Source organism: Muntiacus reevesi, chromosome 21 (genome assembly GCF_963930625.1).
Source record: "Muntiacus reevesi chromosome 21, mMunRee1.1, whole genome shotgun sequence".
Lineage (NCBI taxonomy): Eukaryota > Metazoa > Chordata > Mammalia > Artiodactyla > Cervidae > Muntiacus > Muntiacus reevesi.
Window position 1 is genome coordinate 37,039,495 of NC_089269.1, and position 72,089 is coordinate 37,111,583.

The window sequence follows — 72,089 nt, forward strand, 5'->3', positions numbered from 1 at the left end:
CACTCAATATAGGGAACTCTGTTTCAATCCCTGGCCAGGGATCTATGTTCCACACACTGCAGCTAAGAGTTCGCATGCCACAGTTACAGATCCCAGTAACTAAAACGTGGCACGGCCAAATAAATAAGTAGATGACATTAAAAACAGAAAAGAGAGAGACTCTTGTTACTGACTGTAAACTTGCAACACATGATTCAACCCAGCTAGGATTAGATTCCCTGAGATTCTAATTGACCATTTTTCTGGAGTAATTTGGAAGAGGAAGGTAAAAGGAAACATTTGCAGCTCCTGCTGGTGCTATAATTTTCAAGGCATCCCTTAGCATTTCTATCTCCTGATGCCCAGTCTAGATTCCCCACACTCTGTTTTAGTATCTCTGTTAGCCTAAGTGGATTATAGAGTGGCGTGATTCAGAAATTCATCCCAGAATTATTTGGCTTGTCTGTCTACAACATATCCTTCTCAGGCCATGGCCACTTCATTTGTCAATTTGCAGTCAAAATTGGACAGAGAAGTAGGAAGCGAGATCCCCGAGTGATTGCCAAGTGAATTTTTCACTGTCCCCACTACATAGTATCAATTTTACCTCCTCTCATGTGAGCGTGATGACACGACTCTCTGTGATAAAGAGATGCCATCTCCAGGTGGCAGTCATAAACTTCACTGGTGCTCTTACTCTTTTTCCTGCTGAAAGCATTCTTCTCAAGCAACCAGGAACTTTATTCCCACAGAGCCTAATGCTGTGAAGACAAGGAGCATGAATTCTCCATTTGGGGAATAATAGTAAATGGAACACTTCCTCTATTTCCATTCCTTTATTCCTGTATCAATATTTTCTACCTACTGGGAACTCAGCAACATAAAATGATAATTGCTTTAGGACGTTTGCTGAATCCTGGACTATGGAAGCATGAAACCCCATCATTTCAGAGAATCATTTTCAAAATGTCATTTCACTTGCAGCTTCAAAACCTGTTTATTTGCTCATCAGGATAGCAGCTTCTAGGTGGTATGGTGTGTGTGCCATGTAATCAGTAGGCCCCATGGTCATGAGCTCCTTGGCTTATTTCCTTGCCTGAAAGTGAGCTCCCTGGGCTCCATAGTCTGAAACAATCTCATATGAGATTACAGGTCTATAAGTCTCTAAAGTATTGGCTGCCTTGTAGGCAAACTCTTAGCTGAAATATGAAATGCACATCACTGTCCTTTCAGGCTGTAAGTAGTATTACACAATACATGTGACAGTAGGTTGTGGGTGTCCAGCACTGATTTACTGGATATTTGCAAATCACACTTGGTGAAAAGGAAACCATGCTGATGGGCCATGCATAACCACGACTTCTGACAGCCTGGCCACTCTGTTATGAATCATTGTGCCAATAACCAATGATAGATGTTTTCTGATGTCAAATAACTATGTTCTTCAGTCTACTAAGTGGGTTAAAATCTCTTACCTAGAGTATTCCTTCCAGTGGCTAACTTATATTTCAAAGATCTCTATACTTTGTGCCCACTGCCATAATTTCATCCACATGCTATTTCTTTAAATTTATGAATCCTTGATCTCCTCCCCCATTCTTTTTGAAAATTTATCTCCAGAGCCCTGAACAGAAAAAGAAAAAGTGTAATTTATTGTCACTGGCGATGTCAAAGAAGTAGAGAATTAAATGTTTCTATCACGTAAATAATAAAAGAGTCATTTCTCAGTATGTACTAATGGTTTTCAAATAATTTCCCTAGCATCTCTTTTGTTCATGTTACAACAATAAAGACATCTATTCATAAATGTTTACAATTTTTTAAAATAAAATTGTATAGATGTTAAAAAATAAAAGATGATTCTGATCCTTATTTCTGTCAGGGATAGAAATTAATATATTGACACAAAATAATGCTAACCTCTAGAAAAATACAACCGGCATGTTAGTGTGTTAGCTGGTCAGTCTTGTCTGACTCTTCACAAGCCCATGTTCTATAGCCCACCAGGCTCCTCTGTCCATAAAATTCTCGAGACAGGAATACTGAAGTGGGTTTCCATTTCCTTCTCCGGGGGATCTTCCTGACCCAGGAATTGAACCCAGATCTTCTGCATTCCAGGCAGATTCTTTACTGTCTGAGCCACAAGGGAAGCCCAGAACTGGCATAGCAGGTGCAACTGAAGCAGCAGCTTCTTGAAATGGGCTTTCCTGGTAGCTCAGATGGTAAAGAATCTGCATGCAATTCAAGAGACCTAGGTTTGATCCCTGGGTGAGGAAGATTCCCTGGAGAAGGGAATGGCAACCCACTCCAGTATTCTTGCCTGTAGAAACCCACGGACAGAGGGTGGGTTTTGCAGAATACAGTCCATGGCTTTGCAAAGAGTCAGACACGAATGAGCATTAAACCCTTTCTTCTTGAAATATTCCTTTCCTAGGACACACCTGCCCTTGTTTAGGTCAGGCTTGTTTAATAGGGAGATATCAGCAACCACGACCTCTGCATATTTCAAGTCTTCAATAATCCCTGATGCTCTCCTACCACCCCAGATGCAATATGGCTTTTGATTTATGTTTTGACTGGTCATGCAGTTTTAGAGGGTTCCACATGACTCTCCCAATGAGATATCTCTTATCTCAAGAAACTACTATGATAGTTCTGCTAATCATCAAGTGTGTGTATTCCATCTGCAAGTTGCTAAAATGAACTCAAGATGAATCAGGTTTGGAAATAGGTTTCATTAAAAAAAAAAGAAAACTATTCAGCCCACTACAATGCTTGGTGACTTATGTATCAACATTAACATCAAGAATTTTTAAATGTCTGAATATTTTAATTCCCTGTGATAATTACCATCAGATTGGTATGGGATACATTTAGGGAAGAATCACTCATTACACCTGCCAAAATGGTACAACATACCTCTCTAAGGGGTGCTAAGTTGCTTCAGTTGTGTCCACCTCTTTGCAACCCCATGAACTGCAGCCCGCCAGGCTCCTCTGTCCATGGGATTCTCCAGGCAAGAATAGTGGGGTGGGTTTCCATGCCCTCCTCCAAGGGGTCTTCCTAACCCCTGGATAAAATCCACATCTCATGCACTGGCAGGCAGGTTCTTTACCACTAGTGGCACCTGGGAAGCCCATTATTTTAGTCAGTGAGTTTCTAGGCTGAGTCCAGAAATTTTTTCAGTTTCAGGTCTGGAAAGTGAACAAATGATCTTAAATTTTATTAGATCCTCTCCCTCAGTCTCCTAATCACCCATCCTTGTTATACAGTTTTTTTTTTTTTTTTTTTTTAATTCTATACATTGAGAAATACTCTCATTGGTTACTCATCTTTTCCCTTAGGAATGATGTGCTACTCACTATTTCTACAGTCCTCAGTGGTTTAGGATTCTGTTAATCTGATGTTGTTTTTCATTGCTTATTTGTACTCTTGCTTTCTACTTGTGTTTAGACATGGCCATCCGACCTCCATTATTCTGAGATTCTAACATCCCTATTGTTCCCTGTTGCCACTAAGGAGATTGATCCTGGATCAGTATCCCATATTTTCACTCAGTTTCTAGAAAAGACAACCACCTTTGAGTTCCTCAAGAAGACTGTTGTTATCTTCACTAATAAAAAAGTACCTTGCAGACTCTCATATAAGGCATAGTCAGCTGCTCATTTTTTTGTCTTAATGTATTATGTTCAGTCTACAGTGGTTCTTTTCTGATAACATATCTCTTCCTAGACATGCCCTTCTCAGCTTCCAATCCCTATATAATCTATTGGCCGCCTTCAGTATATGTTGAATTCATCCCTTTCTTTAACTAGAAGAGACAACACCAATTCTGCTTGGTCTTTGTTATAATCTAGTGGCCAGGATGAGAAGATTGGAAGGATCCTGAGGAAGGGGCGGGCTGCATTATCAAGGAGGAGATTCCTACATAATTCTATAAGCAGGCTAATGGTCAGAGTTATGTGAAAGGATGGGACCAATTCTCCAGGCCTAGGGAGTTCTGGAAGATATAGGTGTCAAGGTTCTCAAACACATTGAGTCAGAGGCCCCTACTCCCACTCTGACAGAGTTCCTTGCTTTTCCAATCTGACCCTAGAAGAGCAGAATTGCCAACCTCCCCTGGAATTACTCTACATTTAAAACTAAGTCCTAGACGTGAATATTAAGCTTCTATCCTTTGACTACAGAAAATAAATGTCTTTTAAAAAGTGCCTGCTGAATTTCAGAGCCACTTAAATTGGTGATTAACAATCTCAGCCTTTCCTTGTTTTTCTTTGACCTATTAGTAGCACTTAGTTATAGCCCATTGATCCCACAGTCCTTGTGATCGTCAATTCCCACTACAGCTTGCAAATTTCTGAGCTGCTGTACTATCAATGCAGTTTGTTTCATCAGTAGTCAAACGGTACCAATGCTGTATCCAGGGGCTGTCACTGTTATTGCACGTATCACTACTATCCTGCCCCTCATTGCCAATTGGGCTTCCCTCGTAGCTCAGCTGGTAAAGAATCCACCTGCAATGCAGGAGACTGGGTTTGATCCCTGGGTGGGGAAGATCCCCTGGAGAGAAGGGAACGGATCCCCATTCCAGTATTCTAGCCTGGAGAATTCCATGGACTGTGCAGTCCATGGGGTCTCAAAGAATCGGACATGACTGAGCGACTTTTACTTTCACTGCCGGTTAGTCATTAAGTGAATTATCCAGGTCCAGCAAGTTTATTTTAAAGCCTGCTTCCTAGGATGACACGTGATTCAACTATATTAAGTCAACTGGAAATACAGAACAGAGGGAAATGGACAGGCAGGAGGTTTATTAAACTGAGTCTAAGGCACAAAACCTGTAAAAAAAACTGAGGGAATTGGCTAATGGGAGAAGTTGAATTTAAGAATGATGTGGTTGGAATATAGCCATAGTGGATGCCCTGGGGTCTCTGAAGCTTCCCTATCAATTAAGCATTTCCTTCTTTGAGGGGAAGTAGCCTGATCTTTTATTACTGCAGTAGCCAGTCATTGGATATGAGTTGCTGCTGCTGCTGCTGCTAAGTCGATTCAGTCGTGTCCGACTCTGTGCGACCCCATAGACGGCAGCCCACCAGGTTCCACTGTCCCTGGGATTCTCCAGGGAAGAACACTGAAGTGGGTTGCCATTTCCTTCTCCTACTCTCTAGATAAAAGGATGCAAGCGAGGAGGGATGCTCCTACAGTGGAAGGCAGTTCCTAGAAGCAACTCAGTTGAGACATCAGCTCTCAGTCCTTCCAGGATCTAAGGAAATAAGTGCCTCCATCCTGAAGGGGAGGTTAGTTGCCCATGCCAGTATCTTATCATCATTCACTCAGTGAATGGCATCTCCATCCCACCAGTGTTCTGCTTCTTAGCAGTGAGAGGCAAACTTGGCTCTTTCCGTAATACTCACATGCAGTCAATGAAATCCTCGCAATTCCACCTTTCAACTAATTCCTTGAGCCGTTCACTTCCTTTGCCATCCTCACTGTATGTATTCTAGTTAAGACAGCCATCATTTCTTACCTGGACACCTGTGCACCATCCTCCCTTGTATTATTCAAAATTCAATCATGCCACATGCCAAGGTTTACAGGTGGGGTGACATTTTCAAATCATTAACTCCACTGATGAAAGTGATGAAAAAGTTTTACAAATACTTCACCACAAAGGCCACCATTTGTAAAATAGCTTTAAAACTTTTTATGGTACGCCTGACATGTTTTTAATTTAATTTTTAATTGTTGCAATATGCTGGAGCTACTGTAAAAAGGGCCACAGACTGAGTGTGTGTTTCATTTCCTTAAACAACAGAAAAAAAATTTTTCACAGTTCTGGAGGCTGGAAATTCAAGATCAAGATTTCGGAGCAGTTGACCTCTTCTAGGGCCTCTCCTATTGGTTTGTAACTGGGCTTCTTCCTCTATAATTTAAAAGTTTGTTTATTTGGTTTTTTTTTTTTTTTCCCCCTCTTGTAGTGTCTATGTCCTGATCTCCTCTTCTTTTAAGGACACTGGCTATGCAAGAATATGACCCACACCAGTGAATTCTTTAAACCTTAATTACTACTGTAAAGATCTGTCTTTGCATTGATCACATCCTGAGTTACTGGGGGATAGGACTTCAGGATACTGATTTGACAGGGGTCCACACTTCTGTTCATAACATGGCACCTTTAAAACCTGGTAAAACATATTATTACTCCAAATGGACCCTACTTATACTTAATTCAAGCTTGTCTTCATATTAATCTATGATTTTAACTCTTTTCTCCTTCTTTCTCTATTCCTTCAGGTTTAGGGTTGAATGTCATTTTCACTTAGGACTATTTCCTTGTATCTAAACCGTTTAATTAGTGGCTTTTCTCTGAATTCCCACTGTACTCTCTTCATTCAGAGCATAACACTTATCAGATGTTATTTTAACTGTGGACTTTCTCATTTATTTCCTCCATTAGACTATAAACCCCAAAAAGAAAGAAATACTGTCTTATTCATTATCATGTCCCCAGGAACTATCACAATGCCTAACATAGATTGTTGTTTTACAATCGCTAAGTCGCATCCAACTTTTTGTGGCCCCATGAACTTTGTGAGCCCAGCACTTCAGGCTCTTCTGTCATCTACCATCTCCCGGAGTTTGTTCAGATTCATATCCTTTCAGTCAGTGATGCCATCTACCTATCTTGTCCTCTGTCGTCCCCTCCTCCTTCTGCCTTCAATCTTTCCCAGCATCGGGGTCTTTTCTAATGAGTCAGCTCCTCGCATCAGGTGGCCAAATTATCGGAGCTTCAGCTTCAGTCCTTCCAATGAATATTCGTGGTTGACTCCTTTAGAATTGACTGGTTTGGTCTTCTTGTTGCCCAAAGGACTCTCAAGAGTCTTCTCCAGCACAATTTGAAAGCTTTAATTCTTTGGTGCTTAGCCTTCTTCATGGTCCAAATCTTACATCCGTATGTGACTGCTGGAAAAACTGTAGCTTTAACTCTGGATCTTTGTCAGCAAAGTGATATCTCTGCTTTTTAATATGTTGTCTAGGATTGTTATGACTCTCCTTCCAAGGAGCAAGTGTCTTTTAATTTCATGACTGCTGTCATTGTCCACGGTGGTTTTGGAGTCCAAGAAAATAATATCTGTCATTGGATTAGAATTGTAATAAATAATTTTGATATTACATCCTTCCTTGCATCATTAGTTACTTAAAGGCTGAGTGTGTCTTATTCAATATTGTTCTACCATGACATCCAGAAAATTAGCTTACCTAATGATAAGTGTATAGTAATTACTGATTTAAATATAGCTAAACATTTAAAAAACACTTTGGCAAATTCTGAAGTGCCTGTAGAAATGTAATTGCTTCAGAAATTGCATTAAGTGTAGACATTAACTTATATTCTTATATACTTATGATTATGGCTAAAATCTCAATAATATTTTTACAGAAGTAAATCCCAAATGGAGGTCAATGAAAATTTGGACTTCATGTAAAGTTTTTTAGTGTCAGTTCTTTAATAACAATTATTTTCTTCAGTCTTTGCAATGACTACCTACAGTGTGGACTAATTTATTTTTTCATTAGATTTCAATAGCATTAAAAGATACATGTAAGGATTTTATGGAAAAAGTCACATAGTGTAACTATAGAATTATTTATAATGAGATAAATTGATGTATCTAGGAAACTTGCAAGAAAGGAAGTAACTAGAAACATGGAAGCAAATATTTTGGGGCATTATTATGAAAAATGAACTGTAGAAAGTAAGAGATTGAAAGGAATTTTGAGGAGCGTTTAAACTAATGTGTTAATTTCAGAGATGAAGATTTGACATAGAAATCCTCAAACTACAGTTGAACAACAGCAGCAAAATAAGACCCTTATCCATTTTATATATCACTGTGTTTTCAAACAAAATAAATGTTGCACTAAATACAGACTTCACATCTACACTTATGAGATGTTACAAATGCATATTACTATTGAAAATATGATTTGTTTACTACTTTGTATTGAATACTTTTCTTTTGGATGTGTGTGGATTCTCTAAAAATAAGATTTAAATGTAAATTCAATAGAGATTTACCAGAAACATATAAATTGCATGGAGAAAGGTTTAGTAAAGAGTTTCCAATACTTATTCCCTCCCAGAAATTATATGTTTATATTTTAAGGCATAGAGTAAAAGTACCTACATAAACAGAGGTAAAAATTCAAACCAAAAAACCTGGCAAATAGTTGAGTTAATTAACAAAGAGAAGGGACATATATAATGTCAGTTATTAATGACAAAAGGCATATTGGTTTACAGTTGTACAATCTTTACCAATTTGGGGCCTTCCAGGTGATTTAGTGGTAAAGAATCTTCCTGCCAATGCAGGAGACGTGGATTTGATTCCTGGGTTGGGAAGATCCCCTGGAGGTGGGAATGGCTACCCACTCCAGTATTCCTGCCTGGACAATTCCACAAACAAGAGGATCCCGATGGGCTATAGTCCATGGGGTTGCAAAAGAGTTAGACACAACTGACCAACTAATACTTTCTTTACCAATTTTAAGACACTTCTGGCATATTTTCTTCTATTTGAGCGATAGGCAAATAAGGTCTGCAGGTCACTTAATTCTACCATTTGTACATCCAGACACACAAGTTCAGAGCTTCTGTGATTTGTCCAAGTTTATCTAAATAGACAAACTCTGGTCAAAATCACCAAGACCTTCACTTTGCTAAAGCCATTGTTCAATTCTCAGTCTTCATTTCACTTGACCCAGCAGGCATACTGATCATACCTCATGCTTTACTCCCATATCTTTGAAACACTGCCTTTATTTGGCTTCCAGAACACCACTTGCTTTTGGCCATTTCTTTCTTCTTTACCTGGCCAAAAACAAATGGTGTCCTGGAAGCCAAATAAAGGCAGTTAGACGTGGTGGAAACTGAATTCCTGGCTCCCTTTCCTCAACCAGCTTTTGTATCCACAGGCTTTCCCCCTGCTGTGTGTGGATAACCCACTTTTCACCAGGGAGCACTACCAGTGAAATGGAAAATGCAATGTGACCGTTGACTGTCACAGTGTGAAGGTCATTGCTAAACTGGACAAGAGGCAGTGTGTTTATGTAAATATGTGTAAATGACAAGACCACTGAGTTTCTGTAAAAGGATATATACAGATATTTTAAAGTGCTGCTAAACTTCACTACCTCTACTCCTCACATCCCAATCAAAGTCACAGTCATCTCATCTGGATTATTGCAATAAACTTTTTTTCTAATTTAATATTATTGCTTCTACTTTATCCCTCCTCCACCCAGAGTACTTGTAACCTTTAGCAGCTCTTGCAATCTTGCATCAGATAACCTTGCTCTTCTTGGAAAAATCCTTCAGGGGTCTGATCTTACTCAGACTAAAGAGATAAATCCTTACTGTGGTCCAGAAGATGCTCCGGGATCCCATGTCAGCTTGTAAATCTGTGTTGTGATCTCCTGCAGATATTCCTTGCTCACTCTCTTGCAGTCATACTGACCTCTTTGCTATCCAAGAAGCACATTAGGATATTTGCACCAACTATTCTCTCTCCAGAAAGTTTTCTCCAGCTAGGATTTCATAATAACTCTCACTCTTGGATTTAGATATTACCATCATCATTGAGCTCTTCTTTGAAATTCTCATCTACACATCCTCTTTGATTTTTATACTTATGCCCATCCTCTAACAAACTGGACAATTTGTTTATCAGGACAATATATCCAGACACTCATGGGGACCTTGGCAGGGGATTTAGCCTGCCTCTATCAAGATCAATAAAGTGGTTTAAAGAAAGCAATATTCCAACTACAATAGTGTGAAGAAGAGGAATTTGGAACTTAGGTGCATGGTTTTCCTCATATCTGGATAATTCATTTATCTCCCCATTTTAAGTCTATAATACAAGAAGTATATGTGTGTGCACAGTTGCCCAGTCATGTCCAACTCTTTTGTGACACCTGGATTGTAGCCCTCAAGGCTTGTCTATTCATGGGATTTCATAGGCAAGAATACTGGAATGGGTTGCCATTCCCTTCTCCAAGGGATCTTCCTCACCCAGGAATCGAATCCTCCTTTCCTGCATATCCTGCATTGGCAGGCAGATTCTTTACCATTGAGCCACGTGGGAAGCCCATGGAAAGTTACGTAATACATTTCAAATTTAAAAATGGACTAGGAAGAAATGAATATCTCTGTTATTTCTCTTTTTCAGAAGCCATCCTAGATAATTTCCCTAACCTTAAAATCAGTGTCCCTAGAGTAGAGGGTTGAATAATGTACCTCAAAAATTCTTGTCTTCCAGAAATCTCAGAATGTGGCATTATTTGGAAATGGAAATATTGCAAGTATAATTTGTAAAGATTAGATTCTGAATTAAAACAGATCCTAAATCCGTTGACTGGTGTCTGTTTAAGAAGAGACTAGAAAACATACACACAGGGAAGAAGGTCATATGAAGGCCGCAGAGATGAAATTATGTGGCTGCAACCAAGGAACAAGGAATAGCAAGAGCCATCGGAAGCTGAAAGAGACAAGAAAGGAGTCTCTCTTAGAGCTTCAGAAGATACATAACTTTGCCAAGGCTTGATTTCAGATATCAGACTCCTACAGTTGTGAGATAATTAATTTCTGTTGTTTAAAGCCAACCAGTTTGTGGGAATGTGTTGTAGCTACCTTAGGAAACTAATATCCACGTTATAAATACAATGAGGATATACAGTAAGTATAATCAACCATCTGTAACAATTATTTCACCAAAGGAATAGTTTGTAAATAGATAGTTGAAGAAATTATGGAAGACCATCCTCTAATTCACAGTCTAGAAGCGTAATGAAATAAATAAGTTCATATCTAAGCAATTATATTATCCTCTATCTGAAGGAAAAATAGTATTTTAAAGGGGAGATATAGAATAGAATTTAACAAGGCAGGGACCAGAGAACAAATTTTTGTCAGGAAATTTTCTGTAGCTTCAGTGATAGAAAATATACTGACTAGCTAATTTGAACATATATTTACCTGTAATTGAGTAACTTGCAGAAACATTATGCCTTACTAGAGAGTTGTATTTTCACTGTAAACCAATTAAAATCTACTTAAACACAAATGCATTGTGCATATGATTATGTAAAATAGTAATAATTTTGGCATACATTTAACAGCTTGAAACTAAAAAGTGAGAGTGGAACAAGGATTGTGGTGACTATGTCATAATGTCTCATTTACTTAGTTTTTCAGGTGTTTAAGTATTTATGAAACAGCTTCTTCACTAGGCAATAACATAATATTTTTAAGAATATTTCTCTGGTTTCCCTAATCACTTTCTCATAAATTATCTCTATTATTATTCTGTCAAATTGCAACAAACACATAATAATTATAATTGCATCCAATTTTCCCTTTCCTCCACCTTTATTTTATTCTGTTGCATCAGTTCATATCCAATCAGGAGATAGAAACTATAATATAATTTGAACAGGAGAAATTTAACACACATAACTGTTAACAATAAGCAAAGACATGATCAACATGGAAATAGAATTTAAGTACGTGAGGAAGAAAGGACAAATTTGAATGAGCTTGTCCCTGTCCCAATGTTAGGGTCTAAGTCTCCTTTGCAGACATTGTCATCCCAGTCCATTCGATGGGGGCAAAGTTTACTGGGCTGCCCCAGCCACAAAGGCTAGAAACACTACATCCACTGTGCAGGTAGGTCAACTCAGGAAAGGTGCACAGAGTTTCTTGGGGGTATCAAGAGCCTAGGATTCTCTGGGAAAGTTTGCATAAAATACCCTTATCCTAGAGGGTGCAGACTGACAGAAGCTAATATTAACTGAAAAAAAAAAATGTGTAACTTAAAAGTTGAGTTGTTGTTCTTAAGTCACTAAGTTGTGTCCAACTATTTGTGACCCAATGAACTGCAGCATGCCAGGCTCCCCTGTCCTTCACTATCTCCTGGAGTTTGCCCAAACTTATGTCCATTGAGTCAGTGATGCAATTCAACCATTTCACCCTCGGTCACCCACTTCTTCTTCTGCCTTCAATCCTTCCTATCATTAGGGTCTTTTTCAGTGAGTTGACTCTTCTCATCAGGTGGCCAAAGTATTAGTGTTTTGTCTTCAGCATCAGTCCTTCCAATGAATATTCAGGGTTGATTTCCTTTAAGATTGACTAGCTTGAACTCCTTGCTGTCCAAGAGACTCTCAAAAGTCTTCTCCAGTGCCACACTTCAAAAGCATCAATTCTATGGCACTTTGTCTTCTTTATGGTCCAAATCTCACATCCATACATGACCACAGAAAACAATAGATTTCACTCTATGAACCTTTGTTAGCAAAGTCAAGTCTCTGCCTTTTGACACACTGCCTAGGTTTGCCATAGCTTTCCTTCCAAGGAGCAAGCATCTTTTAATGTTGTGGCTGCAGTCATCATCTATAGTGATTTTGGAGCTCCCCCCAAAATAAAATGTGCCACTTTTTTCACTTTTTCCCCATCTGTTTGCCACGAGTGATGGGACTGAATGCAATGATGTTAGTTTTTGAATGTTAATTTTTTGTTGTTTTTCAGTTGCTCAGTCATGCCCAACATTTTATGACCCCATAGACTGCAGTATGTCAGACTTCCCTGTACTACTTCATCTCCCAGAACTTGCTCAAAGTCGTGTTCATTGACACAGTGATGCCATGTAACCATCTTGTCCTCTGTTGTTCCCTTCTCCTCCTGCCTTCAATCTTTTGCAGCATCAGGGTCTTTTCTAATGAGTCAGGTCTTCCCATCAGGTGGCCAAAATATCAGAGCTTCAGCTTAAGTATCAATCCTTCCAATGACTTTTCAGGATTGATTTTCTTTAGGATTAACTGGTTTGATCTCTTTGCAGTTCAAAGAACTCAAGAGTGTTCTCCAAGACCATAATTCAAAAGCATCAATTCTTGGGTGCTCAGCCTTTAAGCCAGCTTTTTCACTTTCCTTTTTCACCTTCGTCAAGAGGCTCCTTAATTCCTCTTTGCTTTCTTCCATTAGAGTGGTATCATCTGCTTAACTGAGATTGCAGATATTTCTTTGAGATTGTTGATATTTCTTCCAGAAATCTTGATTCCAGCTTATGATTCATCCAGCCCAGCATTTCACATGGTGTTCTCTGCATAAGTTAAATAAGCATGGTGGCAATATACATCCTAGACATACTACTTTCCCAATTTTGAACAAGTCCATTGTTCCATGTCTGGTTATAACTGTTTCTTCTTGAGCTTAATACAGGTTTTTCAGGAGGCAGGTAAGGTGATCTGGTATTCCCACCTCTAAGAATTTTCTGCAGTTTTTTTTTTGTGATCCACACAGTCAAAGACTTTAGCGTAGTCAATGTAGCAGGTTTTATTTTTTTTAATTTCCTTGCTTTTTCTATGATCCGATGTGAAGTGTTATTTGTTCAGTCTCGTCCAACTCTTTGTGACTCCATGGACTGTAACCTGCCAGTTTCCTCTGTCCAAGGAATTATCCAGGCAAGAATACTGGAGTGGCTTGCCGTTCCCGTCTCCAGGAGATCTTTCAAACGTGGAGATGGAACCCAGGTCTCCTGCATTGCAGGAGGATTCTTTACCATCTGAGTCACAAGGGAAGCCCTGTGATCAATAGATATTGGCCATTTGATCTCTGATTCCTCTGCCTTTTTCAATCCTACTTGAGTTGAGAGTTCTGTTTTATTTGGCAGATGAAAGCCTGGGACACAGCATCTCATATAACATTTGTAAGACTGCTCCAAACAGGTGGCGGCTGCAGGAGCTGCCTCCGAGGTGGGGGATGAGCATTTTGCCTCCTTCATGAGTTCTGTCAGCTCTCACCATAACTTAATGGCTTTGTTGCAACATCCTCTGTTTACTGATAATGGCAGTCAGTATTTTTCATTCACACTAGCAAGCAAGAGTGGAGAGGGACTCAGAGCTTTGGCGACCTGTCCTACCAGGGCAGCTTGAAGTCCTGAGTGTCTGTTTCAGAACCCTAACAGAAACGGGGTCGCCAGACCTGGTTGGAACCTTGCTGGAAAAACTATATACTCTGAAATTAAGCAGAATCCTTATACAGCTGCAGGGGAGCAGAGCGAAGAAAGAAAAAATAGCAACAAAATAGACCTGGAAAGAAGTTCCTTACTACTCCAATGTGTCTCTAGTGTTCTCTACTGATAAAATATACTATTGTGCTTGCTACAAAACTCCTTTATTGCAGAGCAGGTAAAATGCATTAGGAACCAAGAGCAATCCACTGATAACTAGAGCATTCTTCTTTGGTTGTCTAATTCAAATATTTCTAAAATCCCTATCACACATACCCACGGGGCTAAATATTGAGTCTCATTTTCCATTGTCACTGATATTTTGATGTATTCCTTATTCTGCAAACAGAATTGTCTTCGGAGCTACCGTTTTGTGTCACTCTGCTGCTGCTGCTAAGTCACTTCAGTCGTGTCCGACTCTGTGCGACCCCATAGATGACAGCCCACCAGGGTCCTCCGTCCCTGGGATTCTCCAGGCAAGAACACTGGAGTGGGTTGCCATTTCCTTCTCCATTGTGCAACTCTAAGGACTATCATTTATATTGGAACCTACGTGAATGACACACACCATTGGGTTGTGCAATGAACATGCACAGAGATCTTAAATATCCATATGTATTGTATTTTAGGTCACATGATTGAATTCCTTGAGAATAAAGCTTAAACTCCTCAATATCTTAGGTCGTTCCCTCTCTGATCAATATTCCAGTGATATTTCAAGCTTCTGCTTTCACTACCTACTTTATGTGGCGGATATTCTAAATGCAGCTTGTGCTTTTTGGCCTTTGGACTTTAATATATTCTCCCCAATCTCTATCGTGCTCATTATCTTGTGTTTCTTCTTATGGATATTCCTCTATATATCCTCATGATTTGGCTCCAGTGGCATCTCGTTCATTGATCTTCTGAAATAGAAACATTTACTCCTGATGAGAACCACAGTCATGCCAGTTTATAGTACTTTCCTTTTAAGACATTCTTGATTAACTACATGGTATTATCATTAAGACACCTGTGTCCACCTTTATTCTTCAACATCAGTTACTGCGTGCCTCAGTTATTTTGGATAAAGAGGATGTCCATTTATTTTAATAGTAAAGTAATTTCTAATAAACATTAGAAACAAATTTTTTAAAAAATCACAGTTTTTAAAAAAATTTCCCTTTTAATGAAAATTAGAAAATTTATTAAGCATTTAAGCAAAACTCATCTAATTTCAAATAGACATAAAGATCTTATGGGAATATTTATTGACATAATTCATCCATATAATGTTTGGTTGGCAGAATGCCATTTTCCCACCCCACCCCCCCAAAAAGAATAAAACTTCTCAGCCACTTTTACTGTAAATATAACTTCTAAGAAAACATCTCTTTTAAAAATGAGGGTACAGAATCAGCCTATAAGCATTTCAATTCTGACTGTAGATGATCTTTCTACTATGTGGCCTTGAAAAATTAATGTCATACTGGGCTTTCTTTGTTTCCTTTATCCAACAAACATGGATGATAAGATTGTATCCATCTGAATATGTATACAATGCACAGTTACAAATGCACATATGCAAAAATCATTATTCGTTTATCTCTAACCAGAATTCAATTAAATTTCTCATTCCACTGGCTCACAAAGTCTCACTTAAAGTCATGTCCCTTGCTTCATCTCTTGAGGCAACACTTAGATTCTAAATCAGAGTAGTTGGAAAAGTCAGACACTCTCATGGCACCTGTGTGTGTGTTTGTGTGTAGGGGGATGGGGGTACATCACATCAGGTCAAGTTGTCACCCACACACACTGCCAGCTCCTGAGTGAGCTTGTTACATTTCAGGCTGAGCCTCTTACTTTGGGGCCAAGCAGTTCACTGCTATGACATCCTCTTCAGGCTTCCTGTCCCTTGGTCCAAGCTTCCTGTGACTCTCAACACAGGAGAAGATACTGCATACCCCTGAGCTCTCTTTGGCCTCTAGATTGAAGCACCTCAGTTAATTTTGAGACTCTTGAGGCCTGATAGACCAAGGACAACTCTGGGATCTGAACATTTGGGTATCAGGGTTAGATGTTTCTTCAGCTCTCTGGCCCTCATCTCTATCAGGATTCTCTCCCTTGCTGATGGCCACCCCGGTGAGTGTGGGCTGCAGTGGAGGGTACTTTCTCAAACATCCCACCATGTCCAGATTCTTTGTTTTTCTCCCTCTTCATTGTCCCCAAATCAAATGATTAAAGTGTGTGTGTGTGTGCGCACGCACACATGTGTGCATATGTGTGGAGTATGGGGAGGAAATTGTGGGGTGGAGTGATAGAAAAACCTTTCTCTGATAAAGAGCATGTTCAAAAGTTAGTGATTGTACCCTAACTGGTAGGCTTTTAACACAAAAGGTAAGACTGTGAATCTGTTTGCTTAGCCCTTTGCTGAGTCAATGAGTAAAGAAAGCCTAACTTCTCAAAATGAGGGTAAGAGAGGGATAAGAAGAGTTGAAGGATATACAAGTAGAGAGTAATGGTTAATTTATGACATGTTTCCAGCAGAATAAGATAACTGATTATCATTTTCCATTAGTAAAACTTGAAAATAATTTGTTTGCTAATGTCATCTGTTAAACCTCAGTTTTTATTCAATTGATCTATTTAACTGATTAAAGGTAATCCTAACAAGATTTAATTACTTATCCTGCATTTTGTTTGTTAGGACTACCTTTAATCAGTTAAATAGACCAATTGAATAAAAACAGGTTTAATAGATGACATTAACAAACAAATTGCATTCTGCACTTGAAAAAGTACAGAATGTATTTTATAGCTTAATGCAAATAACAGTTAAATAAACCAATTGTATAAAATTTGAGGCTTAATAGATGATATTAGCAAATTATTTTCAAGGTTTTTTTTTCCATTTATTTTTATTAGTTGGAGTCTAATTACTTTAAATATTGTAGTGGGTTTTGTCATACATTGGAAAATAATAGTTGATTAAAATATCCAAATATTCCTGGAAAGATTTTTTTTTTAATTCATAAATTGGCAGGAGATATACTAGCTATTGTTACAGTGTCTCTTTGTCGGCAGTAGAGGCAAGAACATTCACTTCTCTTAGTTTTACAACCTTAGAAAGATGTAATCTGGCATTAACCAGTGAAAGGAGCACTAGAGATGGGAGAATACATTCAGATCTCTTACACAAGCAGTGGATATAAAGTTTTATCTTTGCCCCACCATTTTTTTTTTCTGTTTCCCTCTTTCTTTCTTCTTCTTCTTTTAATAGATTTTATTTTTTAGAGCAATTTTAGGTTCACAGCAATATTGAGTGGGATGTCCAAGGACTTCTCATATGCTTCTAACTCCATATGCCTAGTTTCCAGCCTTATCATCTCCCACCAGTGGTACATTTGTTACAGTTGGTGAACCTGCACTGACACATAAAGATCTAACTTCTGTTTTCCTTTGGTTATATATTTTTCTGTGCAGTTTGGACCATGGTGATCATAATATCATGTAGAATTTTAATTTTTTTTTCTTTTTTTTTTTTTGTTTATCAATATAGTGATCATTTTCTCATATCATGGTCTGCTTTGCCAGATAATAGGGTCTCTGTTTTGTCCTCCTGGCCTCTGCATGTATTATTATGTCTGTGTTTTAGGATTTTAAATTTTTCCATATTTAAAGTGAGCCTTAATATATGGTTTGACAGGATCAAATTCTTCATCTTCCTATTAACTTCAGTTCAGATCAGTCACTTAGTCGTGTCCAACTCTTTGCACCCCATGAATCACAGCATGCCAGGCCTCCCTGTCCATCACCAACTCCTGGAGTTTACTCAAACTCATGTCCATCCAGTCAATGATGCCACTCAGCCATCTCATCCTCTGTTGCCCCCTTCTCCTCCTGCCCCCAATCCCTCCCAGCATCAGGGTCTTTTCCAATGAGTCAGCTCTTCACATCAGGTGGCCAAAGTATTGGAGTTTCAGCTTCAACATCAGTCCTTCCAATGAACACCCAGGACTGATCTCCTTTAGGATGGACTGGTTAGATCTCCTTGCAGTCCAAGGGACTCTCAAGAGTCTTCTCCAACACCACAGTTCAAAAGCATCAATTTTTCAGTGCTCAGATTTCTTCACAGTCCAAGTCTCACATCCATACATGACCACTGGAAAAACCATAGCCTTGACCAGATGGACCTATTAACTTAGGTGGTCTTTAAATTACTCAAGTATAAAACTTTATTATATTTTATATTGAGTTCTTGTACATCCTGTTTAGATTTATTTGAAGATATGCTATGTTTTGTTGTTATTATAAATGGCATTCACTATGATTTTTCAGTATTTGTTACAAAGAAAGAATTCAGTTGATTTATGAAAATCCTACTTTATAGCAACATGATTACTCTCATTAATTCTAAAATTTTTCTGTAGTTACTATCTGTACATAGCTATGTGTTTTGCTTAACCCTTTCTAATCTTTATGCAATTTTTTTAAGAATTTACTCTTTTTACCTGTCATTTTTTTGGGAGGAGAGGACCTTACTTTATTTATTTGAATTTATTTATTTTTAATTGAAGGATAATTGCTTTACAATATTGTATTGTTTTTTACCAAGCACCAACATGAGTCAGCCATAATTTACGTGGCTTTTTAGTTGTATTTTGAGTGTTGAAATCATTAATTGAGGGTTTATTTAGTCTATTAATGTTTTTTTGCATTAACATTAATTTTGCTTGATATATATCATCACTTTAATTTTGTTCACCAATTCTTTCTTTCATCTACATCATTCATTTTTTTCTCTTTTGTGTGTGCTTTGTAAATATCATTATATTTTTATCTAATCTGATTACTTATGTATTCTAACAAACATTTAACCCAGTTATAATTATTGTGATCACTAAAACATTTGTACATATGTGGATGTATAAACTCATGTATGCATATGCATATTGTTGTTGCTGTTTTTCAGTTGCTCAGTTACATCATATTCTTTGCGACCCTGTGAACTGCAGCACGCCAGGCTTCTCTATCCTTCACTGTCTTCTGGGGCTTACTCATACTCATGTCCATTGAGTTAGTGATGCCATTCAACCATCTCATCCTCTGTTGTCCCCTTCTCCTACTGCCTTCAATCTTTCCCAGCATCAGGGTCTTTTCTAATGAGTCAGCAATTTGCATCAGGTGAACAATTATTAGAACTTCAGCATCAGTCCTTCCCATGAATATTCAGGATTGATTTCCTTTAGGACTGACTTCCTTTAGGACTGACTGGTTTGATCTCCTTGCAGTCCAAGGAACTCTCAAGAGTCTCCTCCAACACCACTGTTCAAAAACATTAGTTTTTCATTGCTCAGCCTTCTTTATGAGTACTGGAAAAACCATTGCTTTGATTATAGAGACCTTTGTTGGCAAAGTAATGTCTCTACTTTTTAATATGCTGTCTAGGGTTGTCATGGGCTGCTGTCTATGGGGTCGCACAGAGTCGGCCATGACTGAAGTAACTTAGCAGCAGCAGCAGGGTTGTCATAGCTTTTCTCCAAAGGAACAAGTGTCTTTTAATTTCATGGCTGCAGTCACCATCTGCAGTGATTTTGGATCCCAAGAAAGTCACTGTTTCTATTGTTTCCCCATCTATTTGCCATGAAGTGATGGGGCCAGATGCCATGATCTTTGTTTTTTTGAATGTTGAGTTTTAAGCCAGCTTTTTCACTCTCCTCTTACCTTAATCAAGAAGCATAAATTTAATCAATATAATACCTTTTTCATATCTAGATATCTAGAGATATCTCCATTCTCTTATTATGTGTTTTATTTTTCCTGTCTTTTCTTTATCCCTTTTTTATTTATTCATCTTTTCTTTCTGTATTGATGGCATTCATTAATCACGTATTTTCTTTGTACTATTAATACTTAGAAAGATAGACACTGAATTCCAATATTTTAAGTGTAACATCGAAAATTTAGTTTTCATACTTATTAGCAAAGTCATATTTAGTTGCATTTGTCTTTATTTCCTAGTTTAGGCCTGATTCTCATATTTTTGACTGCTCCTTAATTCCCTACTGGCAATGGTCTTAATCTAATGACTTGTGGGATTTGATAGATAGATACACTGTTTTCTGTAGGTTTTTAAGATCTTTGTGATTTCTACCAATAATTCTGTTCATATTTTATATGTTTATAGTATTAGTATTCTGAATTTTGTCATATTCCACATATTCTTCAATTAATGTGTTCCATTGCAACTTTCTCTTGACCAAATTCAGTGTATTTTCAGTCCATTAATAGAAGCCTTAATATTTCCGATATATCAAAATATCATTGCTATTTTATGAGCCCAACCCTGCAGTCTCTTAGAATTTCATATGTTTTTTGCATTCCTTGACCACATTGAATGTTGGAGAGATAGAACTTATACTTCCTATTTACTATATTATGTCTTTTGAGCTCCTCTAGACAATATGTACATGTCTGCTCAGTTGCTCAGTCATGTCTGACTCTTTGTGACCCCTTGGACTGTAAGCCACCAAGCTCCTCTTGTCAATAGAATTCTCCAGGCAAGAATACTGGAGTGAGTTGACTTGCCCTCCTCCAGGGTATTTTCCCAATCCAGGGGTCAAACCCAGGTCTCCTGCATTACAGCTAGGTTCTTTTCCATCTGAACTACCATGAAAACCTCTTAAACAATATGCTTTTTCATATGTTAACTAGGTTGTTCATAGTATTCAACCCAATGGAAACTTCTCTAGCTGTGACTTGTTTGGCAACAATGGACACATTTTCTCATTTCCTAAGCACTTTTTTTCCCTTCCTATGTGTGTTTCCTCCTTTCCTAAGCATGTTTTCCTTTCAGTGCCCATGATATAAAATTTTGATAATTTACTTTCATCTCCTGTAAGATGCTACCATTTCTGAGGGCCACTTTTCATGGGAATCTTGATCCGTTCCCTCCAGCCATTTCTACAGAGTTGGCTGACCAGTGAAATCATGGGATTTCTGTCTTCTGCTGCACTTGGCACACCTGGAGGAACACCATAGCACAAACAGGGGGATATAGGGTCCCAGAAGGAATGCCCAGTCACTAGGTACTGCATTTCAGAATGGATGTGATGTATTTTCCTGTGGGTTAAACTCTGTCCAATAAGAAATAATAGAGAAGAAAGAAATAGGCACACAGTTTCTCTCCTACTTTCCTGAGACTGACAAATCTGGGGTATACGTTCCCCTTGCATCCTGTCCAGAGATGTTCTTCCTGGGGGCCAAGCAGCACCACACTGAAGCTGTATAGTCTATCTGCTACTATAACGGGAGACCCCTCAGCCAAATGTATGCATCAATGCACATTTGTTTGCATCTTTCTTTACCACATTTTGTATTGCTTCTCATCATGATGCCCTAGATCCTCACCTCCTACATTTATCAGCAGCATCTTGACTTGCTTCAGTCTCTGTTTTCTAAAGGATTTAGCATAAGATTCTGTCATTTTTTAGATCATAATATATCAAGTATCTGGTTTCCCTCATAGTTCAGTTGGTAAAGAATCCTCATGCAATGCGGGAGACCTGGGCTCGATGCTTGAGTTGAAAAGATCTCCTGGAGAAGGAAACAGCTACCCACTCCAGTATTCTGGCTAGGAGAATTCCATGAACTGTATAACCCATAGGGTTGTAAAGAGTCAGATACAACTGAGCAACTTTCACTTTCATATCAAATATCTAAATATGGTGTCTGACACATAAAAAACACTGTATTAACTTTTGTTCAGTGACTGTGTTTAGGGGTTAGAGGAGTAGTTTGAAAAGTAAAAAAAAAGAAAGAAAAAAGTATCTGGCATGCCCAGGGAATGTTTCTGTGTGCCAGACCCTGACATGTTAAAGCATCATTTTACTTAATCTTCATAGCATCACTATGGAAGTGATATTTTAATCTCCACTTTACAGATGAAAGTTTGGTAGCTTAGAGAGGTTAACATGACCTATATAAGGTTAAACAACTGATGATTGATAGAGTTGAGAATTGTGCACAAGAAATTTCATGTTCTTCTGCAATTCAGTGCTATTTTAGAGGCTTATCTTTATTCCTTATGACTCTGGGTTGGAAATACATGGCTGAAAATTTTTCATAGGGAGTGACACAAAATACTCCCATGGCTTAAAAAAAGTAATTTCTGCCCCTCTGCTGTTCTATACTAGTTAATGTGATGTATGAAAAGAAAAATCTTTGGAGAAATGGAGATATCGTTTGCCATTTACTTACTGTGTGACCTTGGGCAAGTAGTGGAAACACCCTGGGCTACTGTTTCCTTAAATCTAACAAGAAGAGTGTAAAAACTACCTCAGGAATTGGTTGCCAAAATTTTAATAACTATTATAAATCTTCAATAAATATTTTTACCCTGCTCCTTGATAATGCATTTCTTAGCTCTTCTGAAAAAAGTAAAATACACTTTTTTTTCCCTCAATGTGAAATAGTGTGAGAGCAAGTTAGATGATAAATTAGAGCAGTGCCTGTTTCAGAAGTTGTCTTTGTCAATTTTGGTTTTCTCAGGGTATATGCTTAGGAGTGGGATTACTGGGGTCATATGGTGGTTTTATTCCTAGTTTTTAAAGGAATCTCCGTATCATCTTCCATAGCGGCTGTATCAATTTACATTCCCACCAACAGTGCGAGACTGTTCCATTTTCTCTACACCCTCTCCAGCATTTATCATTTGTAATCCCATTGTTCATTGCAGCACTATTTACAAGAGCTAGAACATGGAAGCAACCTAGATGTCCATCAACAGATGAATGGATAAAAAAGTTGTAGCACATTTATACAATGAAATATTACTCAGCCATAAAAAGGAATGCTTTTGAATCAGTTCTAATGAGGTGGATGAACCTAGGACCTATTATACAGAATAAAGTAAGTCAGAAAGAGAAAGGTAGATATCATATTCTAACATATATATATGGAGTCTAGGAAAATGTTGCTGAAGAATTTACTTATAGGGCAGCATTGGAGAAAAAGACATAGAGACTAGTCTTGTGGACATGGGGAGAGGAGAGGAGAGGGTGAGATGTATGGAAAGAGTAACGTGGAAGCTTACATTACCGTATGTAAAATAGATAGCCAATGGGAATTTGCTGTATGGCTCAGGAAACTCAAACAGGCTCTGTAACAACCAAGAGGGGTGGGATGCAGAGGGAGATGGGAGGGAAGCTCAGAAAGGAAGGGATATACGTATACCTATGGCTGATTCATGTTGAGGTTTGACAGAAAACAACAAAATTCTATAAAGAAATCATCCTTCAATAAAAAATAAAATAAACATTTAAAAAAGCTGTCTTTACATGGCTTTGAGACTCACTGCAAGGTATTTTAGCGCCAAAATATATCTCCCTAGTGAGATTTTAATTATTTAAAATGTCTTTGAGTTCCCTAAGTGAGTGCATTCATTAGACTCAAATTAGGAATTTTCAAAACCACAGTGCTAAGAACTGATGGTTCTAAGTTGAATAATTCAATCTTTTTTTAAAAGTTCAGAGACATGTGCTAACTATAGCTCTTCTATAAAGTGAAGTGTATCAGATCAGATAGAAGTGGGAAGAGCTGTGAGCGCATGACTTGAATTTTAACTGATGAGGGACTTCCCTAGTGGTCCAGTGGGTAAGACTCCCAATGCAGGGGGCATGGGTTCAATCCCTGGTTGGGGAGCATACTGCACAGTACAGCAAAAAGAAAAAAGAGTAAAAGTCTTAAGTGAATCGAACCCTCTCAGGAACAACTTCCTACATTTCTGTACCTTACTTCTTTCTGTCTTTTTGTACTGGCTTAAAATCTGCTGACTATGAAATATACCTGCCACTTGGGGCACAAAATATCTGTTTTACTCCTACAGATCTTCTGTAATTATGTACTATTTCTCCCTTTGGCTGGGCTTATTTTGCTTCTGTTTTTTTTTTTTTTTTTTTTTTTTTTTTTTTTTTTTTGCTTCTGTTTTTAAGGTACTGCTTTGCTCCTTCACTGTTAAGAACTGAGGTCTGTTGTGATGTGTGTATCAAAAATGATTGCAATTTAATTGTGCTTACAAAGTGTGTATCCTTTATATCGTCTATATTTTTGGTCCTCTTATATGTCTTCAAAAATGCATCTGATAAAGATATAATTAAAAGCACAATTTTCTAGTTGCATTATATATACCTACTAAGTTGCTTTAGTAGTGTCTGATCCTTTGTGACCCCTTGGACTGTAGCCTATGAGCCTCCTCTATCCATGGGATTTCCCAGGCAAGCATACTGGGTGGGTTGCCATTTCCCACTCTAGGGGATCTACCTGACCCAATGATGGATTTTGTGTCTCTTATGTCTCCTGCATGAGCAGGAGTGTTCTTCAGCTCAGTTCAGTTCAGTCGCTCAGTCATGTCCTACTCTTTGTGACCCCATGGACTACAGCACACCAAGCTTCCCTGTCCATCACCAACACCTGGGGCTTGGTAAAATTCATGTCCATCAAGTCAGTGATGCCATCCAACCATTTCATCCTCTGTCATACCCTTCTCCTTCTGTCTTCAATCTTTCCCAGCATCAGGGTCTTTTCCAAGGAGTCAATTCTTCGCATCATGTGGCCAAAGTATTGCAGTTTCAGTTTCATCATCAGTCCTTCCAAAGAGTATTCAGTACTGATTACCTTTAGGATTGACTGGTTGGATCTCCTTGCAGTCGATGGGACTCTCAAGAGTTTTCTCTAACACCACAGTTCAAAAGCAGCAGTTCTTTGGAACTCAACTTTCTTTATAGTCCAACTCTCACATCCATACATGATTACTGGAAACACCATAGCTTTGACTACATGGACCTTTGTTGACAAAGTAATGTCTCTGCTTTTTAGTATGCTGTCTAGGCTGGTCATAGCTTTTATAGCAAGGAGCAAGAGTCTTTTAATTTCATGACTGCAGTCACCATCTGCAGTGATTTTTGAGCCCCCCAAAATAAAGTCTCCCACTGTTTCCATTGTTTCCCCATCTATTTGCCAAGAACTGATGGGACTGGATGCCATGATCTTAGTTTTCTGAATTTTGAGTTTTCAGCCAGTTTTTCACTCTATTTTTTGACTTTCATCAAGAGGGTCTTTAGTTCTTCTTCACTTTCTGCCTTAAGGGTGGTGTCATCTGCATATCTGAGGTTATTAATATATCTCCCAGTAATCTCGGTTCCATCTTATGCTTCATCCAGCCTGGCATTTTGCATGATGTATTATGCATATAAGTTAAATAAGCAGAGTAACAATATACAGCCTTGATGTTCTCCTTTCCCAATTTGGAACCAGTCTGTTGTTTCATGTCCAGTTCTAACTATTGCTTCTTGACCTGCACACAGATTTCTCAAGAGGCATGTCAGGTGGTCTGGTATTCCCATCTCTTTAAGAATTATCCATAGTTTGTAATGATTCACACAAAGGCTTTGGCATAGTCAATAACACAGATGTAGATGTTTCTCTGGAACTCTCTTGCTTTTCCAATGATCTAATGGATGTTGGAAGTTTGATCTCTTGTTCCTCCGCCTTTTCTAAATCCAGCTGGAACATCTGGAAGTTCATGGTTCATGTACTGTTGAAGCCTGGCTTGGAGAACTTTGAGCATTACTTTGCTAGCATGTGAAATAGGTGCAACTGTGCAGTAGTTTGAACATTCTTTGGCATTGTCTTTCTTGGGGTTGGAATGAAAACTGACCATTTTCAGTCACGTGGCCACTGCTGAGTTTTCCAAATTTGCTGGTTGTTGAGTGCAGCACTTTCAAAGCATCATCTTTTTGGATTTGGACTAACTCAACTGGAATTCCATCACTTCTACTAGCTTTGTTCATAGTGATGCTTCCTAAGTCCCACTTGACTTCACATTTCAGGATGACTGGCTCTAGGTGAGTGATCACACCATCGTGATTATCTGGGTCTTGAAGATCTTTTTTGTAGAGTTCATCTGTGTATTCTTCCCACCTCTTCTTAATATCTTCTGCTTCTCTTACCATTTCTGTTCTTTACTGAGCCCAATCATTGCATGAAATATTCCCTTCGTATCTCTAATTTTCTTGAAGAGACCACTACTCTTTCTATTCTATTCTCCTCTATGTCTTTGCACTGATGACGGAAGCAAACTTTCTTATCTCTCCTATCTATTGTTTGGAACTTTGCATTCAAATGGGTATATATTTGCTTTTCTCCCTTACCTCTCCCTTCTCTTCTTTTCTCAGCTATTTCTAAGAACTCCTCAGACAACCATTTTGCCTGTTTGCATTTCTTTTTCTTGAGGATAATCTTGAACACTGCCTCCTGGTCAATATCGTGCACCTCCATCCATAGTTCTTCAGGCATTCTGTGTATAAGATCGAATCCCTTGAATCTATTTGTTACTTCCACTGTATAAACATAAGGTATTTGATTTAGGTCATGCCTGCATGGTCTAGTAGTTTTCCCTACTTTCTTCAATTTAAGTCAAAATTTTGCAATAAGGAGTTCATGATCTGAGCCACTGTCAGCGCCCAGTCTTGTTTTTGCTGTCTGTATAGAGCTTTTCCATCGTTGACTACAAAGAATATCTTCAATCTGATTTCAGCATTGACCATCTGCTGATGTCCATGTATATAGTCTTCTCTTGTGTTGTTGGAAGTGGGTGTTTGCTATGCCCACTGCATTCTCTTGGCAAAATGCTGTTCGCCTTTGACCTGTTTCATTTTGTACTCCAAGGCCAATTTGCCTGTTACTTCAGGTATCTCTTGACTTCCTACTTTTGCATTCCAGTCCCCTATAATGAAAAGGACATCTTTTGTGGGTGTTGGGTCTAGAAGGTCTTGTAGGTCTTCATAGAACCGTTCATCTTCAGCTTCTTCAGAATTACTTGTCAGGGCATATACTTGGATTACTGTGATATTGAATGGTTTGCCTTCAAAATAAACAGAAATCATTCTGTCTTTTTTAAGATTGCATCCAAGTATTGTACTCTGGATTCCTTTGTTGGGTGTGAGGGCCAGTCTATTTCTTCTAAGGGAGTCCTGCCCACAGTACTAGATATAATGGTAATCTGAGTTAAATTCACCCATTCCAGTCCATTTTAGTTCACTGATGCCTAAAATGTCAGTGTTCACTCTTGTCATCTCCTATTTGACCACTTCCAATTTATCCTGATTCATGTACCTAACATTCAAGATTCCTATGCAATATTGCTGTTTACAGCATTGGACTTTACTTCCATCACCAGTCACATCCATGACTGGGTGGTGTTGTTGCTTTGGCTCTGCTTCTTCATTCTTTCTGTAGTTATTTCCTCACTGATCTCCAGTAGCATATTTTGCACCTACCGAGGAGACACTGGTTCAATTCCTGGGTCAGGAAGATCCCCTGCAGAAGGGACAGGCTGCCCACTCCTGTATTCTTGGGCTTCCCTGGTAGCTCACATGGTAAATAATCCACCTGCAATATATGGGACCTGGCTTTGATCCCTGGGTTGGGAAGGTCCCCTGGAGAAGGGAACAGCTACCCACTTCAGTATTCTTCCCTGAAGAATTCCATGTACAGAGGAGCCTGGCAGGCTATAGTACATAGAGTCTCAAAGAGTTGGACGTGACCGAGTGGCTTTCACTTTCACAAGCAGCTCTCTGCTATACCAGTTGGATGTTCTCCTATAATTCAGTTTAGTTCTAACACTAACTGGAGTTAGCACAGACTGAAAAGTTTAAGAGTTAGCCCCACAGAACTGGCCCCACACCTCAGAAGCCATTTGCAAGTCTAGGCTGTCATCTTTAAGTTCCCATGCATCACCTGCTTGGGTTCAATACTTTTCAAGTTCAGTTCACACTCAGGGAAACATCTAACTTATGCTTATTACTTTATTATATAATGAAATGTATGATAAAAGATATAAACAACTGGCCAGATGAAGAGATAAACAAGGCATACTGTGAAAGGGTCTCAAGCTGACCTCATGGAGTTAGGGTCTCTGACCTTCCTGGAAACCCCTTGAGAGTCTCTTGGACTGCAAGGAGTTCAAAACCATCAACCCTAAAGGAAATCAGTCCTGAATATTCATTGGGAGAACTGATGCTGAAGCTGGAACTCCAATACTTTGGCCACCTGGTGCAAAGAACTGACTCATTTGAAAAGGCCATGATGCAGGGAAAGATTGAAGGCAGGAGAAGAAGGGGATGACAGAGGATGAGATGACTGAATGGCATCACCAACTTGATGGACATGAGTTTGAGCAAGCTCCAGGAGTTGGTGATGGACAGGGAAGCCTGGCATGCTACTACCCATGGGGTCGCAAAGAGTCAAACATGATTGAGCAACTGAACTAAGCCCTCCTGGAATGTGGATGTGCATCAACCCACATGCTCTCTGAGCCCTAAACCTTTGGGATTTTTATGAAATATTCATCATGTAGGCAATCATTAGCTCCATTTCTGTCCTTTTTCCTCTTCCCATAGAGTGAGAGGATGGGGCTGAAAGTTCCAAGCTTCCAATCATGGCTTGGTTTTTCTACTAACATCCCAACATCAAGGAACCCACCAAGAGTCTCCTCATTGGAACAAAAGACACTGTTATTACCCAGGATATTCCAAGGAATTTAGGACTTCAGTCTTAGGAACCAGGATCAATGACCAGCTACCAGAAAAAAGATGCAGATAGAAAGCTACAATGATTTTAGGAGCTCTGTGCTGGGAAACAGGAACAGATAAATATATAATTTCTGTTATTTCTCACATCAATTTAAAATATTTTCCCATTAACTCATACAAACTCAAGTATCCAATCACATACATTTACTATATTCCAGATTCTGTTCATAGCACTGGAGATACAACAGTCAATTAACCAGTCAAAAATATTTGTTTTGAAGGAAATTGCATTCTAGTGAGAGAAGGCAGGTTATAAAATATGTAGTAGGTAAAATGGCAGCTTGGTCTAGGAGCAAAAATATAGCCAGAAAAGGTCAATAGGGAGTTATCGGTTTGGGGAGATATAATTTTAAATGGGATGATCAAGGAAGGCTTCATAAAATCCATATTGTTTTCTCTCCACACAATTCACCATAGTGCTTAATTTTTAAAATACATTTTCTCTAGCTATTGCTTGAGTTAGCTTTAAACAAAGTTTGTCGTTCTGGCAGACATATGTTTTTGAAAGTTATCCATAAGCAGATGACTTGGAAATGTAATCCTCTTTCAAGGGAGGTGGGAAAGTTGGTGATTTTTATTTTTAATTAATAAAACTTATTTCTTAGAGTACATTTAGGTTTATCAAAATATTAGACACACATATAAAATATGTGTTCCCAAGTACTGCCCAAATACTGTCTCCTTCCCTGTCTTCAGTTTCCCTGTTGTTAACATCTTTCATTCTTGAGGTTTATTTGTTATAATTGATGAACCAATGCTGATATATTATTAACTAATCCCATGGTTTACGTTAGGGTTCACTTTTTCTGCTTCTATGCATAATGTCATGTGTCCACCATCGTAAAGTCACATAGACTAGACTCACTGCCCTAATAATTACCTGTGAGGCACCTATTTGTCAGTTCCCCCTTATGCCCAATCCCTGGCAACTGCTGATCATTTCACTTTCCCTATAGTTGGGTCTTTTCCAAATGTCAAATAGTTAGAATCAAACAGTTTTTCAGGCATTTTTGTTTCACTTAGTAGTGTGCATTTGCAATTTCCTTCTTGTCTTTTTAAGGGCTTCCTCAGTGACTCAGTGATAAATAATTCACCTGCAATGCAGGAAAGGCAGGTTTGATCCCTAGGTCAAGAAGATACCCTGGAGGAGGGCACGGCAACCCACTCCAGTACTCTTGCCTGGAGAATCCCATAGACAGAGGAGCCTGGTGGGCTATGGTCCATGGAGTTCCAAAGAGTTGGACAGGACTGAGGCGACTTAGCAAAAATACTCATGTCTTTCTGTTGTTGGAGAGCTCACTTTGTTTTATCACTGAATAATAGTCTATTGCATGGATGCAAGTTTATTTATCTATTCTCCTAATGGAAAACATCTAATTTTAGGCAATTATGAAAAAAACTGATTGCATATTTTTGTGTGGACTTTAATTTTCAACCCATTGGAACAAATACCTAGGAGTGGATTATACACAAAAACTATATTTTGTTTTATAAGAAACTATCTTCCAAAGAGACTGTATCATTTTATATTCCTCTCAGCAAAGAATGTGAATTGTTGTTGGTCAGCATCCTCACTGGAATTTGTTATTGTCATTGTGTTTGAAATTAGAAATACTAGACTGATAAGTGAGTTTAACATCTTGTTTTAATTTTCAATTCCCTAATGGCATTTTATACAATGTTGAAATCATTTCTTATGCTTGTTTGCCAGTGATTTACCTTCCCTGGCTAAGTGTTTGCTCAGATTGTTGCCCAATTTTCAATTAGGTTGTTTGTTTTCTTACTATAGGGTCTTAGAAGTTGAACAAAAAAAAATGTATTTTGTGTATAAATCCTTTATCTTACTTAAGTTTTTCAAATAGTGTCCCCACCTGTATCTTCTCTTTTAATTCTCTTAAATTTTGTATGGAGCAGAAATGTTTCATTTTGATGAAGACTTACATGGAAGTCCCTTGGACTGCAAGGAGACCCAAACAGTCCATCCTAAAGGAGATCAGTCCTGGGCGTTCACTGGAAGGACTGATGCTGAAGCTGAAACTCCAGTACTTTGGCCACCTCATGTGAAGAGTTGACTCATTGGAAAAGACCCTGATGCTGGGAGGGATTGGGGGCAGGAGGAGAAGGGGATGACAGAGGATGAGATGGCTGGATGGCATCACCGACTGGATGGACGTGAGTTTGAGTAAACTCCGGGAGTTGGTGATGGACAGGGAGGCCTGGCATGCTGCGATTCTTGGGCTGCAAAGAGTCAGACACGACTGAGCGACTGAACTGAACTGAACTGAACATTAGTTAATTTTCTCATGGGTCATTTTTTTTGTCTTTTGGTGTTTTATCTACAAGCTAATTGCTAAATTCAAGGTCACCTAGATTTCCTCCTATGTTATCTTCTAGAAGTTTTATAATTTTATGCATCAGTGTCCTTTGCTCCCTTGTCAATGATCATTTAATTGTATTTGTGTGGGTCTGTTTCTGGGCTCTCTATTCGTTTTTATTGATTTGTTTTACTTCTTTTTCACTAATATTACATTGCCTAACTGGTTGCTTTCTAATGAAAGTTGACATTGGGTCATGTCGATTATCCTTCAGCTCTATTTTGAATGTCACTTTGACTATTCTGAAAATTTTTCTCCTTTAGAAACTTTAGAATCATTTTGTTCATATCACAGAGTAACTTGTTGGACTTTAGTTTGGAATTATTTTGAATTTGTAGATAAAATTGAAAAAAAAATCTAATATGTTAACAGTATCAATTCTTCCTACCCATGAACAATGAATAGGTTTCCATTTATTTAGATATTGCTTGATTTCTTTCACAGTTTTATATTTTTTCTCATATACATCTCACACATATTTTGTTATATTTATACCTAGATATCTTACAAATTTTTCAAGCTAATATGAAGAGCATTGTGTTTTTAACTTCAAGTTCTAATTGTCTATGGCTTAAAGCAATTGATTTTTTAATATTACCCTCATATTCTGCATTCTTGCTGTATTCACTCATTAGTTCTAGGAGTTTTTTGATTCTTTGTATTTTTTACATTTTGACTCATGTCACTTTTCAATGCAGATATATTTATTTCTTCCTTTAAACCCACATGACTTTTCAGTTCCATTTCATCCCTATTTCATTAACTAGAAGTTCCAGTATGATCGTTGAATAGGATTGATGGGAAGGAATATCTTTGCCTGTTCCTGGTATTAGCAGGAAGCTTCTAATTTCTCATCACTAAATATGATGTTGGCTGTAGGATTTTTTTGCAGACGTTCTTTATTATGTTGAGGAAGCTTCTCTCTGTTTTTAGTTTTATAACAGATTTTATCCCATATGAGAGATTAATTGTGTCAAATGCTCTTTCTGCATCTGTCTTTGTGATCATACAATTTTTCCTTAGCCTATTGATATCGTAGATTATATTAATTGATGCTTGAATGTAGACTCAATCATGCATTCTTGAAAAAATTTCAAGTTGGTCAATAGTTTAATACATATTTTGCTCTGGTTTGTCAATATTTTGTTCAGAAGTTTTCAGTCATATTCAACAGAGGTATTGGTTGGTATTTTCTTTTCTTGTAATATCTGTGTCCATTTTGGTATTTGTGTATCACTGGCCTTATAAAATGAGTTTAGGAAGTGTTCATGCTGCTTCTGTTTTCTCAAAGAGATTACAAAAATTGAAATGACTTGTTCTTCAGATGCTTGATAGAATTCACTAGAGAAGCCATCTGGGCCTATTACTTTCTATTTTTGAGTTATTTCATGTGTGTGTGTGTGTATGTGTGTATATGTGTGTTTATGATTAATTGCTTCTCCTTATTTAACTATTTTAGTAGGTTGTGGCTTTCAAGATATTGGCTCATTTCATCTGAATTATCAAATTTGTGGGCATAGAATTATGATACTTCTTTATTTTCCTTATAAGATCCAGAGAATGATAATTAATGCATTCTTTCATTTCTTTTTTAATTTTTTTTGCAGTACAGTTTATTTACAACATTGTGTTAGTTTCAGGTGTACAATAGAGTGAATTAATTATACACATATCCACTCTTTTTTAGATTATTTTCCATATAGGATATTACAATGTATTGAATAGAGTTACCTGTGCTATACAACCTACATCATCTCTTATAGTTATTCATATATTTTTGCATTTTATCAGTTAGGCTGTCTAGGAGTTTATCAACTTTTTCAATCTTTTCAAAATACCAATCTTTGGTTTCTTTAACTTTCGTTAACTTCTTTAACTTTCTCTATTGTCTCCCTTTTGTAGTTTCTTTGACAATTGCTCTGATTTTTATTATTTCTTTTCTCCTGCTTACTTTGGATTTAATTTTTTCTAATTTCTTAAGTTGAATCCTGAGGTTATTTATTTTAACCTTTCTTCTTCTCTAATACATGTTTTCTATATTACTGTTTTCTTCTAATCACTGCTTTTTCTGCATCCCATTAATATTTGTAGCTTACATCTTTATTTCCATTTAGTTCAAAATAGTGTTAAATATCTCTTGAGATTTTTTAATTTTTTAAATTAATTATATAATTTATTTTACTTTACAACATTGTATTGGTTTTGCCATAGATTTCTTCTTTGATACACCTCCCATTTAGAAGTATATTGCTTAATCTCCAAATAACTGGGGATTTTTCAGCTATCTTTCTGTCATTGATTCCAAGTTTGACTCCATAGTGGTCTGAAAACATACTTTGTATGATGCCTATTCTTTTAAATTTGTTTAGGTGAATTTTATGGCTCAAATGTGACCTATCTCCATGAGTTTTCCAATGTAAGTGTACTTATTTTTGAACACTATGAAGCATGTAGAGTTTCTAAGAACATCTTAGAATCCATCATTGTAAGTGGCAGAGCACTGAGTTACTATTAGTGCCATTAAACACTGTTGAATTCAGCTAATGGTTTTGTTTCCGCTGATGGGTGGGACTGTGTTCCCTTCCTGTAGTTTGGTTTGAGGCAGCCCAGTCCTAGAATCTGCAGTCTCTATGGTAGGCTATAGACTCTATGGTAGGGGTAATGGCAATCTCTTTCAAGAGGACTTATGTTTTTGAACTGTGGTGCTAGAAGATTCTTGAGAGTTCTTTGAACAGAAAGGAGGTCAAACCAGTCAATCCTAAAGGAAATTAACCCTGAATACTCATTGGGAGGACTGATGCTGAAGTTGAAGCTCCAATACTTTGGCCACCAGATGCAAAGAGCCACTTCATTGGAAAAGACTGATTGCTGGGAAAGATTGAGTGCAGGAGAAGAAGCAGGTGACAGAGGGTAAGATGGTTGGATGGCACCATTGACTGAATGGACGTGAGTCTGAGCAAACTCCGGGAGATAGTGAGGAGCAGGTAAGATGGTGTGCTGCAGTTCATGGGGTCCCAGAGTGAGACACACGAGTGACTGAATAGCAACAACAGTGGATTTGGTAACCTCATGAATTATTCTAAATGAAATTATTAACATAGTATATAGAGAAATACGGGGCTCCACTTGTAGCTCAGTTGGTAAAGAATCTGCCTGCAACAGAGTGGACACGGGTTGGATTCCTGGGTCAGGAAGATTCCTTGGAGAAAGAAATGGCAACCCACTCCAGTATTCTTCCCTGGAGAATCCATGGGCAGAGGAGTCTGGTAGGTTCCCAGTCCACAGGGTCGGAGCAGCAGGACACAACTAGGAGACTAACCATCACCACAGAGAAATAACTTACTGTATTCATGAGTTTATTGTGGCTACTCACTCTAGCTAAGACTTATGTATAGTAGTTAAGAACAAGGTCCACAACACCACAGGAAATTGAAATGCTACAAAAGAACACACTTCAAATTTATCTTTTTTATCCTGATAACTAGAGTACATTTGTATGAAAAGTCATTGTTTCCGGGCTGCTCATAACTTTCATTCCTTGGTACTTTAGGCTGACAGTTCATCTTTCAGCAGTTCCAGAAACAAAAGCCTTTAGGCATTTGGAAGTTGCACACCGAGACATCTATGAGTTACAAATAGGACGAGGGTAGCATCTGTCATCTGCCACAGGTGTGAATCATCAACATGGTTGTTTGTGATAAAGGGAAACAACTAACCAAACTCTAGTTACCTAACATACCAAATAGGAATTGGAATGATGAGATGGTTTACAATGAGGTTGTGATTACTATATATATATATTTTTTCACTAAAGTTTATGCAGACATCCCCATAGTCTACATTCTCATGCACTTTCTTTCATAATGTTCATTTTCTTTCAGGTTCTATGACTTTACATTTTCTTCTATATATTCCCTTTTGCACTTCAAATTCTTTTTTAGCAATGTTGATTTAATATTGGAAAATTAAAACAAGAAAGAATGGAAAGTCCTTCAAAAAATATATAAATTTACTTCTCACATTTAGTTTTAATTAAGTTTATTACATCTAATTTTTGAGTTATACTTCATAGTTATATTTTTCAGAATGAAAAAGGAAAACTAATAAATGTTTTAATTTTTTATGATTATATTCTAAAAGGCTTCACAATAAAGGTATATATTTGCAAAAGACATTAAAATTCTCTTAAAATTATATTGACAAAATTTTAATTATTTAAATATTTGGAGACAATATTGCATATGGTGTCTAAATAGAAATATTTGGTAAAACATGAGTTAAATATGTTATCTGATAAGAAAAATATTTTCAATTGCTGCTTAAATAATGAAAAATATTATAATTATTTCCCCTTGTCTTCACTACTTTAAAAACTTGATTATTCTATAGGTGAATATTACCATGAAATATTAAACATGACTATTTTTATTTCAGAGTTTGCATCTCATGCTTTTAAACAATGATATTTATGACTTTAGATGAATTATTAATAGTTATATAGAATTATTTAGTTCGAGAATGGAAAATTTTAGTTAGCAAGTATCAAGCAATTGATAGAAAAATCCTTTAAATGTATTATATACTTTTATCAGATATAGTTTAAGCTTTTGCAATATTTTCACACAATAAAAGTATATATCTTTAACCTTTTATTTATCAATTAAAAATCAGCATTAGAAATACTTTGAAATAAGCTGTTTTGCTGATTCAATTCCTTTTGATTGCAAATTCTTGGAAATTACATTGAGACATTGCATTAAAATATGTATTATGTATATATTTTCTCCACTGTTAAAATGAACTTTAGTCAATTAGATTTTTTTTTTTTTTTTTCCGCTAAATAATAAAACATTCTTTATCATTACAATGTTATTTCTAAAAGCTCTTCAACGTCTTAGGCCAAGCATTTTTATGAAGGTTGGCTTTTAAGTTAAGTCAGTGTTTTTTTATTAACTATAACTTTTCAATTACCAGCACAGTCTGGGCACACAGTTTTATGAAAATCAGTTTACTTTGATCTTTCATGTGGCTTCTAGTGCCCAATTTGATCCATATGTACCTTGGGTCATAAACATTCTTATTAAAATACAGGCAGCTAGAGGATTCACAAAAAGTACTGTAGAAAGTAGGAAACCAGTTCTTAGATAAGAAAGTTTCCTCAATTTAAATATGCTACACATTTGTAATAAGAAGTCTGTTTCTGTGAATCACTGTGAAAAATCAGCTATAAAAATTTTCCTTTTTGCTTTTAAGACATGTTTACATAAAGCATTCTTTCAGTGGGTAAAAAAAAGAATATCCTTTTATCTTTATTGATATACTCCCCAAACATCATAAAATAAAAAAAAATAAATAAATAAAGTTAAGACTTTTAATCAAACTGTAAAATGAAAAATGCTTTAATAAAGCAAAGTGAATTATTATTTACCAATGAATTCTGTCAGGTAAATTCATCAACCTCTCCACCCACATTTGACAGAAAAACTGCCTTTTAAAACCTGACAAAACTATTTTGAATGCTCTGACAGCATTTGGGTTAATTCAACAAAGAAAGATTAAATAATGTATTACCAGAGCTCCTATTGAGGATGATTATTATTTTCATTAAAAAAAGGAAAGTAACAAAAGAAGTGAAAGCTTTCTTTTTCTATTACATTCCTATAGAAAAATAAAAGTTTATTTCAGCTGGTGATTTTGCTCATAAATATATGTATGCAGTAGTGTCCACAACTATGAAAAAATGCAATGCAGGACTTCCTAGTGATATTTTAGAGCAAATATCCGAAAACTCCTCCTTTTCCCAAATAGATAGTTTCACCATCAATCTATAATTGAAAATAATAAAAAATGAATTTTTTTAAATCAATTTCTTTTCTCAGAACAGGAGACTAGTGACTAGTGTTTCTTGTTTCTTCCCCTAGCAAAACTAGACAGGACGTTGATAATCTAAAATATTGTCCTTCAATATATAGTAGTCTCATTGCTATTCCTGCAAGACAGTTACTCTTCCCTAAATTTCAATATAATTAAAGAGCATTTAGACTGTTATTATTTCTCAGGCATTGTAACATTAAGTCCAACCTGTACACTGTTTCAAGTTGTGCACAGCACAAAGACACCCTTTGAATGGAAGGTAGGAGCTGAAATTTACTTTGTGGTCTTCACCAAATTAAGAGAATAAAATGGGTATATAGTCACACAGAAGATAAATATTTTTAAATTTACATGTTTCCATATGAGCCAGTCATATCCCTTTTCAATATCATGTATGTTTTTAAAGCTGAAGATGCAAGTCATATTAAAATATATTTTTATACTTTATGTTGAAATTTAAGGAATAGTATTAATTGAAATGTGTGTATGTTCATTTTGAATTTTGATCATAAGTTTCAGTTTCCAGTGCTTACATTCAGCTGATATTATACCAGCTTTAAAAGTTTGAAATACTCTGTATGCTTTGGGAAAGAAACACTACCCTGGACTTCCAAACTATCTTCCCTACTGATCTGGGCACCCAGGCCTCCCTCTAAGATATCATGGACTTTGTAAATAATCTGAACACTAAAAGGTTAATTTATGACTCCCTCCATGGGGAGTCTGGAGGATCCTACTCTAGAGCTATTCTGATTATGTTATTCTAAATGACATCCTGATTAAGAGATTGAAAAAAATACAGAGAAACACTGATCAATCAATAAACATTTTTAGAAATTCCCTTGCCTTCATTTATGGTACATCATCCATACCAACATTCTGCTTTGATCACATTCAGTTTTCTCCTGCCTCATTGTCTAAATTCTAATTTTTCCTTCTTCTTAGAATTAAACCAGCCTTCTCCTATTCATCATCCAACTCTGTCCAAATGCTAACTTTCTGTAAGAAAGACTTTTTGGATGTTTGATTTGAATTCTGCCAAGTTTTAAATCTCATTCTTTCTCTTTCCTCTTTTGCTCCACATCTGGACAAGCTGATAAGAAAGTCCAAGAAAGATCTTTGACAACTATAGGAGTTTCAGGTGACCACAAGCCTGGTTCTGTGCTCTGGAACTTGGAACTCTTGTCATGGTCCCACTCATTACACCAAGCAAGAATCCTTTCCTGGCTTTCACAAACCTTTTTTCTTTTTTTTTAATCAATTTTAGGAGGGTTGCTCTGCTCTCAGGGAGTCTCACTATGTAGTTAGAAAATATTTCATACCCTTTTGTTGTGTGTGGCTTCATCAGTCTTGACATCTGAAACCAACATTTGAATAGGAGTCCCAAGAGTGGATACAGTGCCTCTCCTTTTTCTAGTCTTAGCCAAAACACCTTCTCTTCTGAGAAGTATTTTGTGAACAACCTATGGAATATCTCCTACTCTCAATCTGCACAGTTCTAAAACTTATTCTCCATGGGTCAAGAAGATCTCCTGGAGAAGGAAATGCCAATCCACTCTAGGATTCTTGCCTGGAGAATCCCATTGACACAAGAGCCTGTTGGGCCACAGTCCCTGGGGTTGCAAAAGAATCAGACATGACTTACCGACTAAAAAGAACAAAAGTAATCAAATTTAAAAGGATTAAAAAATTATTTATTCTCTATAAAAGAGCCACTTTCTTTTCTTGAGAACTGTTATACAAATTGCAGTTACTGTGTTTATCTATTTATGTGCTTAGAGACTGTCAAAAAATCTGAAGTAATATATGGAGGACTATAGTTTTATAATTTACCACTGTGTACTCTTAGATCATTGAAAAAGCAAGAAATTTCCAGAAAAACATCTATTTCTGCCTTATTGACTATGCCAAAGCCTTTGACTGTGTGGATCACAATAAACTGTGGAAAATTCTGAAAGAAATGGGAATACCAGACCACCTGACTTGCCTCTTGAGAAACCTGTATGCAGGTCAGGAAGCAACAGTTAGAACTGGACATGAAACAACAGACTTGTTCCAAATCGGGAAAGGAGTACATCAAGGCTGTAAATTGTCACCATGATTATTTAACTTATATACAGAGTGCATCATGAGAAACAGTGGGCTGGATGTAGCACAAGCTGGAATCAAGATTGCCAGGAGAAACAACAATAACCTCAGATATGCAGACGACACCACCCTTAAGGCAGAAAGTGAAGAAGAACTAAAGAGACTCTTGATGAAAGTGAAACAGGAGAGTGAAAAAATTGGTTTAAAACTCACCATTGAGTAAACTAAGATCATGGCAACTGGTCCTATCACTTTATGGCACAGAGATGGAGAAACAGTGGAAACAGTTTTAAACAGACTTTATCTTTTTGTGCTCCAAAATCACTGCAGATGGTGACTGCAGCCATGAAATTGAAAGCCGCTTACTCCTTGGAAGAAAATTTATGACCAACCTAGACAGCATACTAAAAAGCAGAGACATTACTTTGCAAACTAAGGTCCATCTAGTCAAAGCTATTGTTTTTTGAGTCATCATGTCTAGATGTGAGAGTTGGACTATAAAGAAAAATGAGCACCAAAGAATTGATGCTTTTAAACTGTGGTGTTGGAGAAGCCTCTTGAGAGTCCCTTGGACTGCAAGAAGATCCAACCAGTCCATCCTAAAGGAGATCAGTCCTGAATATTCATTGGAAGGACTGATGTTAAAGATGGAACTCCAATATCATGGCAACTTGATGTGAAGAGCTGACTCATTTGAAAAGACCATGATGCTGGGAAAGATTGAAAGCGGGAGGAGAAGGAGACGACAGAGGACCAGATTTTTGGATGGCATCACCAACTAATGGACATGAGTTCGAGCGAGCTCTGGGAGATGATGAAGGACAGTGAAGTTTGGCATCCCGCAATCAATGGGGTCACAAAAAGTTGGACATGACTGAGTGACTGAACAACATTTTCATCATATGAAAAGACAGAAGTAAGGAATTGATGTTTGCTCTTTATAACGTTAGGTAGAGGGCTTTCCATGTGGCTTCTGTGGTAAAGAATCCACCTGCCAATGCATGAAATGCAAGAGACATCAGTTGAGTTTGGTTCCAGGGTCAGGAATATCCTCTGGAGTAGAAAATGACAACCCAGTCATATGAACTTTCAAAAAGGGCCAAGTGGGCTCTTCCTAAACTTTACTTTGATTCTGAGATTTCTCAATCATTATTTACTTCAAATAGATGTGAGAAATTAAAATGTGTTTTCTAAAACCTTATTAAATAAAATAAAAATATTTTCTTCAGGCAAAGTTTAGGTCAGTTGTTGAGAGAAAAATGTTAAGAAAATGTGTATAAAATGTAGAAAAAGAAAACAAGATTTGCATAAAATGGAAAACCAATATTATGGCAGTGGGAAAACAATAACAACAAAAAGTATAACAGTAAATGGAGTGTGAATTCTACAAAATATGAGTCTAAAAATATGTGCATAACTTGATCACAGATGCATGATACAACTGCAAATACTCTTGGCACTGCCTCTTATTACAGTCATTGCTATGTCTACCAGTTCTGGCAGAGGTGACAATCTTAGATCACTTTGCTTCTTGTTCATTCAGCGTGCATTTCCTTTCCTCTTCCTGGGATTCTTTGATGATTTGGGATGATATGAGCACTGGAAAGAAGGTAACAAATTCTCTAATGCTAGAGAGAGTTGAAGCAGGTTTAATGTGGCTGAGTTGTAAGAGGTACAGGATATGACGTAACACAGAAAAAGATGAAAACCAGGTTATGGGAGACATGGGCACTGCTATTAAAATATTTAATTAAAACTTCTCTTAAAGGTATTAGGAAGTCACTGGAGAGTTTAAGAAACTGTGGTATGCTGAACTTTGCATTTATGAAAATCATTGCAGCTGCAGGATGAGGTGCTAAAGACAAAATGGTCATTATGAAGCTATTAGCATAGCTCAAATGGGTCAAGAACGTGCAGTAGAGAATAATGATAGCATTAGAGATGAAATTATGTAGACAAATTTGAAATATATGTAGGAAAAGTAAAGAACAATAATCAGAGATAGATGGAGCATCAGAATAATGCAAAATGACTTTCTAAAATTGGGACTGAAATGACTACGTGAGCTTTTCTCAGTATTCCTTAAAGATTCCCAAATGATTTGGGCAGGAAAAATGGGGTAAAAACCATGGCTGCAGTAATCAGATGGGATAAAAAATTTGATGATTGTTATTCAAGTATTTAAAAATTAATTTTTAAGAATTAGAATTTGCAGGTCATCTTTGACATACTTCCTCAAACATGAACACACAAAATGTTTATTTTTTCCAAAACAAACAAATGAAATTGAATAGTTTTTCAGTATGCATTCTCGAGTTTTTTGTTTTTTTTTTACACTTATCAACATGGCACAAACAATCTTTTAAATGAATAAATATGTATCTTTAGTCTTATTAATGACCAGGTTGTGTTCCACTGGACAATTAGATAATTGCTCATGCTAAGTGTCTAATATTTCCTAAGGATAAATGTCTGGAAATAACATTTCTATGCAAAAATCTCCATTGAAATTTTTAATATATATTTTAAAATTCACATTGGGATTATATTCAATTCGGAATAAATAGACTTATTTTGGCTAGCAGAAAATTGTTTATTGTTTCATAAGAAGCATGAAGAAATTAAAAGAAAAATGAAGACCTGGGTGAGAATTCTACCTCTCACTTATAATTCTACCTCTCACTTTGCTTTGGAATTTTTAAGAAAAACTTTTATAACTTTCTAATTCTCATCTGTATGTAGTAAAGATTAAATGAGACAGGCATGAACTGTGCAAATCAGACACCATAATGCTCCTAGTGAATTTTCTATAAACATTAACGTTATTGTGGACAGTGTAAGACAGTATAAGTTTCCTACTTTCCCTGACCAGAAATAAATAAATGCATAAAGTAATAATAATTATTATTCAGAATCTGGCCATGAAATCAGCAACTCTTACCAGATAAGATTAAAAGCAATTTTCAAATTTAAAAATATAGAAATGTCTATTCTTTTTCCTTGTTTTTTACCATTGCATTTCAATTTAATTGTATGTTAACAGTAACTGATAAGTATAGGAGAACAACAAATTACTGAGGGTACCATTTTCGCTGCTGAAAACAATCTCACTAAAAAGTGTCTTAAATAGTGTGGGATTTGATTTCTCTATTAAATAGCATTCCAAGTATTAATATATAAGGTCTAGAATAATACCTGTATGGCATTAAAGATTCAGGGTTTTTTCATATACTTTTTGCTTATCTTTAGTATCCATCCATAGATTTTATCTTTTTTCCCCCCATTATCCAAAAGGCACATTACCATATGTGTATTTCTGCTGCTAGGAATGGGATAAGAAGAAAACCTTTGATTCTTTTTTTCCTTTTAAGGTTACGTGCATGCTAGGTTGCTTCAATTGTGTCTTACTCTTCGTGACCCCATGGGCTGTAGCCTGCCAGGCTCCTCTGCCCATGGGATTCTGTAAGCAAGAATACTGGAGTGGGTTGCCATACCCTCCTGGAAGGAATCTTCCTGAGCCAGGGATCAGCCCCACATCTCTAATGTCTCCTGTACTGGCAGGAGGAATCTTTACCACTATCACCACCTGAGAACCTAGGAAGCCCCTTTTAAGGGTAAAACAATATGATTGCTTATACCATCTCCATTTCATCCCAATGGCCAGATCCTAGCCACATGATTTACTTGTAAGACAATCTTTACTTGGATATTCATGTGTTCAGCCTTAGCTAACAATTCTATTGCCATAGAAGAATGAGAAAATGAATGTCATAGAATAATTCACCATCTCAGCTAAGGTGATTAACATAATTCAAAAATCTAGGGCTGCTCAGACTTATCACTGTTACTGTTGACAATTTTACTAGTCTCAATAAAAATGGAAGGTGTGTATGTGTTTTCCTAAATCCAAACTGTTTTCATGCCTATAAGTTGAGGCAAAGATGAATTTTACAGTAGATTTCCATTATTTAAGATGTTTTAACTCAAATATATGTGTGCATATGCATTTATGTATGGAATGTGATATGTATTATACACACATATGTACATGGAAGATGCATTTATGACATGAGTAATGAATAGACTAAATTTAAACAAATTCAGCATGATATTGCCTAGTATCACAGAAAATTAGACAAAATAAGCAGAAATTTTGGGGAAAAAAATCCCACAACTGATATTCTATATAATCAAATATTGTATCATGCTTAGTGGTGGTGTGAACACTCACCTAGAACCAGATATTCTGGAATGTGAAGTCAAGTGGGCCTTTGGAAGTATCAATATGAACAAAGCTAGTGGAGGTGATGGAATTCCAGTTGAGCTATTTCATATTCTAAAAGATTATGCTGTGAAAGTGCTGTACTGAATGCGTCAGCAAATATGGAAAACTCAGCAGTGGCCACAGGACTGGAAACAGTCAGTTTTCATTCCAATCCTAAAGAAAGACAATGCCAAAGAATGTTCAATCTACCGTACAATTAAACTCATCTCACACGCTAGTAAAGTAATGCTCAAAATTCTCCAAGCCAGGCTTCAACAATACATGAACCAAAAACTTCCAGATGTTCAAGCTAGTTTTAGAAAAGGCAGAGGAACCAGAGATCAAATTGCCAACATCTGCTGGATCATTGAAAAAACAACAGAGTTCCAGAAAAACATCTATTTCTGCTTTACTGACTATGCCAAAGCCTTTGACTGTGTGGATCACAATAAACTGTGGAAAATTCTTCAAGAGATGGGAATACCAGACCACCTGATCTGCCTCTTGAGAAACCTGTATGCAGGTCAGGAAGCAACAGCTAGAACTGGACATGGAACAACAGAATGGTTCCAAATAGGAAAAGGAGTACGTCAAGGCTGTATATTGTCACCCTGCTTATTTAAATTATATGCAGAGTACATCATGAGAAACGCTGGGTTGGAGGAAGCACAAGCTGGAATCAAGATTGCCTGGAGAAATATCAATAACCTCAGATGTGAAGATGACAACACCCTTATGGCAGAAAGTGAAGAGGAACTAAAGAGCATCTTGATGAAAGTGAAAGAGGAGAGTGAAAAAGTTGGCTTAAAGCTCAATATTCAGAAAACTAAGATCATGGCATCTGGTACCATCACTTCATGCCAAGTAGATGAGGAAACAGTAGAAACGGTGTCAGACTTTATTTTTCTAGGCTCCAAAATCACTGCAGTTGGTGACTGCAGCCATGAAATTAAAAAACGCTTACTCCTTGGAAGGAAAGTTATGACCAACCTAGACAGCATATTAAAAAACAGAGACATTACTTTGTCAACAAAGGTCCGTCTAGGCAAGGGTATGGTTTTTTTATGGTTTTAAAAAGGAGAGTCCGAAAGAATCAATTCTTCAGCGCTCAGCTTTCTTTACAGTCCAATCCTCAAATCCATACATGACTACTGGAAAAACCATAGCCTTGACTAGACCGACCTTTGTTGGCCAAGTAATGTCTCTGCTTTTTAATATGTTGTCTAGGTTGGTCATAGCTTTTCTTCCAATGAGCAATTGTCTTAATTTCATGGCTGTACTCATCACTTGCAGTGATTTTGGAGCCCAAGAAAATAAAGTCTGTCCCCGTTTCCATTGTTTCTTCATCTATTTGACATGGAGTGATGGGACCATATGCCATGATCTTAGTTTTTTGAATGCTGAGATTTAAGCCAACTTTTTCACTCTCCTCTTAACACTTTCATCAAGAGGCTCTTTAGTTTTTCTTCACTTTCTGCCATAAGTTTGGTGTCATCTTTATATCTGAGGTTATTGATATTTGCCCATGCAAACTTGATTTCAGCTTGTGCTTCATCCAGCCTGGCATTTTACTTGATGTATTCTGCATATAATTTAAATAAGCAGAGTGACAATATGTGACAGCTCTCACATATTCATTTTCCAATTTGGAACCAGTCCATTGTTCCATGTCTGGTTCTAACTATTTCTTCTTGACCTGCATACAGATTTCTCAGGAAGCAGGGCAAGGCAAGTGGCTTGGTATTCCCAACTCTTGAAAAAAATTTTAAAGTTTGTTGTGGTCTACACAGTCAAAGCTTTGACATAATCAATAAAGCAGAAGTAGATGTTTTTCTGGTTTTCTGTTGCTTTTTCTATGATCCAATGAATGTTGCAATTTCATCCCTGGTTCCTTTGCCTTTTCAAAATCCAGCTTGAACATCTGGAAGTTCATAGTCCACGTACTGTTGAAGCCTGGCTTGGAGAATTTTGAGCATTACTTTGCTAGTGTATGAGACGAGTGCAATTGTGCGTTAGTCTGAATATTCTTTGACATTGTCCTTCTTTGGGATTGGAAAGTAAACTGACCTTTCCCAGTCCTGTGGCCATTTCTGAGTTTTCCATATTTGCTGGCATATAGACATCATATTAAAAAACAGAGACATAACTTTGCCAGCAATGGTCCTTCTAGTCAAAGCTATGGTTTTTCCTGTAGTCATGTATGGATGTGAGTGTTGGACCATAAAGAATGTTGAGCATTAAGAACTGATGCTTTTGAACTGTGGTGCTGGAGAAGACTCTTGAAAGTTCTTTGGACAGTAAGGAGATCAAACCAGTCAATCTTAAAGGAAATCAGGCCTGAAATTTCATTGGAAGTTCTAATGCTGTAGCTGAATCTCCAAAACTTTGATCACCTGATGCAAAGATGTGACTCATTGGAAAACACCGTGATGCTGGGAAAAATTGAGTGCAGTTGGAGAAGGAGATGACAGAGGATCAGATGGTTGGATGGCATCACTGACTCAATGGACATGAGTTTGAGCAAGCTCTGGGAGTTTGTGATGGACAGGGAAGCCTGGCATGCTGCAGCCTGTGGAGTCTCAAAGAGTCAGACCCAACTGAGTGACTGAACTGAACTGAACTGATCATTGGCTACTAAGCAAATGGAGCATGAGAAAGCTGTTCTTTTTTTGTCTTTGCTCTGGGGCCACATGGTCTTTGTTCTTTCTGCTCTCCTTTCAATCTTATCTCCATACACCACTTTCCTCTGCAATATTCTTACTTTCTTCACTGGTTACTGTGTTGGCATGTGACTTAAAGAAATTATATCATTGCCTTAAAAATCCTCTCTGCTCAGTTGCCTCATTCAGATCAGACTCTTTGCAACCCTGTGGACTGTAGCCCACCAGGCTCCTCTGTTCATGGGATTCTCCAGACAGAAATACTGGAGTGGGTTGTCATTTCCTCCTCCAGTAGATCTTCTCCATCCAGGGCTTGAAACCACATATCCTATGTCTCCTGATTAGCTTGCTGTTTCTTACCTCCAAATCTCCATAATATTTGGTTAGGTACTATGAATCGACTCATTCAGAATGAAGTCTTGATTCTTTTCTCAATTTGCTTTCTGTACTATAGAGACCAAAAAAGTCAAGAAAATAATTTCTCACTTACTTTTAAGAACTGTCGTGGGATATATTTATGCACCATGAAACACAAAGTAAAGTGTGATGGGAATTTATTGGGAAAAATAAAAAAAGCTTTACTATTGGAAAAGTGTCATTTCTTCCTCTTTTTAACTGAAATGCAAACATAATGCTAGAGGGAGAGCAGCTGCAGACATTTCTAAGGTATTAATTTCTCTCAGTTTGTAACAAGAGTTTATCCATAAATCAGTCATGTATAGCTATAGAACTGAACTCATACTACATAGAATTTCCTAATTCAATCTCTACACAGAAAAGAAATGTATGTGAGTAGAAACATGATGATTGTAACTAGTAAAGTTCACAACCCATGATAACTTTTCTTTGATCCCTGCAGATACTGTGATTGCTTACAGGTTTGCAAATAACAAAAATGAAATTCCACCAACTATGTGAGATTACAAACTATTTTATTAGATAAATGTATTTTTAAAGAGAAAGTTTGACAAAATACAAATGAGTGACAAAAATATTTTGTTTTTCTTTTGTATTTGAGTGTAAACCAAGAATATTACAAAACATTGATCCCAGAGTTGTAAAAAGAGGTCACCACAATGATTAATATATTAGAAATTTTCTTGAAAAGACATAATTTATTTGATTCTAAAAACATTAAACCATACACATATTCAGTATTTACTGAAAACTGACAATAATCCATACACCATGCATATTAACTTGATCCTTGTCTTGAAATAATTCAATTTATTAAAAGAAACAAATTTATATCAGTAATGATAGTATATTACAAGTACTATGCTGTTAATGTGGTTAATTAATATAAATCAATTCACTCTATCTGCATATCAGAATAATTTCTGTAGAAATGATGTGTTTGAGTTGATTTCCTAAGATGTTGCAAATCATGAGATAAAGTGTTGGGGTCAGGAGGACCAGGCATCCTGGTCCTAGGAAACATCCTAGGCAAAACATCCTAGGTAAAAGCCGTAAATGAGCAAGGTTAAGTTACCTGAAGATACTCTGTGTGATAACTAGCTAGTATTTAGTTTATTTTCCTCTACATTAGACTGAAAGTTAGGAAATGGCAGAAGACCAGCCTGGAAAATTAGACTGATGCTAGACTGCAGAAGTACTTGATGGTATCAGGTAGGTGGTGGTGGTGATTTAGTCGCTAATTTTGTCCAACTCTTGTGACCCCATGGACTATAGCCTGCCAGGTTCCTCTGTCCATGGGCTTCTCCAGGCAAGAATACTGGCATGGGTTGCCATTTCCTTCTCTAGGGGATCTTTCCGGCCTAGGGATCGAATGTAGGTCTCCTGCATTGCAGGCAGATTCTTTACCAGCAGCTGTAAGACACTTAACAGAGAAGGCAATGGCGCCCCATTCCAGTACTCTTGCCTGGAAAATCCCGTGGATGGAGGAGCCTGATGGGCTGCAGTCCATGGGGTCGCTAAGAGTGGGACATGACTGACTAAGCGACTTCACTTTCACTTTTCTCTTTCATGCATTGGAGAAGGAAATGGCAACCCACTCCAGTGTTCTTGCCTGGAGAATCCCAGGGACGGGGGAGCCTGGTGGGCTGCAGTCTATGGGGTCGCACAGAGTAGGACACGACTGAAGTGACTTAGCAGCAGCATGGGAGACTAAACCACCACCTTAGGAGGGCTAGTTAACTCCTTTACTATAGGCAGTGAACATAAAAGACGTAAGTAGATCTAAGCTTTTATAGTGTGGTTCTCTCACAACTCAATCAGTAAAGAATCTGCCTGCACTGCAGGAGACCCACGTTCTATCCCTGTGCTGGGAAGATAGAGTGGAAAAGGAAATGGCAACCCACTCCTGATTTCTTGCCTGTGAAATCCCATGGCCAGAGGAGCCTGGCAGGCTACAGTCCACGGGGTCACAAGAGTCAGACACGACCTAGCAACTAAACCACCACCACCAAGCTTTTATAAGAGACCTGTGTTAATCATTTGCTCTCCGTTCCATTTACTCCTTCATCACCCCTCTTCTTGGCATTACAGTGGGGGTGATTTGCTTTCCCCACAGTCCTGAGTCTGTTGATTTCTAACTAGGTTCAGTCAATATAAGATACTTGTAGATTTGGGGAAGGAAGAAACTTCAAAGAGCAAGTGTTTCTCACATACTGTTTTCCTTAGACATCATCCCTGGTTAGGAGCATCTTTTCTATATATTCAGCTCCCACTACACACAGGTTAAACTTCCAAGGTCCCCACTCTTGACATCTGCTCTGATCCCATCATTGACTAGGACATGTAACCCCTTGAAGGTGTTGCCACCTCCACTTCCTTCACTTTCTTCAGTCCTAAGACTGGTAAGAGCCTCCTGTAGTTAAGATGGGGATTTAATCATTATCCTCTAGTTGCCCCTTTCCTCTTATAAAATGTTGAAATTAAGTTCTAATATTAAATTCCCTCTGTTGAATTACCCGGCATGAGTTTGCTTACCTGGATGTACCTTGGTTAAAAAAATACAGATAGCTCTGAAAGGAAATATATTGAAAATCATTTGCTATCACTTTTAAATACTTTCAAGTTAATAATATAATGAGCAACTTATTTCTTGAAATAGTCATCATGGGAATGACTCCAAAGTCATATTGGGGTATTTAATCCATAGAAGTTAAAGCAATGATTTATTTATCTTTTTACCAATTTCTTGATTAAAATCTATTTACAGTCTAACTTATTTTAAGTTATTTGGAAAATGTCAGTACAAACAACAAAATAAACTATCTTATTTTTCCATTTTCTTCTTTGTATGTATTTCTTTTCCACATCAATCCATTTTTTACAAGGATCCAAAACAAGCTAGAGAAAGTTGTTTATAATTTAAAACCTTTAAGTCATTAAAAATTTAAAGGTTCAGTGGTTAAAACAGACAAGTGTTTCAAGTTCACCTGGCTTTGTTTTCAAGACAAAAATGTTTGTCCCAGTTTCAATGCAGGTATAATATAAACGTATCAGTAGTAACAATATATTTTATGCTTATCTTTTAACTCATTGTTATCATCAATATATTTACAAAGTGGATTTAGAAACTTTCCTACAGAGAAGGCAGGTGAAGTCGATAGGCAGCAGGAAGAAAATAATTTGCTTAAAGTTAAGTAACACAATATATGTTAATATAGAATCTGTGCTAATCATTCTATTTCCATTAATATTTATTAATTTGATTATTAGAAGCTCATTTATAAACATTTCAAGTATTTAGGAGTATTAGTCTTTATTTAAAAAATATGTATTTGACTTTTTTTCTTTCAAAAAAACAATACTTTCAAAAAAAGTACTGTTTTCTTAAAAGTACTTATTAGTTCCTTAGAAAATGATATGGTTCCTCTATGATAATAACAAATCTTCTTTCATATTATCTAAATAAAGAGGTCTAATGTGAGATCAATATAGAGTTTGAATAGAGTAATGGATAAATTTATCTTCATAAAATGTTATGAAACTGTTTATTGTGAAATATAACTCTTTAAATTTCCTAAATTTTACTGAAGTACAGTTGATTAAAAGCATTGTGCTAATTTCTGCTCTACAGCCAAGTGAACTCCATTATACACATATATATGTGTGTGTGTATGCTCTTTCTTTCATATTCTTTTCCATTCTAGTTTATCACAAGTTATTGAAAACAGTTCCCTATACTATACAACAGGACCTGGTTGTTTATCTATCCTATATATACTAGCTTGCATCTGCTAATTCCAAGCTCCTAATCTTTCCCTCTTCCATTCCACTCCTCATTGGTAACCTGTTTCATAGATATGTTCACTCATGTTGTATTTTAGATTTCACATGTAGGTGATGACATATGGTATTTGTCTTTCTGTATCTGATTTACTTCACTTAGCATGTGATAATCTCTAGGTCCATCCATGTTAACAAATGACATTGCTTCATTACTTTTTATAGTTGAGTAGTATTCCTAAATATATATATATATATATATATATATATATATATATATATATATATATATGCTTATAGGTATGTGTGTGTGGGTATATATAAACTACATCTTCTTTCTCCATTCATTTATTGATGAACATTTAAGCTGTTTCTATGACTTAGACTTCTTAGACAATGATTCTATGAACATAGGGGTGCATGTATTTTTTTGAATTATAGTTTTGTGTGAATATATGCCTAGGGCTGGGATTGCTGGATCACATGGTAACTCATTTTTAGTTTTTTGAAGAACTTTCTTACTGTTCTCCATAATGGTGGTACAGATTTACATTCCTACCAACAGTGTATGAGTGTTCATTTAACTCTATGCCCTCTCCAACACTGAAATATAATTTTAAAAGTATATCTGATTAATTTCATTTCTTAAATTAATATTAATCCAAAATCACACAGTAGAATATTATACATTTTGTCAGATATCCTTTAGCTTTCTGTGTCTGTCAGTTAAGTTTCAAAACTGACTTTGAAAAAAATATTTAAATGTTCCAAATATTTCCAAACATCCTTTATACTCTCCAAAAATGACTGTGTTGCTTGGTTGAAAAATACCTCATGCATGTGACTTCTCATTTGACCTCTGTCATTTGCTTGGGATGATGATAGCATTGACTGACCCGCAGAGTATTTTCATTTTTAATTTTACCATTTCAATATTAATAATGAAATAATGGTGATTTTTTCACATGTAATAATTATATTCTAAGTTTCATGACTTAGCAAAATATATAAATGGAGAAAGAGGTAAAGTTTTGGTCACAGCTTAACTATAGAGTTAGATGGGTACTCCTGCCTTAATTCTGGTAAACTGTATATCAATAAAAATAGAAAAGCTTACTGACATACTATAGGTTGTCAAAATATGTTCTATAAACATAAAAACTCATATTACTTTGCTACACACACACACATAGCTGTATCTGTATCTACTTTGTATGAATATGGTAAGGGAGTCTGTGTGTGCATGTGTGCAATTTATGGGTTACTCAATTTTTGTTTCCAGATCACTTCACTCTCTTTAAATTTTAAATCCAAAATATAGGCAGTATGTCCTTTACCTCCCATGCAGATTATAAAAACATGTTTCACTCCGTTTATGTTATCTATAGGAGTCAATCCCATTTAGAACACTTTACAGAATTAAGAAATATCATTTTAATTCAGAAATTAGTATTTCACTAACAACGTTGTTATCAGATTCTTTTAGTGATGAAAGGGAGTTGCCTTGTCCTTCCTTTGCTCAAATAATTTAAAAAATGGCAGCTATATTGTTCATCGCAAAATATTGGAAGCCAATGGATATTTCTGTTTAAATAAAATAATTTTTTGAATAGTCATTAGAGAAATCACAGCAGACTCATGCAGGTATATGTACAAAACCAGCAGCTGTTTGAACACTGTAATTGATGAGGCAATGTAAGCTGTTAACTCCCCAAAGACAGCAGACCACAGGTTATTCTGTTCACTGCATACATACTTGCAGTTAATATATAATTGCCTAAAATAACACAGATGCTTTATCACTGTTTCTTGAAGTGATGTGTAACATATATCCTCCACGTTCTGTTCCATACTGCAACTTATAACTGACAAGTCAGTATAGGAAGAACCACGGAGCCATACTCCACTCCATCTGTACGTGCACAAAACTGAAAAATGTGGGTAACCTGATGCTCACATTCTCAGCTGAAGTCAAGCAAGTTTATTCCCTGCCTTCTGGTTTCAGCTCTCACATTGTAACTCTGTCCCTTTTGTATTATAATTAATGCCGCATTTTTCTGTCTTTTGTTGGTGGTGTCAATGGTGATTCTAACTATTTAAATGACTCTTAAGTGTAATGCTGAAGTGCTGCATAGTTTTCCTAAGTGAAGGAAGGCTACAATGTACCTGACAGAGAAAATAATAAGTGTGTTAAGTCAGTTTACTTCAGGCTTATGTTGACTGTGAGCTCAATATTAATGAATCAACAATACAAATTAAATAAGGTGTCTTTGAGAGCTTCCCAGGAGGTTCCATATTAAAGAACCCTCCTGCCAATGCAGGAGACAGAGGTTTGATCTCTGGATCAGGAAGATCCCCTGATGAAGGAAATAGCAGATTCTTGTCTGGAAAATTCCATGGGCAGAGGAGCCTGATGGGTTACAGTCCATGGAGTTGCAAAGTGTTGGACTTGACTGACTTAATAAATACATAAACACAAGGTGTCTTTGAAAATAAATACATGTCCATGGGGTCAAAAAGAGGCAGACATGACTGAGCACACCCACAAACATGTGAACAAGGTTGCTACTGAGGTGCTGTTGAAGTGTTTTGACTAAAGACTTCTCAAAGATAACCCTATATTTCCCCTAAGAATAATGATTCAGTAATCACCAATTCAGCCTTCACAGTGACTTTATAGGACATAACTACTGCAAATAATGAGAATCAGTTGTGTATCTCTTTTTTAGTTTTATGACAAATATCTTTGAGCTCTTAACTCGCACACACTCATGCAAACACATAGATACATACACATAAATTTCTACAAGAACACAAGTTTAGTCTGTAGTTTACCACAGCTATACAAAGAGTAATAGTTATATCTGGGCAATCATAGCTCATTGCCTCTGCTAAGGTTGTTACCTACGTCATAGTTACACTTTGGCATTTTATGGACCCCATCTAGTTGGTTGCAAATGATTAAAGTTAGGAGGGAATTCTTGCATTCTTATGTATGAAAGCTATGGTTTTTCCACTAGTTACGTACAGATGGGAAAGTTGGACCATAAAGAAGGCTGAGTGCTGAAGAGTTGATGCTTTTGAACTGTGGTGTGGGAGAAGACTCTTGAGAGTCCCTTGGGCTGCACAGAGATCAAACTAGTCAATCCTAACAGAAATCAACCCCAATATTCATTGGAAGGACTGATGTTAAAGCTGCAATACTTTTCCATCTGCTGCCAAGAGTAAACTCCTTGGAAAAGACCCTGATGCTGAGAAAGATTGAAGACAAAAGGAGAAGGGGGTGCCAGAGGGTGAGATGGTTGGATGGCATCACTGACTCAATGGACATGAATTTGAGCAAACTCTGGGAGATAGTGAAGAAGAGGGGAGCCTGGGGTGTTGCAGTCCATGGGGTCCTAGATTTAGACAGGACTTAGCTACTGATAAACAACAAGAACAATGTATTAAAGAGAACTGCTGAGGCTTCCAGTAAACTAAGATACAGAAGAACTTAGAACAAGCCTAACAAAAATAGGAGGAAAAAGAGGAAATTCCCAATCGTGAAAACAATTGTAAATCAGGACTTGTTTTGATCACTGTAATTCAACAAGCATAATTATTCCCCAAATTCAGGATCTGTTTTATCGAAATGAGCTGTTTTATAGGTCTACCTCATTCCTTTGTGTACCTAGTCAAATGCCTGATTTCCTATTTGCACAAACGTATCCTGTAAAACAAACTGATGCAAACAGCTAATTTAGTAATGCAAATCTTCGATATAAATTTCATGACTTATATGTATATAATTATTTTGAACTTTTTTACTCATCATAAATTAATATATAAAATAGTATCCTCTAAACACAGCCTTTGGAAGAGCTCTAAAGTCACCTTAGATTTAATTCATATGCATAAATTAACATTCCCAAATTCCATGTTCTGTTCATAATCACTACTTAGCATTCAGTGTTCAGGATGCTTGAATTTAAGCTCATAAGTCTTTTTGAATGTGTCCTGAAACTGAAGGTTCTAATGCATTGATGTCAGCCTATTAGCTAGTTCATCAAAGTGACACTCCATTTTAATAGAGTATCAAAGTATTAGTGCTTACTTCACAAACAGATAAAAATACAGATAGCATCCTAGTTGGGGAAAAAATGTGTAAGTTGAAAGTTCCTGTGTCAAGTTCCAAGGTCTGTCAATCATCATTTTCTAAAAGTACTTCATAGTAAATAAAATCCAGTAAGGGCAGACAAAAATGCTATAAAAACTATGTGAACATCAAACTCAATTAAATACAGCCAATACAGTATTACAAATATTTGATGAATGATTTACCATTTGTACTTGATGTTTCTTTGAGATTTTTACTTTTTTAAACACCTAGTTTGTTACCTTGTTTGTCTGTAATGCAGGGTCTTAATTCCCAGGTCAGATCAGTTCAGCAGACCTCCCTGTCCATCACCAACTCCCAGAGTTTATTAAAATTCACATCTATTGAGTTGATGATGTCATCCAACCATTTATCCTCTGTCATCTCTTTATACTCCCACATTCAATCTTTCCCAGCATCAGGGTTTTTTCAAATGACGGTTCTTTACATCAGGTGGCCATTCAGCATCAGTCCTTCCAAAGAATATTCAGGACTGATTTCCTTAAGGAATGACTAGTTGGACCTGCCTGAAGTCCAAGGGACTCTCCAGAGCCTTCTCCAACACCACAGTTCAAAAGCATCAATTCTTCAATACTCAGCTTTCTTTATAGTCCAACTCTCACATCCATACATGACTATTGGAAAAACCATAGCTTTGAGTAGACAGACCATTGCTGGCAAAGTGATGTCTCTGAATTTAATATGCTGTCCATGTTGGTTATAACTTTTCTTCCAAGGAGATCAGTTCAGTTCAGTTCAGTTGCTCAGTCATGTCTGACTTTTTGCCACCCCATGAACCACAGCACGCCAGGCCTTCCTGTCCATCACCAACTCCCAGAGTTCACCCAAACCCATATCTGTTGTGTCAGTGATGCCATCCAACCACCTAATCCTCTGTTGTCTCCTTCTTCTCCTGCCCTCAATCTTTCCCAGGATCAGGTTTTTTCAAATAAGTCAGCTCTCTGCATCAAGTGGCCAAAGTATTGGAGTTTCAGCTTCAACATCAGTCCCTCCAATGAACACCCAGGACTGATAACCTTTAGGATGGACTGGATGGATCTCCTTGCAGTCCAAGGGGCTCTCAAGAGTCTTCTCCAACACCACAGCTCAAAAGCATCAGTTTTTCAATGCTCAGCTTTCTTTATAGTCCAACTCTCACATCCATACATGACCACTGGGAAAACCATAGCCTTGACTAGATGAACCTTTGTAGACAAAGTAATGTCTCTGCTTTTTAATATGCTATCTAGATTGGTCATCACTTTCCTTCCAAGGAGCAAGCACCTTTTAATTTCATGGCTGCAATCACCATCTGCAGTGATTTTGGAGCCCAGGAAAATTAAGTCAGCCACTGTTTCCACTGTTTCTCCATCTATCTGCCATGAAGTGATGGGACTGGATGGCATGATCTTGGTTTTCTGAATTTTGAGCTTTAAGCCAACTTTTTCACTCTTCTCTTTCACTTTCATCAAGAGGATTTTTAGTTCTTCTTCACTTTCTGCCTTAAGGGTAGTGTCACCTGCATATCTGAGGTTATTGATATTTCTCCTGGCAATCTTGAGTCCAGCCTGTGCTTCCTCTAGCCCAGCGTTTCTCATGATGTACTCTGCATATAAGTTAAATAAACAGGATGACAATATACAGCCCTGATGTACTCCTTTTCCTATTGGGAACCAGTCTGTTGTTCCATGTCCAGTTCTAACTGTTGCTTCCTAAACTGTATACAGGTTTCTCAAGAGGCAGGTCAGGTGGTTTGGTATTCCCGTCTCTTTCAGAATTTTCCAGTTTATTGTGATCCACACAGTCAAAGACTTTGGCATAGTCAATAAAGCAGAAATAGATGCTTTTCTGGAACTCTCTTATTTTTCAATGATCCAGCGGATGTTGGCAATGAGTAAGCGGCTTTTAATTTTATGCCTGCAATCACCATCTGCAGTGATTTTGGAGCCCCCCCCCCCCAAATAAAGTCTGTCACTGTTTCCCCTGTTTCCACATTTGTTTCCCAGAAGTGATGGGACCAAATGCCATGATCTTAGTGTTCTGAATGTTGAGTTTTAAGGCAAATTTTTTACTTTCCTCTTTCCCTTTCCTCAGAGACTCTATAGTTTTTCTTCACTTTCTGCCATATGGGTGGTGCCATAGGCATATCTGAGGTTATTGATGTTTCTCTTGGCCATCTTGATTCCAGCTTGTGCTTCATCCAACCCAGCATTTCTCATGATGTACTCTGCATATAAACAGGGTGATGATATACAGCCTTGACATACTCCTTTCCCGATTTGGAACCAGTCTGTTCTTCCATGTCCACTTCTAACTATTGCTTCCTTAGCTGCATACAGAATTCTCAGGAGGCAGGTCAGGTGGTCTGGTATTGCCATGTCTTGCAGAATTTTCCACAGTTTGTGGTGACCCACACAGACAGAGGCTTTGGCACAGTAAATAAAGCAGAAATAAATGCTTTTCTGAAACACTTGCTTTTAGGATGAACCAATGGATATTGGCAATTTGATCTCTGGTATTTCTGCCTTTTCTAAATCTAGCTTGAAATCTGGAATTTCACAGTTCATGTACTGTTGAAGCCTCTTTTGGAGAATTTTGAGCATTATATCACTAGCATGTGAGATGAGTGCAATTGTACTGTAGTTTGTAGCATTCTTTGGCATTGCCTTTCTTTGGAATTGGAATGAAATCTGACCATTACCAGTCCTTTCACAGCATCATCTTTTAAGATTTGATGTAATTCAACTGAAATTCCATCATCTCCCCTAGCTTTGTTCAGAGAGAAGCTTCCTAAAGCCCAGTTGTTTTGTTTTCCAGGATGTCTGACACTAGGTGAATGATCATACCATCATGATTATCTGGGTCATGAAGATCTTTTCTTGTATAGTTCTTGTGTACCGCTTCTGTTAGGACCATACCAAGTCTGTCCTTTTTTGTGCCCACTTTTGCATTAAACGTTCCCTTGGTAGCTCTAATTTTCTTAAAGAGGTCTCTAGTCTTTCTGTTCTATTGTTTATTTCTTTGCATTGATCAGTGAGGAAGACTTTCTTATCTCTCCTTTCTATTCTGTGGATCTCTGCATTCAAATGAGTATATCTTACTTTTTCTCCTTTGCCTTTCACTTCTCTTCTTTTCACAGCTATTTGTATGGCCTCCTCAGACAACCATTTTGTCTTTTTACATTTCTTTTTCTTGGGAGTGATATTGATTCCTGCCTCCTGTACAATATCATGAACCTCCATCAATAGTAATTCAGGCCCTCTGTCTATGAGATCTAATTTTCTGAATCTATTTGTTACTCCCAACTGTGTATTGTAAAGTATTTGATTTAGGTCATAGACCAATCTAGACAGCATATTAAAAAGAAGAGACATTACTTTGCCAACAAAGGTCCATCTAGTCAAGGCAATGGTTTTTCCACTAGTTATGTGTGGATGTGAGAGTTGGACTATAAAGAAAGCTGAGCACCATAGAATTGATTTTTTTCAACTGTGGTGTTGGAGAAGACTCTTGAGAGTCCCTTAGATTGATCCCATCCAATCAGTCAATCCTAAAGGAAATCAGTCCTTAATATTCATTGGAAGGAGTGATGTTGATGCTGAAACTCCAATACTTTGGTCACCTAATGGGAAGAACTAACTCATTAAAAAGACCCTGATGCTGGGAAATATTGAAGGCAGGAGGAGAAGGGGATGATAGAGGATGAGAAGGTTGGATGCCATCACTGACTCAATGGAACTGAGTTTCGGCAAGCTCAGGGAAGCCTGGCATGCTGCAGTACATGGGATCACAAAGAGTAGGACACGACTGAGAGACTGAACTTATCTGAACTGAATGGTCTAGTAGTTTTCCCTACTTTCTTCAGTTTAAGCCTGAATTTGTCAATAAGGGGTTCATGATCTGAGCCACAGTCAGCTCCTGGTTTGTTTTTGCTGACTGTATAGAGCTTCTCCATCTTTGTCTGAAAAGAATATGATCAATCTGATTTCCGTATTGATCAACTGGTGATGTCCATGTGTGGAGTGTTCTCTCATGTTGTTGGAATAGGATGCTTGCTATGACCAGTGTGTTCTCTTGGCAAAGCTATCTTAGCCTTTGCCCTGCTTCATTCTGTACTCCAAGGCCAAATTTCCCTGTTATTCCAGGTATTTCTTGACTTCCTCCTTTTGCATTCCAGTCTTCTGGACTGGAAATGAAAAGGACATCTTTTTTGGGTGTTTGCTTTAGAATGTTTTGTAGGTCTTCATAGAACTGTTCAATTTCAGTTTCTTCAGCATTCCTGGATGAGGCATTTACTTGGATTACTGTGATATGGAGTGGTTTACCTTGGAAATGAACAGAGATCATTTTGCCATTTTTGAGATTGTATCCAAGAACTGCATTTCGAATTCTTATGTTAACTATGATGGCTACTCCATTTCTTCTAAGGAATTCTTGCCCACAGTACTGTATGTAATGATCATCTGAGTTAAATTCATGCATTCCAGTCCATTCTAGTTCAGTGATTCCTTAGTTGTTGATGTTCGCTCTTGCCATCTCCTATTTGACCACTTCCAATTTGCCTTGACTCATTGACCTAACCTACGGGTTCCTATGCAATATTGCTCTTTACAGCATTGCACTTTACTTCCATCACCCATCACATCCACAACTGGGTATTGTTTTTGCTTTGGCTCTGTCTCTTCATTCTTTCTGAAGTTATTTCTCCACTGATCTCCAGTAGCATACTGGGTACCTACCGACCTGAGGAGTTCATCTTTCAGTGTCCTATCTTTTTGCCTTTTCATACTGATCAGAAAACATTTATTCAGGATGGCCCTGTCCATCAGAATAAAGCCCAGTTTCCCCCTCAGTCAGTCTCTCCTATCAGGAAGCTTCCCTAAGCCTCTTTTCCTTCTCCATCACAGGGCATCAGACTGAAAACCACAGTCATAGAAAACTATCCAATCTTAGTACATTGACCACAGCCTTGTCTAACTCAGTGAAACTATGAGCCATACAGTGTAGGGCCACCCAAGATGGATTGGTCATTGTCGAGAGTTCTGACAAAATGTGGTCCCCTAGAGAAGGGAATGGCAAGCCACTTCAGTATTCTTGCCTTGAAAACCCAATGAACAGTATGAACAGTGTGGATCATGGTGGTGCCCCATAAAGTGGAAGCATAGAATCTTAACCTTTAGACTGTCAGTGACGTCCTGGTTTGAAAGTTTTAAAATCCTATGCAAAATGGTATCCACACATGGGGTCACAAAGAGTTGGACACAACAACGAAATAACAATAATAATCCTCACTTATGAAATGTATTACTTAGTTTTCAATATAGGAAGCTTACAAAATACACCTAACTCTTTTATCTATACTAAAACATTACTGAAAATCATCAGTAGTTGGTAAATATTTCCTTCTGTTTCTTAATAATAGAACTTTAGTCTGAATAAAATTTGAGGAAATGAAATTGTAAATTCCACTGTGAAACTGCTTTACATGTAAAATTTATGATCAACAACTGCTCTCTACCTGCCTGGTGAGTACCCTGAGTGTAGTCATCTTCATCTGCCTGGAAGAGTGCAGAATTCTCTTGTTAAGCAAGGCTCCACTGTAGTTCACCATCAACTAGTTGACAGAGATAAAAATGATCCATACACCATAAATCAAAGTGGTCAGCATCCTTGTTTAACATTCTAATGGTTTCTCATTGCCTGTAAATAAAACTCCAGCCTCTTTTCTGGACAGTACTGCTTGAGTTGTCTCTTGGTACAGTTCAAACCTTGGTTTGTACTATCTTCTTATTTGATTCTTATCTTATTAGGTTCTAAAAAACCCTGGCTTTTTAGTTAATTTAACACTCATGCTCTAGGTGTTTTTTCACCCTCATTTTTTGGCACGCAGTTCTCTCCACATTATTCACCTTTGATCACCATGGGCGCTTAGTTGCTTCAGTCGTGTCAGACTCGCCATGACCCTATGAACTGTACCTTGCCAGGCTCCTCTGTCCATGGAATTATCCAGACAAGAGTATCAGAGTGATAAGCTATTCCCTTCTCCAGGGCATCTTTCCAAACCAGGGATTGAACCTGCATCCCCTGCATTACAGGCAGATTCTTTACCACTGAGCAACTAGGGAAGCCCTGCTTTGATCACCACCTCTTCACATATGCATTGCTGCAACATCCTCTCTGAAATATACACCTATGCCATGCTCAATCTCTCAGTTCACTTTGGTTATTGATGCTTAGATTCCCAAGAAATTAAATACCTCTATCTGCTTAACCCTTTCTTGCCTCTCTTCTCCTATTAAAATGAAGGCTTCATGATGGCCAGTCCTACATTTTCTTTTTAGCATTTTTATCTCAAGAAAACCCCTTAAAAGGAATGTACATTTTAAATGAATGCACATACTTACCTTTAGGAAAGGCAAAACTAGTTGCTGTAAAAAACATTCTCACAGATTTCAAAGGTTTATGAATTCATTTCTCCCGTGACTTATTTCACTTAGCATCATGTTCTTAAGGTTCTTCTATGTTGTTGTATTTGGCAGGAATCCCTTCTTATTAAGCCTAAATAATATCCCAGTGTATTTATGACCACAAGTTCTTTATCTATTCTGTACTGTACACTGAAAAAGTTAAGTGTTCTTACCATTATTATAATGAAAGAAAGTTTTTTTATTCATTCACTTGATCATCCATTTCTTGGATCAATAAATAAATTTCTGTCCATCTTCCATTTCTTCTATTGAAAGGGCCTGTTGTTCTTTCATCTTGTAGTTTAACCAGTAAGCTATGCCTAAATGTCTATGCTGCCCAGTGGAAGTGAGGATTCAGTAGACAGCACATTTTGTCTAATGTAAACTCTTAAACCTCATTTAGCTTTTCTGTTAGCATTAGACATAAAGAGAATTTTATTTTTAAAGCTTTAATGTCTTACTCCTTGGAAGGAAAGTTATGACCAACCTAGACAGCATATTAAAAAGCAGAGACATTTATTTACCAACAAAGGTCTGCTAGTCAAGGTTATGGTTTTTCCAGTAGTCATGTATGGATGTGAGAGTTGGACTATAAACAAAGCTGAGCACTGAAGAATTGATGCTTTTGAACTGTGGTGTTGGAGAAGATTCTTGAGAGTCCCTTGGACTGTAAAGAGATCCAACCAGTCCATCCTAAAGGAGACTGGTCCTGAGTGTTCATTGGGCAGACTGATGTTGAAGCTGAAACTCCAATACTTTGGCCACCTGATATGATGAGCTGACTAATTGGAAAAGACCATGATGCTGGGAAAGGTTGAAGGCATAAGGAGAAGGGGAGGACAGAGGATGAGATGGCTGAATGTCATCACCAACTCAATGGACATGAGTTTGAGCAAGCTCTGGGAGTTGGTGATGGACAGGGAGGCCTGGCATGCTGCAGTCCATGGGGTTGCAAAGAGTCAGACATGACTGAGGGACCAAACTGAACTTAATGTTTTACAAATCTTTGTCTAACAAGAAATGTCAGCTTTTGCCTTTCGAATCTTCCTGCAACAGCAGGATAAGATTTAATGTTCCTATGATCTCACTGAGTTTAAAGGAAATTTGTTTCACTCTAATATGTTGCTATGTGTTCTGTCTCTTCTTCACTGCTTTCATCCAACAAACAAAACCTTATTTTAGAGATTCTTTATGTTCCAGAATCAGCATAGGTCAATAATCAGAAGAAAATAATATAATTTTTTAAAACAAAAAGGCAAATATATTTCAATATTTTTCAGGTTCTGCTATTCAGAGATCCTTTATAATCTCAGTATGTATGTGTCAAATACAGATATAATTGTAAAGACTGTTCTAGTGACTGAAAGACTATCCACTACTTTGCTATTGCTGTTTAGTCACTAAGTTGCATCTGGCTCTTTGTGACCCCAGGGACTATAGCCCACCAGGCTCCTCTGTCCATGGGAATTTTCCAAGATAGAATACAGCAGTGGGTTGCCATTTCCTTTTCCGAGGGATTTTCCCAGCCCAGGGATGGAACCGCGTCTCCTAGTTTAGTCGCTAAGTCGTCTCTGGCTTTTGTGTTCACATGGACTATAGCCTGCTAGGCTCCTCTGTCCATGGGATTCTCCAGGCAAGAATACTGGCGTGGGTTGCCATTTCCTTCTCCAGGGGATCTTCCTGACTGAGGAATTGAACCTGGGTTTATTGCATTACAGGCAGATTCTTTACCAATTGAGCTACGAGGAAAGCCCAAATTATGTTAAACAGGCACTAACTTTAATTGACAATTGTTCAACAATCAGAGTAAAAACAGAAGTTAGAAGAAGAACAAGCATGAAGAATGTATCCTATATATTCCCACTGTGAAAACAGATGTAGCAGAAATTTTAAGCGTGCAGGTAACTTCATTTGCTGTTTCTGTGCTAAGTGAACTTGTGGTTTTAGTTCAGTTTTCTGTATTTTTCACTGGAAGTGAGAACAATCATTTATTAGTGATCCTGAATAACTTCTAATCCTCACAGCTATTGAAGTTCTCACTGTGAAAATATATACTTCTAAACTAGTAAATATGCATTGTGATTTTATGTTTATTTATTTTTCTATTTCGGGGTGTGTGTGTGTGTGTGTGTGTGTGTGTGTGTGTGTGTGTGTGTAAGACAGCACTCCAGGGATGCTCATCTAAAGACTGTGGAAAGATTGAGATGCTGAATCTACAGAAGGGGAAATCTATTGATTTCCTCTTCTCATTTGTTCTTTTACCAGCCAGCACTTTTCACCTTCAGGAAACATAAGACCCTGATCTTTGCTAATTTTAAAAACTTTAAACTAAGGAAATGATAACACTCTTGTTTTTACAAGAGGGGGGAAAAAAACTGCAATCTAATACCAGGATTTTAAGACAGATTTGATCACATGGCTTCTTTTGTGTGATGGTTAAGCCAAGATGATCTGCTACGATAGGGTATGGGTTCCAAGATTTATGGAGAACAGAGTTAATTTGAATACTTTCTATGAAGAATGAGGAATAATTGCCAGGAAGTAGAGCACATCAAAAAAAAAAAAAATATATATATATATAGGGGGATTTTGGCAACAGGATTTAGGAACCATTGATTTGCTAAGCATGAGAGCACAGTAGCTCATTAATGTATTCATTCTTTTTTTCCCTATGACACATTTCAATCTTGACAAAATTCCAGTAATGGCTGATTGTTAGTTACAGTTAGGGTGAAGTTGTTTTGCAGAAGAGCAATCTAAGGGCATTGAAGTATGCAGTTGAAACAACCGAGAGGATGGGGAGGGGAGCCAAGATGGCGGAGCAGTAGGACGGAGAGACCACTTTCTCTCCTAGAAATTCATCAAAAGAATAACTGAACGCAGAGCAAACTCCACAAAACAACTTCTGATCGCTAGCTGAGGTCATCAGGCACCCAGAAAAGCAGCCCATTGTCTTCGAAAGGAGGTAGGACAAAATATAAAAGATAAAAAGTGAGACAAAAGAGCTAAGGACGGAGATCCGTCCCAGGAAGGGTCTTAATAGAGGACGTTTCCAGACACCGGGAAACCCTCGCACTGGCGGGCCTGGGGGAAGTGTTTGAATCTCGGAGTTTGAATCTGACTGGGAGGGAAACAATAAATAAAACCCACAGATTACGAGCCTAAAAGCAACTCCCAGCAGAAAAGTACCCCAGACGCCTGCATCCGCCACCAGCAAGTGGGGGCGGAACGGAGAGGAGCGGGCGGCATTGCTTGGGGCAGGGTCCGGGCCTGAGTGCCCTGAGGACAATCAGAGGGAGCTTTTGTGAGTTGCCAGCTTGAACTGTGGGACAGCAAGAGAGAGAGAAAATTAACCGGCCCGAACACACTGCCGGCCGTTCGCAGAACAAAGGGACCAGGGACCGAGATTCTGGGCGGCCGAAGTCCGCCGGGAGGGTCGCGGCGAGACGGAGGGCGCGGGCGCCCGACTGGCGCGGGCAGGAACTGGGGCTGGGGACGCGGAGGGCAGAGGGCGCGCACGCCCGACTGGCGCCGGCGGGGACTGAGACTCGGACCGCGCAGGGCAGAAGACGCGCCGCACCCGGGGAGAGAGCGCCCGTCAAGCGCCTGGCTGCCTGGGCCGCTCGGGCGGCGTGGGGCCGGAGCGCGGGCCCAGCTTTGTGTGCTGCGCTTTTGTGAATCGCCCGAGGGCTGGAGCCGCGCGCACCGGGGCGCGAGCTTCATACAGAGCAGCCCGGAGCCTGAGCAGCGCAGACCGAGAAAAGAGCTCAAGCCTCTCCCGGGAGCGCCGGCCCCTCCCCGCACAGTCCCTCCCCGCAGCACGACGGAACTAGCTACCTGAATAAGAATCCACTTCCGCCCCCTGTGTCAGGGCGGAAATTAGGCGCGGAAGAGACCAGCAACAGAACCCAAATAAACAAAGGGAACCGCTTCAGAAGGGACCGGTGCAACAGATTAAAATCCCTGAAGAAACCACCGACTGACTACACCGGAAGGGCCTGTAGACATCGAGAAGTGTAAGCTGGAACGAGAAGCTATCTGAAGCTGAGCCGAACCCACACTGACCGCAACAGCTCCAGAGAAATTCCTAGATATATTTTTTCTTTTTCTTTTCTTTTCTTTTTTTTTAAGTAAGGGAAAAAAAAAAATTTTTTTTCTTTTTTCTTGGTTCTCTTTTATTTTCCTTTAAAATTCCCTATTACTCCCCCATTACTCCTTAACTTTCATTTTCATAGATTTTTACGATTTTTTTAATTAGGCAAAACAATTTTTTTCTGTCTTTCTTTTTTCTTTTATTTCTTTTTCTTCTTTTTTTTCTTTTCTTTTTTCTTCTTCTCTTCTATTTTCTCTTTTTCTTTTTCTCTTATTTCTTTTAAAGCCCTCTAGCACTCCTTTTACAACGCCTTAATTTTCATTTTCAATACACTATAACCTTACAGAAGAGGGAGAAAAAAAGAAAAAAAAAGAAGAAAAGCCCTATTTTTAAACCAAACTTCATATATATTTCTAAAATTTCTTTTGTGTGTTTTGGTTTTTGTTTTTAATATAGTATTTTTAAGAGTCTAACCTCTACTCTAAATTTTTAATTTTTGTTTTTCAGTATATGATATAAATTGTGAGCATTTAAGAATCCAATATTCAGCTCCCATTTTTATTCAGGAGTGTGATGATTATTCTCACCCAATCTTGACTCTGTTTTCTACCTCAGAACACCTCTATTTCCTCCTTTCCCCTTCTCTTCCCAATCCAATTCTGTGAATCTTTGTGGGTGTCTGGGCTACGGAGAACACTCTGGGATCAGACAACTTCGTAGATCTGTCTCTCTCCTCTTGAGTCCCCCTTTTTCTCCTCCTGCCCATCCCTATCTCCCTCCTCCCTCTCCTCTTCTCCATGTAACTCGGTGAACCACTCTGGGTATCACTAACGGGGGAGAAACTTTCCACCATTAACCTAGAAGTACTATTATCAGTGCTGTATAGTTGGAGAAGTCCTGAGACTACAGGAAAAATAAAACTGAAATCCAGAAGCAGGAGACTTAAGCCCAAAACCTGAGAACACCAGAAAACTCCTGACTATATGGATCTTTAAGTAATAAGTGACCGTACAAAAGCCTCCATACCTGCACTGAAACCAACCACCACCCAAGAGCCAATAAGTTTTAGAGCACGACATACCACGCAAATTCTCCAGCAACGCAGGAACATAGCCCTGCATGTCAACATACAGACTGCCCAAGGTCACACCTAACACATAGACCCATCTCAAAACTCATTACTGGGCACTCCATTGCTATCCAAAGAGAAGAAATCAAGATCCGCACACCAGAACACTGACGCAAGCTTCGCTAACCAGGAAACCTTGACAAGCCAATCGTCTAACCCCACCCACTGGGTAAAACCTCCACAATAAAAGGAACCACAGACCTCCAGAATACAGAAAGCCCACTCCAGACACAGCAATCTAAACAAGATGAAAAGGCAGAGAAATACCCAACAGGTAAAGGAACATGAAAAAAGCCCACCAAGTCAAACAAAAGAGGAGGAGATAGGGAATCTACCTGAAAAAGAATTTAGAATAATGATAATAAAAATGATCCAAAATCTTGAAAGCAAAATGGAGGTACAGATAAATAGCCTGGAGACAAAGATTGAAAAGATGCAAGAAATGTTTAATAAAGATCTAGAAGAAATAAAAAAGAGTCAATTAAAAATGAATAATGCAATGAATGAGATCAAAAACACTCTGGAGGGAACCAAGAGTAGAATAACGGAGACAGAAGATAAGATAAGTGAGGTAGAAGATAGAATGGTGGAAATAAATGAAGCAGAGAGGAAAAAAGAAAAAAGGATCAAAAGAAATGAGGACAATCTCAGGGACCTCTGGGACAATGTAAAACGCCCCAACATTTGAATCATAGGAGTCCCAGAAGAAGAAGACAAAAAGAAAGGCCATGAGAAAATACTCAAGGAGATAATAGCTGAAAACTTCCCTAAAATGGAGAAGGAAATAGCCACACAAATCCAAGAAACCCAGAGAGTCCCAAACAGGATAAACCCAAGACGAAACACCCCAAGACACATATTAATCAAATTAACAAAGATCAAACACAAAGAACAAATACTAAAAGCAGCAAGGGAGAAACAACAAATAACACACAAAGGGATTCCTATAAGGATAACAGCTGATCTATCAATAGAAACCCTCCAGGCCAGAAGGGAATGGCAGGACATACTGAAAGTAATGAAAGAGAATAACCTACAACCTAGATTACTGTACCAGCAAGGATCTCATTCAGATATGAAGGAGAATTCAAAAGCTTTACAGACAAGCAAAAGCTGAGAGAATTCAGCACCACCAAACCAGCTCTTCAACAAATGCTAAAAGATCTTCTCTAGACAGGAAATGCAGAAAGGTTGTATAAACAGGAACCCAAAACAACAAAGTAAATGACAACGGGCCCACACCTATCAATAATTACCTTAAATGTAAATGGGTTGAATGCCCCAACCAAAAGACAAAGATTGGCTGAATGGATACAAAAACAAGACCCCTACATATGCTGTCTACAAGAGACCCACCTCAAAACAAGGGACACATACAGACTGAAAGTGAAGGGCTGGAAAAAAATATTTCACGCAAACGGAGACCAAAAGAAAGCAGGAGTCGCAATACTCATATCAGATAAAATAGACTTTCAAATAAAGGATGTGAAAAGAGACAAAGAAGGACACTACATAATGATCAAAGGATCAATCCAAGAAGAAGATATAACAATTATAAATATATATGCACCCAACATAGGAGCACCGCAATATGTATGGCAAACACTAACGAGTATGAAAGAGGAAATTAATAGTAACACAATAATAGTGGGAGACTTTAATACCCCACTCACAACTATGGATAGATCAACTAAACAGAAAATCAACAAGGAAACACAAACTTTAAATGATACAATGGACCAGCTAGACCTAATTGATATCTATAGGACATTTCACCCCAAAACAATCAACTTCACCTTTTTCTCAAGTACACATGGAACCTTCTCCAGAATAGATCACATCCTGGGCCATAAATCTGGTCTTGGAAAATTCAAAAAAATTGAAATCATTCCAGTCATCTTTTCTGATCACAGTGCAGTAAGATTAGATCTCAATTACAGGAAAAAAATTGTTAAAAATTCAAACATATGGAGGCTAAATAACACGCTTCTGAATAACCAACAAATCATAGAAGAAATCAAAAAAGAAATCAAAGTATGTATAGAAACGAATGAAAATGAAAACACAACAACCCAAAACCTATGGGACACTGTAAAAGCAGTGCTAAGGGGAAGGTTCATAGCATTACAGGCGCACATCAAGAAACAAGAAAAAAGCCAAATAAATAACCTAACTCTACACCTAAAGCAATTAGAGAAGGAAGAAATGAAGAACCCCAGGGTTAGCAGAAGGAAAGAAATCTTAAAAATTAGGGCAGAAATAAATGCAAAAGAAACTAAAGAGACCATAGCAAAAATCAGCAAAGCTAAAAGCTGTTTTTTTGAAAAAATAAACAAAATCGACAAACCATTAGCAAGACTCATTAAGAAACAAAGAGAGAAGAACCAAACTAACAAAATAAGAAATGAAAAGGGTGAGATCACAACAGGTAACACTGAAATACAAAGGATCATAAGAGACTACTACCAGCAGCTCTATGCCAATAAAATGGACAACTTGGATGAAATGGACAAATTCTTAGAAAAGTATAACTTTCCAAAACTGAACCAGGAAGAAATAGAAGATCTTAACAGAGCCATCAAAAGCAAGGAAATCGAAACTGCAATCAAAAATCTTCCAGCAAACAAAAGCCCAGGACCAGATGGCTTCACAGCTGAATTCTACCAAAAATTTAGAGAAGAGCTAACACCTATCTTAAACTCTTCCAGAAAATTGCAGGAGAAGGCAAACTTCCAAACTCATTCTATGAGGCCACCATCACCCTAATACCAAAACCAGACAAGGATGCCACAAAAAAGAAAACTACAGGCCAATATCACTGATGAACAAAAATGCAAAAATCCTTAACAAAATTCTAGCAAACAGAATTCAATAACATATTAAAAATATCATACATCATGACCAAGTGGGCTTTATCCCAGGAATGCAAGGATTCTTTAATATCCGCAAATCAATCAATGTAATACACCACATTAACAAATTGAAAGATATAAAACATATGATTATTTCATTAGATGCAGAAAAAGCCTTTGACAAAATTCAACATCCATTTATGATTAAAACTCTCCAGAAAGCAGGAATAGAAGGAACATACCTCAACATAATAAAAGCTATATATGACAAACCCACAGCAAACATTATCCTCAATGGTGAAAAATTGAAAGCATTTCCCTTAAAGTCAGGAACAAGACAAGGGTGTCCACTCTCACCACTACTATTCAACCTAGTTTTGGAAGTGTTGGACACAGCAATCAGAGCAGAAAAAGAAATAAAAGGAATCCAGATAGGAAAAGAAGAAGTGAAACTCTCGCTGTTTGCAGATGACATGATCCTCTACATAGAAAACCATAAAGACTCTATCAGAAAATTACTAGAGCTAATCAATGAATATAGTAAAGTTGCAGGATATAAAATTAACACACAGAAATCCCTTGCATTCCTATATGCTAACAATGAAAAAACAGAAAGAGAAATTAAGGAAACAATACCATTCACCACTGCAACAAAAAGAATAAAACACTTAGGAGTAGATTTATCTAAAGAAATGAAAGACCTATACATAGAAAACTATAAAACACTGATGAAAGAAATCAAAGAGGACACAAATAGATGGAGAAATATACCATGTTCATGGATTGGAAGAAGCAATATTGTGAAAAATGGCTATATTACCCAAAGCAATCTATAGATTCAATGCCATCCCTATCAAGCTACCAACAGTATTTTTCACAGAACTAGAACAAATAATTTCACAATTTGTATGGAAATACAAAAAACCTCGAATAGCCAAATTAATCTTGAGAAAGAAGAATGGAACTGGAGGAATCAACCTGCCTGACTTCAGACTCTACTACAAAGCCACAGTCATCAAGACAGTATGGTACTGGCACAAAGACAGAAATATAGATCAATGGAACAGAATAGAAAGCCCAGAGATAAATCCACGAACCTATGGACACCTTATCTTTGACAAAGGATGCAAGGATATACAATGGAAAAAAGACAACCTCTTTAACAAGTGGTGCTGGGAAAACTGGTCAACCACTTGTAAAAGAATGAAACTAGAACTCTTTCTAACAGCATACACAAAAATAAACTCAAAATGGATTAAAGATCTAAATGTAAGACCAGAAACTATAAAACTCCTAGAAGAGAACATAGGCAAAACACTCTCCGACATAAATCACAGCAAGATCTTCTATGACCCACCTCCCAGAATATTGGAAATAAAAGCAAAAATAAATAAATGGGACCTAATGAAAATTAAAAGTTTCTGCACTACAAAGGAAACTATAAGTAAGGTGAAAAGACAGCCCTCAGATTGGGAGAAAATAATAGCAAAATGAGGAAACAGACAAAGGATTAATCTCAAAAATATACAAGCAACTCCTGAAGCTCAATTCCAGAAAAATGAATGACCCAATCAAAAAATGGGCCAAAGAACTAAACAGACATTTCTCCAAAGAAGACATACAGAGGGCTAACAAACACATGAAAAGATGCTCCACATCACTCATTATCAGAGAAATGCAAATCAAAACCACAATGAGGTACCATTACACGCCAGTCAGGATGGCTGCTATCCAAAAGTCTACAAGCAATAAATGCTGGAGAGGGTGTGGAGAAAAGGGAACCCTCTTACACTGTTGGTGGGAATGCAAACTAGTACAACCACTATGGAAAACAGTGTGGAGATTTCTTAAAAAACTGGAAATAGAACTGCCATATGACCCAGCATTACCACTTCTGGGCATACACACCGAGGAAACCATATCTGAAAGAGACACGTGCACCCCAATGTTCATCACAGCACTGTTGATAATAGCCAGGACATGGAAGCAACCTAGATGCCCATCAGCAGACGAATGGATAAGGAAGCTGTGGTACATATACACCATGGAATATTACGTAGTCATTAAAAATAATTCATTTGAATCAGTTCTAATGAGATGGATGAAACTGGAGCCCATTATACAGAGTGAAGTAAGCCAGAAAGATAAAGAACATTACAGCATACTAACACATATATACGGAATTTAGAAAGATGGTAACGATGGCCCTATATGCAGGGCAGAAGAAGAGACGCAGAAGTACAGAACAGACTTTTGAACTCTGTCGGAGAAGGTGAGGGTGGGATGTTTTGAAAGAACAGCATGTATATTATCTGTGGTGAAACAGACCACCAGCCCAGGTGGGAAGCATGAGTCAAGTGTTCGGGCCTGGTGGGCTGGGAAGACCCAGGGGAATCTGGTGGAGAGGGAGGTGGGATGGGGGACCAGGATGGGTAATTCGTGTAACTCTATGGCTTATTCATATCAATGTATGACAAAACCCACTGAAAAATAAAAAATTAAAGAAAAAAAAAAAAACAAAAAAAAAAAACGAGAGGATGATAGTGAAGGAGAAACACGAGAAGGAAAAGTATATATACTTTCTTTACATTTGTATTGCCATCATCTCACACAGAATGTGATACATTTTAAGTATCTAATTAATGAGCAGTTTATCCACAAAAATATTTTGATGCAATATTTCATATGAGAAATTTTAATGTAGAAGTTCTTACACAAATATATAAACTTATAACTACATAGGTATATATAAAAGCATTATTTGTAAACATAATTAAATATAAGTAAAAATAATTAAATATATAACACTGTGTAGAATATTATGTAGCCACTAAATGAACACGCATCTACAAGTTACATAAAATTATAGTTTTATGATACCATAAAAGAAAATAATACTTTTATAATATGCTTAGTATCTAAGAAAGAAGATACAACACTTGATTAGCAGTAATTTTCTTTGGATGGATTACAGAGAATTTCCTCTTTTTATTTTCAATCTTCATATTTAAATTTGTCTATTAAAACATATATGCTTCCCTCGCAGTTCAGCTGGTAAAAAATCCGCCTGCAATACGAGAGACCCTGGCTCAATTCCTGGGCTAGGAAGATCCACTGGAAAAGGGATAGGCTACCCACTCAGGTATTCTTTAGCTTCCCTGGTTGCTAAACCAATAAAGAATCCACCTGCAATGTGGGAGACCTGTGTTCAATCCATGGGTTGGGAAGATCCCCTGGAGAAGAGAAAGGCTACTCACTCCAGTATTCTGGTCTGGAGAAT